The sequence below is a fragment of the Triticum aestivum genome, chromosome 4D (genome assembly GCF_018294505.1).
Source record: "Triticum aestivum cultivar Chinese Spring chromosome 4D, IWGSC CS RefSeq v2.1, whole genome shotgun sequence".
In the NCBI taxonomy this organism is placed as follows: Eukaryota; Viridiplantae; Streptophyta; class Magnoliopsida; order Poales; family Poaceae; genus Triticum; species Triticum aestivum.
In genome coordinates this window covers 68,850,683-68,917,061 of record NC_057805.1, presented here as the reverse complement: position 1 = coordinate 68,917,061, position 66,379 = coordinate 68,850,683, and the positions used below count along the sequence as shown (strand labels likewise).

Below are 66,379 nucleotides of genomic sequence, written 5' to 3'. Positions count from 1 at the left end.
CACGTGTAGGCCGTGAGCGGTCCAAACATGCACAACAATCAGGCATAGAAAAAAATATGTGTCACATCTTCAAAGGGGGCATCACAGGTGGGACAAAAGGTGTCAGGGCAATGGTCCTATAGAACAAGTTTGCCTTTTGTGTTGTTGCGATCCCTGAAGATAAGCCAACCAAACATTTGCACCTTGATAGGCACCCTTGATGTCCATATGTGATGGGTGTTGCCATTGAGGCCGGGTTTGGCGAAGAGTAGGCGGTATGTGTTCCGTGAAGAGAAAGGCATCCCATGGGTAAGATACCTATCAATAGCAACATCAACATGTTGGAAATCCTGCAACAAAGACACAACAACATCCAATTCGGTGGAGGCAACCGCGGTAACGTGATTCCGTATGCTAGATAGCAGATTATCATGCATGATTGGCAAGACCAGTATGATAAGATTGGTTGAGTGGGAGTGTAGGTGTGGGAAGGCTGAGGCAAGGGGTTCCGAAAGGATGCGGGTGTCATTCCAGAAAAAGGTCGGAGAGGTCATTATTGGTGAAGACGAAGGAAATTTACTGTGGATGAGTAGTTGATTCTTTTTTTCGAGGATGCACCCAAAGCTAGACACATCAGTAGCATAGAATAAGGGGTAGGACGCCATATACAAAGCCGCGCAGCAGCTACAATGCCTTCTGACCAGAAGGAAAATGAGAAAAGAAAACTATAACTAACTAGTCGCTTCATGCCCACCCATCTACAAGACCTGGCACGTAGATAAGTCTAAACGCCTTCCAACTAGCTCCTTCACACTGGACCATGTCCATCGCCCGATGGGCCCTTGCATTGAACACCACATCATTTTTGTGCATCCACCCACACCATGCAACCAGAAGGACTGCGACCCGAGTGTCTTGAGTAAGCCAACGTCCTCTTTGGCCGCCCACTAATCAACCAAGACAATATTCACCATTGAGATCCACTCCTGCTTACCCCAATGATGGAGAAATGATAGACCACACATCTCGAGCGACCACATAACCGAGGGGAATATGCCGCAAGCTCCCCGGCTCACGCCCACACAACGGACAAGAGGCCAGATGCGGCATCCCACACCACTCTTGCCAGCCAAACACTTTGCAGTTCATGGGCACTCAAGAATGCCAAATAGTGCGCGCCAGAGGCCAAGTGGTGCGGCCAGCAAAGAACACGTAACATTCTGAGCTCATCGTGAATTAGTGATCGTTCTCCCAAGTCCACACCAGTCGGTCGTCCACCCCATTTGTGAGGTGCACGCCAGCTAGCAGATCACCAAGCAAAAGGAATTACCTCAATGTCGCATCGTTCAAGTATGGACTGATGTCACTCCACCATGCCCCTCCAAGGCCGTCACGCATTGATTGGGACCTTATTGCATTCTTGTTGACATAGGGAAGGAAGGAAGGGTTTGAGGTATTGTCGGTAATGGTGTTGGAGTAGCGTCTATGGTACCACATCTATGGTAACATTGTACCCAAGGTAGGACTAGGAATTGTAATAGTTTGGAAGTATCATTGATGTCTAACAAGAATAGGCGTTTCTTATATGTATCATTTTATAAATGGAAAAGAGAGTTGCTAGTTGGAGCAATAAAAGAAAACTTGATATGAGCAGTCACACTTCAACACTCACTGCACAACGATTGATCGATTTAGGTCTGGGGTAATCAAGTATCGCCTCCCACCTGATCAACCAGGAAGAAGAAACAAAACAACAAATGTATAATGAGGGTTGTGGTTACAGTAAAATACTAGAAGGATAATGATTAACATGCTTTCTTTGGGATTTTTCTTTTGCTTATCCAAGTTTGTGCATGTAAGATCTTCAAAAACTTCGACGTTTGTCAAATGGTATCATGTAGCTTACAACAACCGTTTCACTCTTTTTTCCGCACGATATTGATTCCACACCTTATAATGTTCATCTATTTTCTTTTTTCCTTGTTTTAAGTGTCACTGCCTCCGTCATCTTGTCGACTCATATTCTTCGAGCATCAATCGGATGCCTTATCTGCACAACTAGGGCTAGCCCTACCGCCTTAGCCACCATAGTCCCTGAACTTCATCCTAACCATTGTACTTGGTAGTGTGAGCTCACCCTCTAGAGTTATCCCTCTTAATCAGGGTCCACATGCCAGTGCCTCAATTCCCCGCCGGCCCCTAGCAGAGGCAGCGGCTGGTAATTTTCCACATGTGAGTGCCCCAATTCCCTAGTGTAGCCACATAAATCTGTCATTGCTTTGTGCAATCGCAGCCTACCTCCTCGATCCAAGGATCGGTTAAGGGTCATAAACATTTTAGTCAGCTAAAGAATAGCAAATTGATTGTTAAATACACGTGTGTATGCTGAAGAAGTGAAGGTAAATTGACTGTTTTTTATAAATGGTGTGACTTCATTTATTAACTAAACAAAATATGTTTGATCAAAAAAACTGGACAAATGTATAAAACAACAAAGATCCATAATAAAATTAAAGATTGCATCGAGATTTTCTGAAGTCTTCCTGCAAAATAAATAAAAATCTGAGGTCGCTATCGCTGCCTTACTTTTTGTATTCAACTTTCCACTAGGCCACTACTAGTCAGATAAAGAAACAACATGATGCCAACATCCACAAACTGAACAAATCTAGTGGAATTGTTTCTTTTAGTGAACGCTGAGTCGATAAAGTAAGTTCGATTTTTCTGAAGTTGTTTATTGAAGCTTTGCGGAAAAAGAAAAAGAAACCTTCAAGACAGCCAGAACAACATAAACAACTAGAGAACAAAAGAAAATGACTGAAGAAGAGACCCGAGAGTAAAACAAAAACCGGCATAGACAGCCACCACCGGAAAAAACAAAAAGACATGCCAAGCCAACGGCAGCCAGAGTTCACGGGGAAGAGGTGATATGGTACATGAGATGCTCCCCTAATCCCAGACCACGTGGGACGTTCGATCTGGACTGGACGCACATGCGATGTATGCAACAACAAAAAAACTTGGTTTATTCCATAATAAGGGCTCGCAAACCGGACACCTCATCCGTCTGTGGACAGGAAGACCAATCCACGGACACGAATGCGAGAGCCGGTCATCCAATGTTATTCGCATACAATTCAAAACGTATTCGAACAAACCGGAGAAATTTCATCAAAGACAACCGATTTCATTAAAGTTTGGACATAATTTACATTAAAAAAGTCAATATTTCGACAGTAACTAAAAACTAGAAGAAGAAAATCCTACAACTTATATCGGGTGACCACCTCGTACGCCTGGCCACCCTGCCCTTCCACACCACCGATGTCGTTTGCGCCGTCGACGCCCCTCCAGCAGCGGAAGGGCTCCAGAGGGCCATGGCAGCCTTGTCCGACTGCTGCCTGTCGCTCGCGGAGGTGCCGCTTTGTCTCCTCTTGCACGGTGCGGAGGGCCGTCCTGGCCAATGCAGATGACGCTCACGGAGCTCTGACGACGGCCTTGCCCTTGTCGGCGCTAGCGGAGGAGTCGCTAAGCGACCACTCCTCGTCATCAAGGCTGCACTGCCGCATGGCGGCCGTCTCTGCGGTGGTGATAGAGTGGTCGAGGGCCCACGCAGCGGAGATGTCTGGGTCATTGCAGACCCATTCCGATGTCGTGTCGGACTTGGCGAACACTGTGTCGGTCGTACCGCGCTTGTTGCCTCGCCGCGTGCTCCTCCTTGGACACGATGGCCTCGAGCCCGAGGGACCTCCGCCTCTGAGGTATTGGAGGATGTGGTCGCGCGCCTTGGTTATCGAGGGCGGTAGCTCGTCCTTGGCGCGGCGGGGCGGCGGCGTAGGTCAGTTGATACGGGCGTACCGGTTGTGCAGTGGCAAGGCGGGCTCCTCCTTGACGCGGTGTCCGATCTAAACGCCTGCACCATGGTTGCGCGGGGGGGGGCGCGGGCTCCTCCTTGACGCAACATCCGATCTGGACATTGTCGCTGCTGCAACGGTCTCCACGAGGAGGCGGGGTTGCTGCTGCGGCTCCTCGTCCTCGTCATCATCAGATGAGATGGTGATATCCTCCTTGCCGGAGTAGCCAACTGTCGTGGATGCCGAGGGGCCCGGAGAGCAACAGCGGCGGCGCCATGATCCGCCTGAAGACGAGCTGCCACTGCCTCAGCCTGCCGGCCTGGAGAACCATGACTTCAGCATCACCGCGCGGAGTTGAGATGCTCGGGGAGGAGTAAGGACTCGGAGAGGACGAAGTGCAGTTGTGCATTTATAATAGAATCAAAATTTCAAGAAACATCAAAAGTGTCAAGAGACATCAAAATCGATTAGGAGAATTAGATGTTGCGAGATGCATGGAGGTTATTTGGCATCATAAAGGTGTTTTAAACATTCCACATAATCACTATTGTACTGTTTTCCAATAGTTTTATAGGTTCTAATTCTTGATTTTGTCATGTAGGTGTGCTTTTGTGCCCGCCACAAGGAGAGTAAGGGCTCATCAAGTGTCCTTATCTGTGCTAAAGTTATTTTTAGCTATGTGAATTTGTGAACTAAAATGGTACTCTTGTTTATATATTGTATGGTCATCATGTGATACTCTTGCGAATATGTGAATTACAAGACAAAGATGTCAGCATGTGGTACTGTTTTATATATATTGTATGCATGGTCAGCATCTAGTACTCTTGTGAATTATAATGACAGCGATTTGGCTCCGGCCGGCTGACAGAATCATGACATGTAGATTATGTTAATTACACACATGCATCACATACACACGAGCCCTACTATTCACATCAAACCTGCAAAACAAAGTTATGCATAGAATCGCATTCTACCGGTTAGAGTGAACATGTATGAAATCTACGGCACTACGACAGGTAGCAACAGGGGTCCCGCTACTCGGTTAGCGTGAGGGGTTCAAAGGGGAAGCGCCCCTCGCGGTTGCAGGCAAAGCCCGACGTTTTTGGAAATCACATATCGTATCTGTACTCCGATCACACCAAATTTTCCGATCATATCGATCATAGTGAATCTGAATTGGATTTACGTTTCATGGTCTACTCCGATGACAAAACAGACCGATAGAGGTAGGTTTTGTCATGACCTCATTGATTCTGATTATCAGAAAACATAGCCTCAATGATCCCCATCTGCAGTTGAACTCAGCAACCGTGCACACAACCGATCTATCACATAGACTGACTACCAAGAACAGCATTAGATCTCATCTAGTGCCTCCACATATTAAATATGCATCCAATCTGAATCCAAATCCTATAGCAGAGGCTCTGATGCCACTGTTGGCCTATGCTAGGTGCATCGGTTGCAATATAAAAATTTCCCTACACGCGGATTAATCGGGAACAGGCTAAGGGGATGGATGACAAGATCAATACCACTAGACATGTAGTGTCGTGCAGTGGAAGAAGAGATGTGGCAGCGCATCTCCGAAGTCGTCTCATCCTCATTGATCTTCCTCGAACAGTTGGTCGTCGGTTCCCATGAATAGGTTCACCGGAGTGGTGCAAGTGCGCCGCCTCTAACGGAATCCACACGTGCAGGAGGAACCCTGTGCGGCAGACTGCTAGGTTTGATCGCTCGGCCAGCGATGAGTGGAGGTGGCTAGTTGCAATACATGCAAAGCCCTAACGAAAAATGCCAAAGGGATCAACTGAAACCTTATGTCGCACATCCATTATATATAGGCATCCATCACAAGCTCAATACACGGGCCCCGCATGGATTCTAAAGCCCAAAGTCTACTCGGCCCAAATCCAAGGTCGGGTCGGATAATATCCGACCAGTGAGCTCGGATCCAACCTCATAGGTTCCTTCCCCTAAGCGCGACACCCCTTAGGTACAAGTCGGCTTGGTCGCAGGTCGGGCCACATCTGACCAGCTCGGTTGGTAGCGACCTCTAGCAAGGCATGCCGACCACCAAGCAGACGATGAAGCCGAATTGGCATACCTGTACAACGTGTAACACTTATGTTCCCTTTGCCTCACAATATATGTTGTCGGGCTCAAGGCGAATTGGTCATCCTTGTTGTTGCCCGACCTCTTTCTTGTTCCAGTGATGCTGACCTACAAACTAGATTATCTCATAATCCATGTCACATGGCCATGCTTATCCAGGTCGGATCACACGAGGGGCTCAGAGTATATCTCTTCGGATCGGAGGGGAAAATATTGTCTTGCTCGACCATGTCTCGTGGCATGGCTCTAGAAAAGCCCGAAACCAACCTTTATAACTACCCAGTTACGGAGTAGCGTTTGGTCAGCCCAAAGCATGTCGGTCACCGTCCCGAGAACATGCGCCAGCTCATGTCTTAGGACACAGAATATATGTTGTACTAGAGATTCACAGATGACCTATCGTTGTGTCTCATGGTTTGGTTTGTTTGGCCTGATATCTATCCAAGTGATGGTGTCCTACATAGGAGGGTGCTAACTACGTCAGCTCCTAGAGGTGGGCTAGGCCAAGTACCCCCAAACAACCAACCGATGGGCCACATCCGTCAAGCCCCATGATGTACTCAAGATGGAATCTTCTAAAGACTTGGCAAATACTCCAAAGCACGAATACAATCTTCGGCATGTTTATCTCCAGATGTAACCGACATATCTATAACCCTAGGTACCCCGGCATCCATATAAGCCAAGGGGTCCAGACCGTAGAGGCGAACCCATGGACATACGATCTCGGGGTAGATCAACTTGTACTTTGTACCCCATTCATAATCAATACAACTAAGCAGGGCCGAGGGATTTACCTCTTCGAGAGGGCCTGGACATGGGTAAACATTGTGTCCCCTCTTTGTCATGTTACCATCGTGTCAAGGCTATCAGCTCCCCCCCCCCCACCCGAGATCTGCCGAAATTCGACTCTGTCATTGGTGGCCCATATAGGACCATCTCTATAGTCGATACGGCCCAATGGTGTCACCATTTGATGATCAGATCTACATTGCTGCAATTTCCACGTCGGAGTAACATTATTTCGGTTCAACCGATACATCAAAGAAGATTGAGGCTCCATCTACCATCGAGACGTCGATCTCCACGAGTCAAATCCCGCGGACACACCCTCTCCCATGAAATTAGATCTGGTTGAGGACCGCATGTGATCTCTGCCCAAGCGTCGATTTGTACTGACCATGGGATGGAAATCGCACTTCCTCGGACCAAGTCTGGGGCTTGGATCCGATGATGCACTACGGTGGACAGGTTAGCCAGGCCCCACAAGTAGTACCGAGGCCGATGTTAAATTGATCTCGGGAAGATCTGCCCGGGAGGCCGATGTTAGATTAGATCGGAATAAATTTTTCTCTCCCGCCCATCCCCCATGTCGAGTACTGCCCCGGTTACTCAGGACCGACCGACATCTTTGTCCTGCAAAAGGAAAATGAAAACGTCCGGCAATACTGGACACGTTTTTTTTTACAAAAAGCAAAACAATGGATTGCCCAGATCAGGAAGCCCTAACGGCATTCTGTCATAATTGCTATGATGAAGGAATTACAAAAGCCATTGCTCGAAAATGCCTTAGAACGTTTGCCAAGCTGTCGGACATAGTGATAAAATATTGCACTATGGAGGATGCATGGTCGGCCAATCAATGGCACCAGAACCCCAGCTCGGATCAACCCAAATAAGGGGAAGAGAGTAGGCGTCCGCGTCATAATTGGCGTTCAAAGCGCGCCAGCTTTGATTAGCCTAATGATCAGCCTTCTTGGAAGAAAAATCGATCAAGCAAGGGACCCAAGTCAAGATGGACGCGATATTGGGCGAACCATGCACAATTCACTTTGTTTCATCGGATAGACCGCCCACACACAGGCTTGGAAACTGTTGGATTATGAGGCAGGTAGAAAGAGGTGGAGTGGAACCCATGGACAACCTTGGCATGCACATTATCTGAGGTGTCATAACTGGCCACAATCATATGGTGCAGCCATCCGAGGACACGGATATCCTAATGATCTACGAGAGCCACTCCTCGAGAAATCAACGGAAGAGAGCTCTTCGAGAGGTCTACCATGTTGACTATGTAACAACCTCAGAAAATAGAGGGTTGGCCATTCTGATCAAGTTTGGCCATCAGGACCAACCAATAGGAGCCCACAGCCAAGGAGTTGTGGCTCTCATCCTCAACTCTATCATCAGTGGCTACCGACTGTCCAAGGTCCTGATGGATGGTGGTAGCAGCCTGAACCTCATATATGAGGATACTCTGCAGAAGATACAGTTTGATACATCTTGTATCCAATCAAGACGGACTACCTTTAAAGGTATAGTCCCAGGAAAGGAGGCATGTTGCACTAGCAAGGTCACACTCGACATGGTTGATACGTCTCCAACGTATCTATAGTTTTTTATTGTTTCATGATATTATATTATCAATCTTGGATGCTTTATATGCATTTATATGCTATTTTATATCATTTTTGGGACTAACCTATTAAACCAGTGCCAGTTGATACGTCTCCAACGTATCTATAATTTTTTATTGTTCCATGCTATTATATATTCTGTTTTGGATGTTTAATGGGCTTATTTATACACTTTTATATTATTTTTGGGACTAACCTATTAACCGGAGGCCTAGCCCAAATTGCTGTTTTTTTGCCTATTTCAGTGTTTCGAGGGAAAAGGATATCAAACAGAGTCCAAACGGAATGAAACCTTCGGGAACATGATTTTCGGAACAAACGTGATCCAGAAGACTTGGAGTGGGCGTCAAGCAATCAACGAGGAGGCCACGAGGCAGGGAGGCGTGCCTGCCCCCCCTGGGCGCGCCCCCACCCTCGTGGGCCCCTCGTAGCTCTCCTGATCGACTTCCTTCGCCTATATATACTCATATATCCTGGAAAGATCATATACGGAGCCAAAACCCTATTTCCACCGCCGCAACCTTCTGTACCCGTGAGATCCCATCTTGGGGCCTTTTCTGGCGCTCCACCGGAGTGGGGCATTGATCACGGAGGGCTTCTACATCAACACCATAGCCTCTCCGATGATGTGTGAGTAGTTTACCTCAGACCTTCGGGTCCATAGTTATTAGCTAGATGGCTTCTTCTCTCTCTTTGGATCTCAATACAAAGTTCTTCTCGATTCTCTTGGAGATCTATTCGATGTAACTCTTCTTTTGCGGTGTGTTTGTCGAGATCCGATGAATTGTGGGTTTATGATCAAGATTATCTATGAACAATATTTGAATCTTCTCTGAATTCTTTTATGTATGATTGGTTGTCTTTGCAAGTCTCTTCGAATTATCATTTTGGTTTGGCCTACTAGATTGATCTTTCTTGCAATGGGAGAAGTGCTTAGCTTTGGGTTCAATCTTGCGGTGCTCGATCCCAGTGACAGTAGGGGAAACTACATGTATTGTATTGTTGCCATCGAGGATAAAAAGATGGGGTTTATATCATATTGCATGAGTTTATCCCTCTACATCATGTCATCTTGCTTAAAGCGTTATGCTACCTCTTGAGCACTGCGTTGGTTTTCCCTTGAAGAGGAAAGGGTGATGCAGCAAAGTAGCGTAAGTATTTCCCTTAGTTTTTGAGAACCAAGGTATCAATCCAGTAGGAGGCTACGCGCGAGTCCCTCGCACCTACACAAAACAAATAAATCCTCGCAACCAACGCGATAAGGGGTTGTCAATCCCTACACGCTCACTTACGAGAGTGAGATCTGATAGATATGATAGGATAATATTTTTGGTATTTTTGTGATAAAGATGCAAAGTAAAATAAAAGCAAAGTAAAAAGCGAAGGAAATAACTAAGTGTTGGAGGATTAATATGATGAAGATAGACCCGGGGGCCATAGGTTTCACTAGTGGCTTCTCTCGAGAGCATAAGTATTCTACGGTGGGTGAAAAAATTACTGTTGAGCAATTGACAGAATTGAGCATAGTTATGAGAATATCTAGGTATGATCATGTATATAGGCATCACGTCCGAGACAAGTAGACCGACTGCTGCCTGCATCTACTACTATTACTCCACTCATCGACCGCTATCCAACATGCATCTAGAGTATTAAGTTCATAAGAACAGAGTAACGCCTTAAGCAAGATGACATGATGTAGAGGGATAAATTCATGCAATATGATTAAAAAAACCATCATGTTATCCTCGATGGCAACAATGCAATACGTGCCTTGTTGCCCCTACTGTCACTGGGAAAGGACACCGCAAGATTGAACCCAAAGCTAAGCACTTCTCCCATTGCAAGAAAGATCAATCTAGTAGGCCAAACCAAACTGATAATTCGAAGAGACTTGCAAAGATAACCAATCATACATAAAAGAATTCATAGAAGATTCAAATATTGTTCATAGATAAACTTGATCATAAACCCACAATTCATCGGTCTCAACAAACACACCGCAAAAAGAAGATTACATCGAATAGATCTCCATGAGAGAGGGGGAGAACATTGTATTGAGATCCAAAAAGAGAGAAGAAGCCATCTAGCTAATAACTATGGACCCGAAGGTCTGAGGTAAACTACTCACACTTCATCGGAGGGGCTATGGTGATGATGTAGAAGCCCTCCGTGATCGATGCCCCCTCCGGTGGAGCTCCGGAACAGGCCCCAAGATGGGATATCGTGGGTACAGAAGGTTGCGGCGGTGGAATTAGGTTTTTGGCTCCGTATCTGATCGTTTGGGGGTACGTAGGTATATATAGGAGGAAGGAGTACGTCGGTGGAGCAACAGGGGCCCCACGAGGGTGGAGGGCGTGCCCTGGGGGGTAGCGCGCCCCCTACCTCGTGGCCTCCTCCTTTATTTCTTGACGTAGGGTCCAAGTCTCCTGGATCTTGTTCGTTCTGGAAATCACGTTCCCAAAGGTTTCATTCCGTTTGGACTCTGTTTGATATTCCTTTTCTGCGAAACTCTGAAATAGGCAAAAAACAGCAATTCTGGGCTGGGCCTCCGGTTAATACGTTAGTCCCAAAAATAATATAAAAGTGAATAATAAAGCCCAATAATGTCCAAAACAGTAGATAATATAGCATGGAGCAATCAAAAATTATAGATACATTGGAGACGTATCAAGCATCCCCAAGCTTAATTCCTGCTCGTCCTCGAGTAGGGAAATGATAAAAACAGAATTTTTGATGCGGAGTGCTACTTGGCATAATTTCAATGTAATTCTTCTTAATTGTGGTATGAATATTCAGATCCGAAAGATTCAAGACAAAAGTTTAATATTCACATAAAAATAATAATACTTCAAGCATACTAACAAAGCAATTATGTCTTCTCAAAATAACATGGCCAAAGAAAGTCATCCCTACAAAATCATATAGTCTGGCTATGCTCTATCTTCACCACAGGAAGTATTTAAATCATGCACAACCCTGATGACAAGCCAAGCAATTGTTTCATACTTTTGACGTTCTCAAACTTTTTCAATCGTCACGCAATACATGAGCGTGAGCCATGGACATAGCACTATATGTGGAATAGAATGGTGGTTGTGGAGAAGACAAAAAGGGAGAAGATAGTCTCACATCAACTAGGCGTATCAACGGGCTATGGAGATGCCCATCAATAGATATCAATGTGAGTGAGTAGGTATTGCCATGCAACGGATGCACTAGAGCTATAAGTATATGAATGCTCAACAAAAAAAACTAACTGGGTGTGCATCCAACTCGCTTGCTCACGAAGACCTAGGGCATTTTAAGGAAGCCCATCATTGGAATATACAAGCCAAGTTCTATAATGAAAAATTCCCACTAGTATATGAACATGACAAAATGAGAGACTCTCTATCATGAAGATCATGGTGCTACTTTGAAGCAAAAGTGTGGTAAAAGGATAGTAACATTGTCCCTTCTCTCTTTTTCTCTCATTTTTTATTTGGGCCTTTTCTTCTCTCTTTTTATGGCCTCTTTTTTTCAGTCCGGAGTCTCATCCCGACTTGTGGGGGAATCATAGTCTCCATCATCCTTTCCTCACTTGGGACAATGCTCTAAAAATGATGATCATCACACTTTTATTTTCTTACAACTCCTCAATTACAACTCAATACTTAGAACAAGATATGACTCTATGTGTATGCCTCCGGCGGTGTACCGGGATATGCAATGAATCAAGAGTGACATGTATGAAAGAATTATGAACGGTGGCTTTGCCACAAATACAATGTCAACTACATGATCATGCAAAGCAATATGACAATGATGGAGCGTGTCATAATAAACGGAACGGTGGCAAGTTGCATGGCAATATATCTCGGAATGGCTATGGAAATGCCATGATAGGTAGGTATGGTGGCTATTTTGAGGAAGGTATATGGTGGGTGTATGATACCGGGGAAAAGTGCACGGTATTAGAGAGGCTAGCAATGGTGGAAGGAAGAAGAGTGTGTATAATCCATGGACTCAACATTAGTCATAAAGAACTCATATACTTATTGCAAAAATCTACAAGTTACCAAAGCAAAGTATTACATGCATGCTCCTAGGGGGATTGATTGGTAGGAAAAGACCATCGCTCGTCCCCGACCGCCACTCATAAGGAAGACAATCAATAAATAAATTATGCTCCGACTTCATCACATAACGGTTCACCATACGTGCATGCTACGGGAATCACAAACTTTAACACAAGTATCTCTCAAATTCACAACTACTCAACTAGCATGACTCTAATATCACCATCTTTATATCTCAAAACAATTATCAAGCATCAAACTTTTCTTAGTATTCAACACACTCATAAGAAAGTTTTTACTAATCTTGAATGCCAAGCATATTAGGATTATTTAAACAAATTACCATGCTATTTAAGACTCTCAAAATAATCTAAGTGAAGCATGAGAGATCAATAGTTTCTATAAAACAAATCCACCACCGTGCTCTAAAAGATATAAGTGAAGCACTAGAGCAAAACTATATAACTCAAAAGATATAAGCGAAGCACATAGAGTATTCTAACAAATTCCAAATCATATATGGCTCTCTCAAAAGGTGTGTGCAGAAAGGATGATTGTGGTAAACTAAAAAGCAAAGACTCAAATCATACAAGACGCTCCAAGCAAAACACATATCATGTGGTGAATAAAAATATAGCTCCAAGTAAAGTTACCGATGGAAGTAGACGAAAGAGGGGATGCCTTCCGGGGCATCCCCAAGCTTTGGATTTTTGGTGTCCTTAGATTATCTTGGGGTGCCATGGGAATCCCCAAGCTTAGGCTCTTGCCACTCCTTGTTCCATAATCCATCTAATCTTTCACCCAAAACTTGAAAACTTCACAACACAAAACTCAACAGAAAATCTTGCGAGCTCCTTTAGCGGAAGAAAACAAAATACCACTTCAAGGTACTGTAATGAACTCATTATTTATTTATATTGGTGTTAAACCTACTGTATTCCAACTTCTCTATGATTTATAAACTCTTTTACTAGCCATAGATTCATCAAAATAAGCAAACAACACACGAAAAACAGAATCTGTCAAAAACAGAACAGTCTGTAGTAATCTGTAACTAACGCAAACTTATCGAACTCCAAAAAATCATCCAAAATAGGAAGACCTAGAAAATTTGTTTATTGATCATCAGCAATTGAATCAGTATTTTATCACGTTCTGGTGATTTTTAACAATTGTTTTCGTGAACAGAAAGTTTCTGGAAATTACAGCAAGATCAAATAACTATCATCCAAGAAGATCCTATAGGTTTAACTTGGCACAAACACTAATTAAAACATAAAAACAAATCTAACCAGAGGCTAGAACAAATATTTATTCCTAAACAAAAGCAAAAAGCAAAAAACTAAAAATAAAATTGGGTTGCCTCCCAACAAGCGCTATCGTTTAACGCCCCTAGCTAGGCATAAAAGTAAGGATAGATCTAGGTGTTGCCATCTTTGGTAGGCAATCCATAAGTAGCTCTCATGATAGATTCATATGGTAATTTTATTTTCTTCCTAGGGAAGTGTTCCATGCCTTTCTTTAATGGAAATTGAAATCTAATATTCCCTTCCTTCATATCAATAATTGCACCAATAGTTCTAAGTAAAGGTCTACCAAGAATAATAGGACATGAAGGATTGCAATCTATATCGAGAACAATAAAATCTACGGGCACATAGTTCCTATTTGCAACAATAAGAACATCATTAATTATTCCCATAGGTTTCTTAATAGTGGAATCCGCAAGGTGCAAGTTTAGAGAGCAATCATCAAAATCACGGAAATCTAGCAAATCGCACAAAGTTTTGGGGATAGTGGAAACACTAGCACCCAAATCACATAAAGCATAGAACTCATGATCCTTAATCTTAATTTTAATAGTAGGTTCCCACTCATCATAAAGTTTTCTAGGGATAGAAACTTCCAACTCAAGTTTTTCTTCATAAGATTGCATCAAGGCATCAACGATATGTTTGGTAAACGCTTTATTTTGACTATAAGCATGAGGAGAATTTATCACGGATTGCAACAAGGAAATACAATCTATCAAAGAGCAATTATCATAATTAAATTCCTTGAAATCCAAAATAGTGGGTTTATTAACATCTAGGGTTTTGCTCTCTTCAATCCCACTTTTATCAATTTTAGCATCAAGATCTAAAAACTCCGAATTTTTGGAACGCCTCCTAGGTAAAGGTGGATCATATTCAGTCCCATCATTATCAAGGTTCATATTGCAAAACAAAGATTTAATAGGGGACACATCAATAACTTTTAGATCTTCATCTTTATTTTCATAGAAATTTGAAGAACACGCTTTCATAAAAGCAATCTTTCTTAGCACGCATCCTAGCGGTTCTTTATTTGCACTCATCAATGGAAATTCTCATGGCTTTGAGAGACTCATTGATATCATGCTTAGTAGGAATAGATCTAAGTTTTAAAGAATCAACATCAAGAGAAATTCTATCAACGTTCCTAGCCAATTCATCAATTTTAAGCAATTTCTCTTCAAGCAAAGCATTGAAATTCTTTTGTGAATTCATAAAATCTTTAACACTAGTCTCAAATTTAGAGGGCATCTTGTTAAAATTTCCATAAGAGTTGTTGTAGGAATTACCATAATTATTAGAGGAATTGCTAGGATAAGGCCTAGGATTAAAGTTTCATCTATACGCGTTGTTACCAAAATTATTCCTACCAACAAAATTCACATCCATAGATTCATTATTATTCTCAATCAAAGTAGACAAAGGCATATCATTAGGATCAGAAGAAACACTCTTAGTAGCAAATAATTTCATAAGTTCGTCCATCTTTCCACTCAAAACATTAATTTCTTCTATCGCATGCACTTTTTTATTAGTGGATCTTTCAGTGTGCCATTGAGAATAATTAACCATAATATTATCTAGGAGTTTAGTAGCTTCTCCTAAAGTGATTTCCATAAAGGTGCCTCCCGCGGCCGAATCTAAAAGAATTCTAGAAGGAAAATTCAATCCGGCATAAAAGTTTTGTATAATCATCCACAAATTCAAACCATGAGTAGGGCAATTACATATCATTAATTTCATCCTCTCCCAAGCCTGTGCAACATGTTCATGATCAAGTTGCTTAAAATTCATAATATCGTTTCTAAGAGAGATGATCTTAGCGGGAGGAAAATACTTAGAGATAAAAGCATCTTTGCACTTATTCCATGAATCAATACTATTTTTAGGCAAAGACAAAAACCAAGCTTTAGCACGATCTCTAACAGAAAAAGGAAATAGCTTCAATTTAACAATATCATTGTCCACATATTTCTTCTTTTGCATATCACACAAATCAACGAAGCTATTTAGATGAGTAGCGGCATCTTCACTAGGAAGGCCGGCGAATTGATCTTTCATAACAAGATTCAACAAAGCAGCATTGATTTCACAAGATTCAGTATTGGTAAGAGGAGCAATCGGAGTGCTAAGGAAATCATTGTTGTTGGTATTGGTAAAGTCACATAATTTGGTATTATCTTGAGCCATCGTGAGAAACAAGCAATCCAACACACGAGCAAACAAGAGACGGGCAAAAAGAGGCAAACGGAAAAGAGAGGGCGAATAAAACGGCAAGGGTGAAGTGGGGGAGAGGAAAACGAGAGGCAAATGGCAAATAATGTAGTGAGGGAGATAAGGGATTGTGATGGGTACTTGGTATGTTGACTTTTGCGTAGACCTCCCCGGCAACGGCGCCAGAAATGGCTCGTTGTCGGGAGTCCAAATCTTCACTTGACTTCGCGTAAGCCTCCCCGGCAACGGCACCAGAAATCCTTCTTGCTACCTCTTGAGCACTGCGTTGGTTTTCCCTTGAAGAGGAAAGGGTGATGCAGCAAAGTAGCGTAAGTATTTCCCTCAGTTTTTGAGAACCAAGGTATCAATCCAGTAGGAGGCTACGCGCGAGTCCCTCGCACCTACACAAAACAAATAAATCCTCACAACCAACGCGATAAGGGGTTGTCAATCCCTACACGCTCACTTACGAGAGTGAGATCTGATAGATATGATAGAATAATATTTTTGGTATTTTTGTGATAAAGATGCAAAGTAAAATAAAAGCAAAGTAAAAAGCGAAGGAAATAACTAAGTGTTGGAGGATTAATATGATGAAGATAGACCCGGGGGCCATATGTTTCACTAGTGGCTTCTCTCGAGAGCATAAGTATTCTACGGTGGGTGAACAAATTACTGTTGAGCAATTGACAGAATTGAGCATAGTTATGAGAATATCTAGGTATGATCATGTATATAGGCATCACGTCCGAGACAAGTAGACCGACTCCTGCCTGCATCTACTACTATTACTCCACTCATCGACCACTATCCAGCGTGCATCTAGAGTATTAAGTTCATAAAAATAGAGTAACGCCTTAAGCAAGATGACATGATGTAGAGGGATAAATTCATGCAATATGATAAAAAAACATCTTGTTATCCTCGATGGCAACAATACAATACGTGCCTTGCTGCCCCTACTGTCACTGGGAAAGGACACCGCAAGATTGAACCCAAAGCTAAGCAGAAAATCTCGAAAGGCATCCCCTCTTTCGTCTTCGTCTATCGGTAACTTTACTTGGGGCTATATTTTTATTCCCCACATGATATGTGTTTTGCTTGGAGCGTCTTGTATGATTTGAGTCTTTGCTTTTTAGTTTGCCACAATCATCCTTGCTGTACACACCTTTTGAGAGAGAGACACATGATTCGGAATTTATTAGAATACTCTATGTGCTTCACTTATATCTTTTGAGCTATATAGTTTTTGCTCTAGTGCTTCACTTATATCTTTTAGAGCACGGTGGTGGTTTATTTTATAGAAATTATTGTTCTCTCATGCTTCACTTATATTATTTTGAGAGTCCTACAAAACAGCATGGTAATTTGCTTAAATTGTGAAATTAGCCCTAATATGATAGGCATCCAAGATTAGTAAAAACTTTCTTATAAGTGCGTTGAATACTAAGAGAAGTTTGATGCTTGATGATTGTTTTGAGATATGGAGGTAGTGATATTAAAGTTGTGCTAGTTGAGTAATTGTGAATTTGAGAAATACTTGTGCTGAAGCTTGCAAGTCCCGTAGCATGCATGTATGGTAAACGTTGTGTAACAAATTTGAAACATGAGGTGTTCTTTGATTGTCCTCCTTATGAGTGGCGGTCAGGGACGAGCGATGGTCTTTTCCTACCAATCTATCCCCCTAGGAGCATGCGCGTAGTGCTTGGTTTTTGATGACTTGTAGATTTTTGCAATAAGTATGTGAGTTCTTTATGACTAATGTTGAGTCCATGGATTATATGCACTCTCACCCTTCCATCATTGCTAGCCTCTTCGGTACCGTGCATTGCCCTTTCTCACCTTGAGAGTTGGTGCAAACTTCGCCGGTGCATCCAAACCCCGTGATACGATACGCTCTATCACACATAAACCTCCTTATATCTTCCTCAAAATAGCCACCATACCTACCTATTATGGAATTTCCATAGCCATTCCGAGATATATTGCCATGCAACTTTCCACCGTTCCGTTTATCATGACACGCTTCATCATTGTCATATTGCCTTGCATGATCATGTAGTCGACATCGTAGTTGTGGCAAAGCCACCATGCATATTATTTCATACATGTCACTCTTGATTCATTGCCCATCTCGGTACACCGCCGGAGGCATTCATATAGAGTCATACTTTGTTCTAGTATCGAGTTGTAATCGTTGAGTTGTAAATAAATAGAAGTGTAATGATCATCATTCATAGAGCATTGTCCCAAATAAAAAAATAAAAAAGGAGAAAAGAAAATAAAAAGGGGCAATGCTACTATCCATTTTCCACACTTGTGCTTCAAAGTAGCACCATGATCTTTATGATAGAGAGTCTCTTGTTTTGTCACTTTCATATACTAGTGGGAATTTTTCATTATAGAACTTGGCTTGTATATTCCAACAATGGGCTTCCTCAAATGCCCTAGGTCTTCGTGAGCAAGCAAGTTGGATGCACACCCACTTAGTTTCTTTTGTTGAGCTTTCATACATTTATAGCTCTAGTGCATCCGTTGCATGGCAATCCCTACTCCTTGCATTGACATCAATTGATGGGCATCTCCCTAGCCCGTTGATTAGCCGCCTCAATGTGAGACTTTCTTTTTTTTTGTCTTCTCCACACAACCCCCATCATCATATTCTATTCCACCCATAGTGCTATATCCATGGCTCATGCTCATATATTGCGTGAAAGTTGAAAAAGTTTGAGATTACTAAAGTATGAAACAATTGCTTGGCTTGTCATCGGGGTTGTGCATGATGAGAGCATTCTTGTGTGACGAAAATGGAGACCAAACTATATGATTTTGTAGGGATGAACTTTCTTTGGCCATGTTATTTTGAGAAGACATAATTGCTTAGTTAGTATGCTTGAAGTATTATTACTTTTATGTCAATATTAAACTTTTATCTTGAATCTTTCGGATCTGAATATTCATACCACAATTAAGAGAATTACATTGAAAATTATGCTAAGTAGCATTCCACATCAAAAATTCTGTTTTTATCATTTACCTACTCGAGGACGAGCAGGAATTAAGCTTGGGGATGCTTGATACGTCTCCAACGTATCTATAATTTTTGATTGTTCCATGCTATTATATATTCTGTTTTGGATGTTTAATGGGCTTATTTATACACTTTTATATTATTTTTGGGACTAACCTATTAACCAGAGGCCCAGCCCAAATTGCTATTTTTTTGCCTATTTCAGTGTTTCGAAGGAAAAAGATATCAAACGGAGTCCAAACGGAATGAAACCTTCGGGAACGTGATTTCCGGAACAAACGTGATCCAGAGGACTTGGAGTGGACGTCAAGCAATCGACGAGGAGGCCACGAGGCAGGGAGGCGCGCCTGCCCCCCTGGGCGAGCCTCCCACCCTCGTGGGCCCCTCGTAGCTCTCCTGACCGACTTCTTTCGCCTATATATACTCATATACCCTGGAAACATCATATACGGAGCCAAAACCCTATTTACACCGCCGCAACCTTCTGTACCCGTGAGATCCCATCTTGGGGCCTTTTCCGGCGCTCCGCCGGAGGGGGCATTGATCATGGAGGGCTTCTACATCAACACCATAGCCCCTCTGATGATGTGTGAGTAGTTTACCTCAGACCTTCGGGTCCATAGTTATTAGCTAGATGGCTTCTTCTCTCTCTTTGGATCTCAATACAAAGTTCTCCTCGATTCTCTTGGAGATCTATTCGATGTAACTCTTCTTTTGCGGTGTGTTTGTCGAGATCCGATGAATTGTGGGTTTATGCTCAAGATTATCTATGAACAATATTTGAATCTTCTCTGAATTCTTATGTATGATTGGTTATCTTTGCAAGTCTCTTCGAATTATCAGTTTGGTTTGGCCTACTAGATTGATCTTTCTTGCAATGGGAGAAGTGCTTAGCTTTGGGTTCAATCTTCGGTGCTCGATCCCAGTGACAGTAGGGGAAACTACACGTATTGTATTGTTGACATCGAGGATAAAAAGATGGGGTTTATATCATATTGCATGAGTTTATCCCTCTACATCGTGTCATCTTGCTTAAAGCGTTACTCCATTCTTATGAACTTAATACTCTAGATGCATACTGGATAGCGGTCGATGTGTGGAGTAATAGTAGTAGATGCAGGCAGGAGTCGGTCTACTTGTCACGAACGTGATGCCTATATACATGATCATAACTAGATATTCTCATAACTTTGCTCAATTCTATCAATTGCTTGACAGTAATTTGTTCACCCACCGTAATACTTATGCTATCTTGAGAGAAGCCACTAGTGAAACCTATGGCCCCCGGGTCTATTTTCCATCATATTAATCTCCCGTCAACAAGCTATTTCTTGTGCCGTTTACTTTGCTTTCTTTACTTCTTTATCATAAAAATACCAAAAATATTATCTTATCATCTCTATCAGATCTCACTTTTGCAAGTGGCCGTGAAGGGATTGACAACCCCTTTATCGCGTTGGTTGCAAGGTTCTTATTTGTTTGTGTAGGTGTGTGGGACTTGAGCGTGGTCTCCTACTGGACTGATACCTTGGTTCTCAAAAACTGAGGGAAATACTTACGCTACTTTACTGCATCACCCTTTCCTCTTCAAGGGAAAACCAACGCAGTGCTCAAGAGGTAGCACCAGTTCTTATTTTTTGCTTATTTTTGGCTTTTCAGAAAATCAGTACCAAACAAAGTCCAAACATGATGAAACTTTACGATGGTTTTTTCTAGACCAGAAGACCTGCGGTAGATCCATGAGCTCACAGGGGGCGCCCCATGAGCTCGTGGGGCACACATACCTCCATTTGACCTAATTCTACCTCTATAAATTCACAAATATTCCCAAACCAATAGAAAGCCACCCGAAACACTTTTTTCGCTGCTGCAAGCTTCTGTTCTTCCGTGTTACCATCTGGAGGCCTTTTACGGTACTCTGTCAAAGCGGGAACCGATCACGGAGGGCTTCTACTACATCCTTGATGCCTTCCGATGATGCGTGGCTAGTTCACCACAGGCCTACGGGTCCATAGCTAGTAGCTAGATGGCTTTTTCTCTCTCTTTGATCTTCAATACAATGTTCTCCTCGATCTTCTTGGAGTTCTATCTGATGTAATCTTCTTTTGTGGTGTGTTATGTTGGTATCCGATGAATTGTGGGTTTATGATCATTTTATGCATGATTGTTATAGCTCTGTATTTCTCTCCAATCTATCCTTTGGTTTGGACAACTAGATTGATTTATCTTCAGTGGGAGAGGTGCTTTGTAATGGGTTCAATCTTGCGGTGTCCTAACCCAGTGATAGAAGGGGTAGCGAGTTATATATTGTATTGTTGCTATTAAGGGTAAAACAATGGGGTTTAATCATATTGCTTGAGTTTACTTTGTCTACATCATGTCATCTTGCTTAAGGCGTTACTCTATTTGTCATGAACTTAATACCATAGATGTATGCTGGATAGCGGTCAATTAGTGGAGTAATAGTAGTAGATGCAGGCAGGAGTCGGTCTACTCGTCATGGACGTGATGCCTATATACATGATCATTGCCATGAATACGTCACTATGCGCTTTTCTATCAATTGCCCAACAGTAATTTGTCAACCCACTGTATGCTATTGTTTCGAGAGAGAAGTCTCTAGTGAAAACTATGGCCCTCGGGTCTCCTTTAATCATATTATAAAAATCAAAAATACCTTACTGCAATTTATTTACTTTTAGTTTGTTTTGCAATTTATCCATCTACCTATACAAGATTTGATCCTTGCAAGTAACAAGTTCAAGGGGATTGATAACCCTCTTGCCCGCGTTGGGTGCAAGTATTGCTTTTGTGTGTGCATGTGTTGTTCACTAGGATTTGATTGGTACTCCTTCTGGTTCGATAAATCTTGGTTCTCAACTGATGGAAATACTTATCGCTACTATATTGCTTCACCCTTCCTCTTCGGGGAAAATCCCAACGCAGCTCACAAGTAGCAATGGTATTTGAAACATCCCACAGTTACCGGATCGAGGAGTTAATCTACAACATAATGTCGTTCCAAACTGGATACCACGTGCTGCTCGGACAAGCCACGTTCGCTAAATTCCATGTCGTGCCCCATTACGCATACAAGTAGTTAAAAATGTCGGGGCTCAATGGCGTGATCACTGTAAATAGCAATGCGGATCGGTCGCTCAAAGCCGAGGACAAAACCGCAGCTTTGTCTCTAGAAACAGAATCCGAGGCCCTAGTCGCCGAGGAGTTATCCGAGTTGCGTGCAACTGTCGACAAAAACGACGTTATCCTCGCCAAATGATGAAAATCTACGTCATTCAAGCCAGCAGATGAGATCATCAAATTTCAAGTTCACCCCGAGGATCCGTCAAAAATGGCCTTGATTGAAACCCGCCTAGATGTTGCACTAGACGAAGCATTGCGCGGTTTTCTTTGCAAAAATTGTGACGTCTTCCCCTGGCTCCCTTCTGACATGCGAGGCATCCCAAGAGAGCTCGTGTAACACAGCCTCAATATTATTGAGGGGCTCAAGTCAGTTAAGCAGGCACTTCGGAGATTCTCAAAACCAAAGAGGCAAGCAATGGGAGAGGAGCTGGCCAAACTACTAGAAGTTGGATTCATCCGAGAGATCAAACATCCCGACTGGTTGGCAACCTCATCATGGTACCAAAGAAGGACAAATCCTGGTGCCTATTGATACGTCTTCATTGTATCTATAATTTTTTATTGTTTCATGTCAATATTCTACAACTTTCACATACTTTTGGCAACAATTTATATGATTTTTTTGGACTAATGTATTAATCCAGTGCCCAATTCCTGTTTGTTGCGTGTTTTTTGTTTCGCAGAAAATCCATATCAAACAAAGTCCAAACGTGATAAAATTTTATGGAGATTTTTCTTTGGAATATATGTGATTTTGGGAAAAATAATCAACACAAAATAAAAGAGAACAGAGTGAGATCCAATCTCCGAGGGGCTCCTGCCCTCCGGGAGCCATGGCGGCCAAGGACCAGAGGGGAAACCCTCATCCCATCTAGGGGGAGGGCAAGGAAGAAGAATAAGGAGGGTGTTCTCTCTCCCTCTCTCCCAGTGGCGGCGGAATGCCGCGGGGGGGAGGGGACCACCGTGTGACGGCGATCTACTCCAACAACTCTATCATCTTCATCAACACCTCCATCACCTTCCCTCATCTATATTCAGCGGTCCACTCTCCTGTAACCCGATGTATCCCCTACTTGAACATGGTGCTTTATGCTTCATAATTCCAATGATGTGTTGCCATCCTACGATATTTGAGTAGATTTTTGTTGTCCTATTGGTAATTGGTAAATTGCTATGATTGGTTTAAATTGCTTGTGGTTATGTTGATATCCTTTGGTGCCCATCATATGAGTGTGTGCGTGGATCACACCATAGGGTTAATTGTATATTGATAGGACTATGCATTGGAAGGCAAGAGTGACGGAAACTTCTTCCTACCATAGAAATTGACGCATACGGGACTGAAGAGGGACCAATATATATCTTAATGCTATGGTTGGGTTTTACCTTAATGAACTGTAGTAGTTGTTGATGCTTGCTAATAGTTCCGATCAAAAGTGCATAGAACTCCATGTAAGGGTTGACATACTAGCATGGCCTCTCCCGCATAAAAATTGCCATCGGTCTAGTAACTTAGCAATTTCTTAGGGAAAATTCCGCAAATCCTACCACCATTTTCCACACTCTCTATATTAACTTTATTAGTCTTTTATTAAAATAGCACCTAACTTCTATTTTTCACGTTCTTTATTATCTTGCAAATCTATCCCATTACACCTACAAAGTACTTCTAGTTTTATTACTTGTTTCTAGGTAAAGCAAATGTTGGTGTGCGTAGAGTTGTATTGGTGGTCAACAGAACTTGAAGAGAATATAAATTCTACCTTTAGCTCCTCATTGGTCTCGACACTCTTGTTGAAAAAGACTACAAATGATCCTCTATATATACTTATGGGTTATCACCTATGCATTGATTTCAGGGACGTTAACAAGGCTTGCCCAAATGACCCCTTTTAGTTGCCCTGAACCAATCAAGTTGTTGATTTCACAACCGGACATGACCCCTTATGCTTCCTTGATGCATACTCAGGCTACCACCAAATAAGGATGAAGGAATCCGACCAGGAGGCTACAACATTCATAACTCCCTACCGCCCATTCTGCTTCAACACAATGCCCTTTGGGCTAAAAAATGTTGGGGCAACTTATCAGTGAATGATACTGGCATGCTTGCAGCCATAGATTGGCAAGATAGCCAAGGCCTACATAGATGACATGGTTGTTAAAACCAGTCTATCTAACACACTCATCGATGATCTACGGGAGACATTCACAAACCTTTGAGCATATAATATTAAGCTCAATCCGGAAAAATGCATCTTTGGCATCTCATCCAGCAAATTGCTCAGCTTCATTGTCTCTCAAAGAGGAATTGAGGCGAATCCTGATAAAATCAAGGCACTGGCACGGTTGCAAACGCCAACCGAGCTCAAGCACATCCAGAGAGTAGCAGGATGTGTAGCTTCCCTAAGTCGGTTCATCTCACGGCTCGGCGAAAAGGCATTCCGACTATACTAACTGCTTAGAAAAATCGGGGGCTTCAAATATATCGAGGAGGCCAGCATGGATCTGGAAGAAATTAAAATGCTCTTGGCCACCAATTGGATTTAGCCACACCTCACCCTAGTGAGCCAATGCTATTATACAACTCGGCAACTAGTGAGGTGGTCAGCGCAGTCCTAGTCGTCTAACGGGACACGGAGGGCCACAATCTAAAGGTACAAAGGCTAGTTTACTATGTCTCTGAGGTGCTTACCCCGTGTAAAACAAGGTATCTGCATTACCAGAAGATAGTATATGCAGTCTTTATGGCTTCTCGGAAACTTAGGCACTACTTTTAGGAGTACTCGATAACTGTGGCCTCAAGGGTACCATTAAACAACATCATTAATAACTGTGATACCACATGAAGAATCGCAAAATGGGCCATCAGACTCTTTCCTTTCATAATCACGTATTGACCATGTTGAGCCATTAAATCCCAAGTGTTCGCGGATTTCGTGACCGAGTGGAGAGAGGCCAAACTCCCTAGAGAGCACGACACTATACAAATTGAGTGATGTACTTCGACAACTCCAAAATTGTCGGGACCCTGATCTAAGTCACACAGATCTAGCATATAACACATCATATCACTTTGCAGCCTCACGCACGGTAACCCACGGCTGCCCCTTTACCTTGGTCGGGACCGTTTGCGTCTTTTGGCTCACGTATATTATTGTGTTGCTAGCATCCATATGACAGAGAACCCAGGCCGACATGACTAGTCATAAACCAAGGTGGCACAAACGTATAGGGATATGCATACGTAACCTAGCAATACACGTGTCGGTCAGTAGTAAGTGTAACCAAGTGGTAGCAAAGCCACAAGGACTTTAGTAAACAAGCGTGACATTTCTCCGTATGGACAGACACAGGAGCAAAGAAGGATATGTTGGGTAACGTAGCAATAATTCAAAATTTTCCTACGTGTCACCAAGATCAATCTAGGAGATGCTAGCAACGAGAGAGAGGGAGTGCATCTTCATACCCTTGAAGATTGCTAAGCGGAAGCGTTACAAGAACGCGGTTGATGGAGTCGTACTCGTAGCGATTCAAATCGCGGAAGATCTGATCTAGCGCCGAACGGACGGCGCCTCCGCGTTCAACACACGTACAGCCCAGGGACGTCTCCTCCTTCTTGATCCAGCAAGGTGAGAGGAGAAGTTGAGGGATAACTCCAGTCTCCCACTTGCACTAGAGTCAATAATCTAGTTCACATCACTATGTGATTGTAATGAATCCAACACCCATGGGGTTTGTTCATATCTCGCTTGTGAGAGAGGTTATTAGTCAACGAGTCTGAACCTTTCAGATCCGTGTGTGCTTTACAAATCTCTATGTCATCTTGTAGATGCAGCTACCACGCGCTACTTGGAGCTATTCCAAATAACTGCTCTACTATATGAATCCAGTTTACTACTCAGAGTCATCCGGATTAGTGTCAAAGTTTGCATCGACGTAACCCTTTACGACGAACTCTTTTACCACCTCCATAATCGAGAAAATTCCTTAGTACACTAGATACTAAGGATAAGTTCGACCGCTGTCATGTGATCCATTCCTGGATCACTCTTGTACCCCTTGACTGACTTATGGCAAGGCACACTTCAGGTGCGGTACACAGCATAGCATACTGTAGAGCCTAAGTCTAAAGCATAGGGGACGACCTTCGTCCTTTCTCTCTCTTCTGCCGTGGTCAGGTCTTGAGTCTTACTCAATACTCACACCTTGTAACACAGCCAAGAACTCCTTCTTTGCTGATCTATTTTGAACTCCTTTAAAATCTTGTCACGGTATGTATTCATTTGAAAGTACTATTAAGCGTTTTTGATATATCCTTATAGATCTTGATGCTCAATGTTCAAGTAGCTTAATCCAGGTTTTCCATTGAAAAACACTTTTCAAATAACCCTGTATGCTTTCCAGAAATTCTACATCATTTCGATCAACAATATGTTAACAACATATACTCATCAAAAATTCTATAGTGCCCCCACTCACTTCTTTGGAAATACAAGTTTCTCATAAACTTTGTAAAAACCCAAAATCTTTGATCATCTCATCAAAGCGTACATTCCAACTCCGTGATGCTTACTCCAGTCCTTAGAAGGATTGCTGGAGCTTTGCATACTTGTTAGCATATTTCAGGATTGACAAAACCTTCTGGTTGTATCACATACAACCTTTCCTCAAGAAAATCGTCGAGGAAACAATGTTTTGACATCCTATCTGCAAGATTTCATAAATAATGCAGTAACTGCTAATATAATTCCAACAGACTCTTAGCATCGCTACGAGTGAGAAAGTCTCATCGTAGTCAACTCCTTGAACTTGTCGGAAAACACCTTAACGACAAGTCGAGCCTTTTTAATGGTGACACTTACCATCATTGTCCGTCTTCCTTTTAAAATCCATCTGCACCCAACAGCCTTACGACCATCAAGTAGTTCTTCCAAAGTCTATACTTTGTTTTTATACATGGATCCTCTCTCGGATTTTATGGCCTCGAGCCATTCGTCGGAATCTGGGCCCACCATCGCTTCTCCATAGCTCGTAGGTTCATTGTTGTCTAGCAACATGACTTCCAAGACAGGATTATGTATCACTCTGAAGTAGTACGCATCCTTGTCGACCTACGAGGTTTGGTAGTGACTTGATCCGAAGTTTCATGATCACTATCATAAGCTTCTACTTCAATTGGTGTAGGTGCCACAGGAACAACTTCCTGTGCCCTGCTACACACTAGTTGAAGTGATGGTTCAATAACCTCATCAAGTCTCCACCATCCTCCCACTCAATTCTTTCCAGAGAAACTTTTCCTCGAGAAAGGACCTGTTTCTAGAAACAATCACTTTGCTTCCGGATCTGAAATAGGAGGTATACCCAACTATTTTGGGTATTCTATGAAGATCCATTTATCTGCTTTGGGTTCGAGCTTATCAGCCTGAAACTTTTTCACATAAGCGTCGCAGCCCCAAACTTTTAAGAAACGACAACTTAGATTTCTCTAAACCATAGTTCATACGGTGTCGTCTCAACGGAATTGCGTGGTGCCCTATTTAAAGTGAATGCGATTGTCTCTAATGCCTAACCCATGAACAATAGTGGTAATTTGATAAGAGACATCATGGTATGCACCATATCCAATAGGGTGCAGTTATGATGTTTGGACACACCATCACACTATGGTGTTCCACGCGGTATTAGTTGTGAAACAATTTCCACAATGTCTTAATTGTGTGCCAAACTCGTAACTCAGATATTCATCTCTATGATCATATCATAGACATTTTATCCTCTTGTCACGACGATCTTCCACTTCACTCTGAAATTACTTGAACCTTTCAATAATCCAGACTTGTGTGTTTCATCAAGTAAATATTCTTAGCATCTACTCAAATCATCTGTGAAGTAAGAACATAACGATATCCACTGCGTGCCTCAGCACTCATTGGACTGCACACATCAAAATGTATTACTTCCAACAAGTTGCTTTCTTGTTCCATCTTACTGAAAACGAGGCCTTTCAGTCATCTTGCCCATGTGGTATGATTTGCATGTCTCAAGTGATTCAAAATCAAGTGAGTCCAAACGATCCATCTGTATGGAGTTTCTTCATGCATATCTACCAATAGACATGGTTCGCATGTCTCAATCTTTTCAAAAATAAGTGAGTCCAAAGATCCATCAACATGGAGCTTCTTCATACGTTTTATACCAATATGACTCAAATGGCAGTGCCACAAGTATGTGGTACTATCATTACTATCTTCTATCTTTTGGCATGAACATGTGTATCACTACGATCGAGATTTAATAAACCATTCATTTTAGGTGCAAGACCATTGAAGGTATTATTCAAATAAATAGAGCAACCATTATTCTCCTTAAATGAATAACCGTATTGTGATAAACATAATCCAATCATGTCTATGCTCAACGCAAACACCAAATAACAATTATTTAGGTTTAACACCAATCCCAATGGTAGAGGGAGCATGCGATGTTTGATCACATCAACCTCGGAAATACTTCCAACACACATCGTCATCTCACCTTTAGCTAGTCTCCATTTATTCCGTAGCTTTTATTTCGAGTTACCAACACGTAGCAACCGAACCGGTATCTCATACCCTGGTGCTACTAGGAGTACTAGTAAAGTACACATTAATATAATGTATATCCAATATACTTCTGTCGACCTTACCAGCCTTCCCATCTACCAAGTATCTAGGGTAGTCCTGCTTCAGTGACCGTTCCCCTCATTACAGAAGCACTTAGTCTCGGGTTTGGGTTCTACCTTGGGTTTCTTCACTAGAGCAGCAACTGATTTGCCGTTTCATGAAGTATCCCTTCTTGCCCTTCTTGAAACTAGTGGTTTTACTAACCATCAACAATTGATGCTCCTATTTGATTTCTACTTTCGCGGTGTCAAACATCGCAAAGACCTCAAGGATCATCATATCTATCCCTGATATGTTATAGTTCATCACAAAGCTCTAGTAGCTTGGTGGCAGTGACTATGGAGAACCATCACTATCTCATCTGGAAGATTAACTCCCACTCGATTCAAGCGATTGTAGTACTGGGACAATCTGAGCACATGCTCAACGATTGAGCTTTTCTTCCTTAGTTTGCAGGCTTAAGAAACTTGTCAGAGGTCTCATACCTCTTGACGTGGGCACTAGTCTGAAATCCCAATTTCAGTCTTTGGAACATCTCATATGTTCTGCGACGTTTCAAAAACGTCTTTGGCGCCTCAATTCTAAACCGTTAGCATTACGCACTGAACTATCACGTAGTCATCAAAACGTGTATGTCAGATGTTCGCAACATCCACAGACAACGCTCGAGGTTCAGCACACCGAGCGATGCATTAAGGACATAAGTCTTCTACGCAGCAATGAGGATAATCCTCAGTTTACGGACCCAGTCCGCATAATTTCTACTATCAACTTTCAACTAAATTTTCTCTAGGAACATATCTTAAACAGTAGAACTAAAGCATAAGCTACGACATAATTCGCAAAGACCTTTTGACTATGTTCATGATAATTAAGTTCATCTGATCATTTAATGAACTCCCACTTAGATAGACATCCCTCTAGTCATCTAAGTGATATATGATCCGAATCGACTAGACCGTGTCCGATCATCACGTGAGACGGACTAGTCATCAACGGTGAACATCTCCATGTTGATCGTATCTACTATACAACTCATGTTCGACCTTTCGGTCTCTTGTGTTCCGAGGCCATGTATGTATATGCTAGGCTCGTCAAGTCAACCTAAGTATTTCGCATGTGTAAATCTGGCTTACACCCGTTGTATGCGAACGTTAGAATCTATCACACCCGATCATCACGTGGTGCTTCGAAACAACGAACCTTCGCAACAGTGCACAGTTAGGGTGAACACTTTCTTGAAATTTTAGCGAGGGATCATCTTATTTATGCTACCATCGTTCTAAGCAAATAAGATGTAAACATGACAAACATCACATGCAAATCATAAAGTGACATGATATGGCCAATATCATCTTGCGCCTTTTGATCTCCATCTTCGAGGCGAAGCATGATCACCTTCGTCACCGGCATGACACCATGATCTCCATCATCATGATCTCCATCATCGTGTCTTCATGAAGTTGTCTCGCCAACTATTACTTCTACTACTATGGCTAACGGTTAGCAATAAAGTAAAGTAATTACATGGCGTTTTTCATTGACACGCAGGTCATACAATAAATTAAGACAACTCCTATGGCTCCTGCCGGTTGTCATACTTATCGACATGCAAGTCATGATTCCTATTACAAGAACATGATCAATCTCATACATCACATATATATAATTCATCACATCCTTTTGACCATATCACATCACATAGCATACCCTGCAAAAACAAGTTAGACGTCCTCTAATTGTTGTTGGATGTTTTACGTGGCTGCTATGGGTTTCTAGCAAGAACGTTTCTTACCTACGCAAAAGCCACAACGGTGATATGCCAATTTCTATTTACCCTTCATAAGGACCCTTTTCATCGAATCCGATCCGACTAAAGTGGGAAAGACAGACACCCGCTAGCCACCTTATGCATCAAGTGCATGTCAGTCGGTGAAACCTATCTCATGTAAGCGTACGTGTAAGGTTGGTCCGGGCCGCTTCATCCCACAATGCCGCCGAATCAAAATAAGACTAGTAACGGCAAGAAAATTGACCAAATCATCGCCCACAACTACTTTGTGTTCTACTCGTGCATAGAATCTACGCATAGACCTAGCTCATGATGCCACTGTTGGGTAACGTAGCAATAATTCAATCCTATGTGTCACCAAGTCAATCTAGGAGATGCTAGCAACGAGAGAGAGGGAGTGCATCTTCATACCCTTGAAGATTGCTAAGCGGAAGCGTTACAAGAACGCGGTTGATGGAGTCGTACTCGCGGCGATTCAAATCGCGGAAGATCTGATCTAGCGCCGAACGGACGGCGCCTCCGCGTTCAACACACGTACAGCCCGGGGACATCTCCTCCTTCTTGATCCAGCAAGGGGAGAGGAGAAGTTGAGGGATAACTCCAGCAGCACGACGGCATGGTGGCAATGGAGCTTGTGGTTCTCCGGCAGAGCTTCGCTAAGCACTACGGAGGAGGACGAGGAGTTGGAGGAGGAGAGGGCTGCGCCAGGCCAGGGGGTGCGGCTGCCCTCTCTCTCCCTCACTATATATATGGGGAAGGGGGTTGGAGGAGGCGCCCTAGGGTTCCCTAGGGGAGGGGCGGCGGCCACAGGGGAAACCCTAGATGGGTTTGGGCGCCCCCACCCCTGGGAAACTTGCCCCCCAAGCCGGGAGGGGTGGCTGTCCTAGGGGAGGCGCCCCCACCTCTCCACGTTACGTGAGAGGGGTTTGGAGGGGCGCACAGCCCCTTAGTGGGCTGGTGTGCCCCCTCCCAATGGCCCATAAGGCCCCCCAACGCTTGTCGGGGCCTCCGAAACACCTTTCGGACACGCTGGTCGTCACCCGGTACTCCCAAAACAATTCCGGACTCCAATACCCTTCGTCCAATATATCGATCTTCATCTCCGGACCACTCCGGAGTTCCTCGTCACGTCCGGGATCTCATCCGGGACTCCGAACAACCTTCGGTAACCACATACTATTTCCCATAACAACTCTAGCGTCACCGAACCTTAGGTGTGTAGACCCTACGGGTTCGGGAACCATGCAGACATGACCGAGGCACCTCTCCGGCCAATAACCAATAGCGGGATCTGGATACCCATATTGGCTCCCACATGTTCCACGATGATCTCATCGGATGAACCACGATGTCGGGGATTCAATCAATCCCGTATACAATTCCCTTTGTCTATCGGTATGTTACTTGCCCGAGATTCGATCGTCGGTATCTCAATACCTCGTTCAATCTCGTTACGAGCAAGTCTCTTTACTCGTTCCGTAACGCATGATCCCGTGGCTAACTCCTTAGTCACATTGAGCTCATTATGATGATGCATTACCGAGTGAGCCCAGAGATATCTCTCCGTCATACGGAGTGACAAATCCCAGTCTCGATTCGTGCCAACCCAACAGACACTTTCGGAGATACCTGTAGTGCACCTTTATAGCCACCCAGTTACGTTGTGACGTTTAGTACATCCAAAGCATTCCTACGGTATCCGGGAGTTGCACAATCTCATGGTCTAAGGAAACGATACTTGACATTAGAAAAACTCTAGCAAACGAACTACACGATCTTGTGCTATGCTTAGGATTGGGTCTTGTCCATCACATCGTTCTCCTAATGATGTGATCCCGTTATCAATGACATTCAATGTCCATGGTCAGGAAACCATAACCATCTATTGATCAACGAGCTAGTCAACTAGAGGCTTACTAGGGACATGTTGTGGTCTATGTATTCACACATGTATTACAGTTTCCAGTTAATACAATTATAGCATGAACAATAGACAATTATCATGAACAAGGAAATACAATAATAACCATTTTATTATTGCCTCTAGGGCATATTTCCAACAGGATACATGCTGGTCAATCCATGTGTTCCAAAGTAGTAGCAAACTACCAAGGCTCGGTGGAAGCACTAGGAGGCATTTCCCTATAGGAAAGGCTATCAAAGGCAGATAACTAGGTGTTGAATCCCACACATACTAATGCATTTCAAAACATACACACAATATGCACGATATGTGTAGATACAACATCGCATCACAACATAACTCTATAAAATATTTATTTAAGAGGCTCCGAGGAGCCATACATAGCATGATATTACAAACAGGGGTCACATGACCCATCATACAAAGCATATAAGCAACGAAAGCATAAACATTCTGAGTATAGACATCTACAAAAGAAAAGGTTAAGAAGCCTGACTATCTACAAGACCCTTCATAGGAACCAGACCTCTGTCTGGGATTCCCAAGCTACTTGTCGAAGCCCACGTGGAACTACTAGAGATACTGAGGTCTCCTCTGCAAAAACATAAATTAAGCACCTGCGAGTACAAAGGTACTCAACAAGACTTACATCTGAACTATCTACATATGCATCAGTATCAATAAAGGGGGTTGTGGGGTTTAACTGCAGCAAGCCAACTTTCACTCACTGGCTATCCTGTACTACGACTACCAGTAATTCCTTTGAGGTGATAAAACGCCCACAAGTACACTAACCACCACAACAATACACCACTATGGATTCTCTCCCGTCTCCCAATGAGAAGGCCATCCATATCACTCACGCTTATCTTGCGCATTTTAGGGTATCCACTTCAGGTTATCTATTAACCATATAAGTCTCCAAGTAGTCCATATCCGCGAACGAGACTATTTGAATAGATCATTACCCCTGCAAGGGTGTACTTCTTCACACACGCTCTCACCACTTACCAAAATATACACGTCAAGTATCTCGGCAACCTTCAAGCGGAAGCCTGGCGAGGGTGTCGGCCACTACCTGACTAACCACACGAGACTCTAGTCTAGGTTTATCGCCTATCTGAGGCTGAACCCGCAAGGGAAGTCCGGCCGAAGTTTCCATTACGGCCCCAAACGATGTGTGCAGGGTTCCCAAGCCCACCCCACCGGATGGAACTACGCTTGATACATTGTGCCACTGTGCCTAGTCTGTCCCAAGCCTAGTTGGTCGGGTGCCACTTGGTAGACAAATAGCACGACCTATAAACACCATAAACTAGTTGCAACTCCTGGACAGAGATCGGGGCGATTAATAACTTGAGAGGGGTCATTGGTTTCGAGCCCAATGTGTGGTAGTAACTGCCTTGGATACAATACACAGAACTCAGTTCTTAAGGACGGTCTCAATGAGACAACCCACCATGTACTCCTACTTGGCCTCTCATCGCTACCTTTACCAAATCGTGTTCACACGCTTAGTTCTCAACATTAGAACATGATAACAACATTCCAATTCATTCCCAAATGAATCAGACCTGACACAACTCTAAGCAATAGCAAGCATGGCATGGATGAAGTCACAACATGGCTCAAGCAACTCCTAATCATGCTAGGAAGGTTTAACTATTTACTGTCATAATAACAGGTCATGCAGAGGAATGGGTTCAACTACCGCAACAAGTAACATTTGAATCGTTGTTGTCATAATGCAATAAAAGAGCAAGAGCTAAAGAGTAGGGTTTTATTGGAATCCTCAAGGGGGATTTGCTTGCCTGGAATATCAACACGGTAGCACTGCTCCTCAGATAGATACTCGGTGCCACTCGAGGGAGCAGAACCTATCGAGAAGGACAATACCGGAGAGGCAATCAATAAACATCGAATGCAACAATATGATGCATGATCATGGCATGGAGGTATGATGAGGTTTGAGCTAATGCATCTAACATTCAATTTGGATGAAGTCCATTTGAACTAAGATTCAAATACAACTCCAATTTAAGAATTTCAAAATGCCATTTAGTTGTTTTCACTTATACAGTAGGTATAAATTGGTTTTTCATGCATGAAAATGCTACAATTGGATTCTTTGGGGTTTTTTATAATTTTTCATATATAAATTATTTCATTCTGAGCTACGGTTGAATTTCTATGATTTTTTTTAAGTTTAGCCAAATTTCTGGAATTAAATAAATCATTTAGATTTATTTAAAATTCAAAAATGATTTACTTTGTCAACATTACGACAGCACTACGTGAGTAGGTCAACAGAGCTAACCAGAGTCAAACCTGACTAGTAGGACCCACTGGTGAGTGACACGGCTAAATAACAGGGTTTAATTAACTCTAAACTAACTAGTCACTGGTTAATTAGCACGCGGGGTCCACCTGTCACACACACGGGGGGTTAATTAACCAATGACTAGCGTTAAGCTAAGGACGCCGATAACAACCGAACGTTCGGTTTGGGGACCTCCCGGACCGAACGAACGGTTCGGTACGATAGTTTGCCCCCGTCGAACAATTTCGTTCGGGAGGACAGGCACCCAGCCCGAACGCCCCTTTCCCATCGCCTACAAGTTTTTTCTTTGTAGAAGAAACAGAAAGGATAAAAAAGCCCAGAAGTGCAACAAAAAAAGCCCTTTTTTGATTGACAAATTAAAGCCCATATTTTGTTGTCCTACGAACCCAGATTTTGCTTTGACTAATAAAAAGCTCAATTATTTTGCCATGACCCCAAAAAGTGATGTAAAAATCACCATGATACATAGTATCAACTAAATTGCCATGGTCCAAAAAAGTGTATATTTGTCGTGAGAAGAATAAATTTTCCATGAGCAATATACTAAAATCTGCAATGATGCATGAAACTAAATTTGAGATAACCTATAAACTAAATTTGACATGGTCAATAACTAAAAAATGTGCCATGATCCATAAAATTAAATTAGCCATGGTGAATTAATAAAATTTGCCTTGATCTATGAACTAAATTCGCCATGGTTCATAAAAAAACAAATCCATGCTCAGTTACTAAAAAACATGCCATGCTCAATTACCAAATTTTTTGCCATAAAACATAAACTAAAATTGCCATGGTGAATTACTTAAAATTGCCGTGACCCATCAAATAAATTTGCCATGGTTCATAATAAAAAATAATCGCGATGGTCGAAAACAGAAAAATTGCCATGGTCAAAATAAATAAAATTGCCATGATACGTAAAGTAAATTTGACATGGTGAATTACAAAATATTACCGTGATCCATGAAGTAAAATTGCCATGGTTCATAATACAAAAATTGCCGTGCTGAATTACTAAAAATTTGCCGTGATCGATAAACTAAAATTGCCGTTGTGAATTACAAAAAAAAAATTATGATCCATGAACTAAATTTGCCATGATTTATAATTAAAAATATTGTCATTGTAAATTACTAAAAATATGCCATGGTGAAATACTTCCAATTTCCATGTGCCATGGTTCATAATTTAAAAAATTCCATGGTGAACCACTAAAATTTGCCATGGTCAACTGCTAAAAAATTGCCATGGACACCAAAAATTGATTTTATAGTGCCGTATGAAGTGTACATGGCAAATTTTGGTAATTTCCAAAAATCATAGATATTCCATGATCCAAAATCAAAAGTTGCCATGGCAAGAATGCAATAAATTTGCCATGACCCGAAAACTAAATTTGCCATGATCAATAAACTAGACTTTTAATGTTTTGATGGCAAAAAGTATAAGATTAGTTGCCATGGTCTATTAAAAAATGCCATGGTAAAAAATAATAAATTTGAGCCATGATCCAAAATCAAAAGTTGCCATGTTAAAAAAAATGATCTTATGAATTTGTTGGATGTTATATGTTGTAATATAAAAAACTGGAAACTATCATCCAACAAATTCATGAACTGCCACCCACAAAAATCTGCTATGCATTATCCTAGGACATTACATGGCAATTTCAGAAAAAATGAATTGAAAAATGAAATAAAAATGCCATGGCAAAACATGATCCAAAAAACATATCATCAGCTGCACAACCATAAATGTTGGATTTGGACAGTCCTGCACATACAAAATGAGTATATGCCATGATGATTTGGACAGAGTCGTAAGCAGCAAAAAATGGGGGAGGGAAAAAAACTGAGGAGCTACCTGCAGAATGGGAGAACGAAGCTCTCCGCCGTTGCCGATCGATCCCGAGCACCACCAGCATCCGAGGTACCCTCCGCCGCCGCATCCTACCTCTCCTTCTTAGCCCCCTGTAACCCGCCGCAGCGCTCGATCTTGCAGGCCGCCTCCGCGCCGGCCGGCAAACCACCGCCGACAACGACATCCCTCGCACTGCCTTCTCCTCGCTCAGCTTCCTCGCCTGCTCATGCGCGCTCGTCCGTACTCCTCCAGCCCACCCTCTGCCATCCCATGGCCATGGAGTTCTCCCAATTTTTGCCATGTCGCGAGCAGCGGCCGCGCACGGAGACGAAGGGGAAATCCGCCGGCCGTAGGGAGCAGCCGGCGAGCATTGGATGCGCTCTCCACCCGCCACGGCCGCAGCCTGGTGCCCCCGTCGGACGCCGCCCTCCCGCAGGTCGACAGATTGGTGCCCGCCGGTCGCCACCCTCCCGCAGCATCGCCATCCACGCATCTCTCCTACCTCCGGTCGGCGTTCGCCTCTGTCCCCGCCTCTCCTTCGATTCCGGCGAGAGCAGAGCGGATAAGGCAGTGGAGAGTAGGGGATGGGGGGAAGTGCGGTGGACTGGTGGAGACGAATAGCGGTGAGCGAGGCGTTCGGGCAACTTCTGCTTGGACCCGAACCATACCCACTGATGACGTGGCTTGTATTGTGCGTTTAGATTCGTGCGCTCGATGGAACGACGACAAAAGCGTTCGGGACGAGAGCACCGAACGTGGCACGTTCGACGGTTATCGTTTCCGTAAGCTAATCACCTAACAGACACGGCTCGCCCGTGTGGGGTGAATCTAGGAGAATACGATGAGTCAGGCTTCCATCACCACTCCAATGAAGATTAACACTTCCAAGAAAGTGTGAACTTAGGAATAAAACCCACATCATCAACTTACTTGTGGGTTTTTTTTTAGTTAATCATTTCCCGCACTTTATTTTGCTTTGTATGTTTGTGGGTTTGCTAATTATATTGTTGCCTAGCTTACTTTGCTTTGAGTTTGCTGGCCATAATAGGATTATTCATCTAGTTGCATATCTAGAGAATTTTTTTTTTCTACAATTCCCTAAATAGGTAATTAAGCTTGGTCCACCATCACCGGCGCCAACAACAACCTCCCGAGAAATGGCGTCACGAGAACTCGTCTGTATTCTTTCTCACATTGTGTTCCTCACGCTTGTCTTGTGCAGCTGATTCTTTTTCACTGGCCAGCACGTGCACCGAAATATCCCCTTGAAACCCTAGTTGCCTCTGGCGAGATGTTAGGTTTTCAAGGAACAAAACTATACCACCCATATCATCCTCGCGTCTAGGATCCATGTGGGATCCAATGTTACACAAGTTTCCCTCTGTCATCGTAGTCCTTGAATAAAATGTACACTTACGAAAATAACACAAACATTTATTGGTATTACAAAAACAATTCAGCACATGGTCACTGCAGAGTGCAGTCACAGCTAACTGAAATAGGAGTAACAAATATAGTACCGTCAGCAAGCTAAAGGTTATCTCGTTTGACCTGGTTGGCTAACAGTTCTGCTCGATCGCAAATGAAAACCAGCAAACGAAGGGGCACATCTCAAACTGGTTGGCTTACAGTTCAACGGGGGCTACTCATTCAGACTGTAGCATTAGCGTATTACTAGTTTGCTTTTATATACGACATAAAACGGAATCTGAATGCTGCAACCCATTGTAGGGGCACATCTAGGTTCAGCGGAATCTGCACTGCATCAATGAACATAAACTAGAGGGCCGCCCTAAAAAGATAAAGGTAGATGTAAATCCCAGTACTGAGACTAATTCCTGAACTAATATAGGTATACATTTATGGGGCCAGTTTTGATGACGGGGGTAGATATAGACCAAAATAAAAGTATATTAAGGTAAACGAAGGGAGAACCACCTCCTGTATAGTTTCCAAAAGTTAATTAGAATCTTAGAAGCGTTACTCAACAACACATGATCTGCTAAGTGCTAATAGCCTACAGAATCGGAGTAGTAGTTTAGTCGCATTTGATGTTTCTGTAGATTCTCCTGACAAACAGAGTTGACCCCAGATAGCCGATAGCACCTAAATAAAAACAGTGTCAGACGTCAAATAACGGTCAAAAGAGACCAGATACTGATTTGAAACAGAATAACCACAGTTAAGTTTCAAAGCTCACCACAAAGTATGCCTAGCCCCAGACAGAACATCAACGTGTAGCCGAAGTAGAAGCTAGTCTGGAAAAAGCCTGACATCTTTGTCTTCACGTGATAATAGTATATAGCGTATAGATATACATACAAGGCGGTTGATGCAGCCGAGAAGAACGATGTCCATTGCCAATGATAGTTCTCGGCATTCAACAAGAAATAAGTGCCCACAATAGTGACACATACTGTTACGATTAGGAGGATGACAAAGACTAGCAACATGAAGCCATAAACATAGTACACCTGCAAAGGGCAAAAGAAGCTGTCAATTATCCATCAATTTAAACAACATGAAACTCAAATAGAAGTGCATAGACATATTTACTTCACAGCAAAGTTCACCAACATACTGCTCTTTTTACCTTGTAGTTCCAGAATGAAGTGAATACGAAGTACATCTCGATGAAAATGCTGCCGAAGGGAAGAAGCCCACCCATCAATGAGATAACAGAAGGTGTTAGGTACCACTTCTTCTCAGGAATAGGACGTGGGATTGTCTTCACACGGCATGGGTTATTGGGAGCACCACTCCAGTTTCGACCAACTACTGTTCCCAATAGCACCAGTGGGAAAGAGATAAAAGCCCAGAGGACAAATATGACAACCATTGTACCAAATGGTATAGCCGCTAATGAATGGTAGAAGATAGCAATGGTGTTCAACACTAATCCAATTGAAAAGCACAAGAATGGAAAAAGGGACGCGGTAAGGACCATAGACTTTATCCAGTTTTTGCCTGCCGAATCAAGGAATCCACAGTTAAGATAAAGAACAGAGGAACTGGTGACTCTCAAACTCAGGAATCAACTCAGGATAGCAGAATAACATAGGGAAATTCTACCGAGGAAATAAGAACAAAAACATGTGGAGGACCATACCGCCGTTCCTTGAGTAGAGGCCGCCACTAACATATCCAGAAATGAAAGATGTAAGCGCGTAGCACACGATAAAGGTTGTGATAATAGCTCCTCGTCTGACAAATAGAGTACAATGTATCAGTAAGGGGGGAAACACTAATGGAAACTCATACTAGCTGAATGCTCATTTTTTACATTAGAAAATGAAATATGTCTGGTCATCAGAACACAGTAAGGTTGTGATGTTTGCTCCTTCTCTGGCAAATAGAGCATAATATTTCAGTTGCGTGAAAAAGATAATGGAAACTGATACTAGCTAAACATTATTACAAAATCCAAGATCAGTTGTATATTCAGTTAGTTCACATGATTAAAGAAGTAAACTTTGTATCTTTACTGATTTTCATGTTCTCTAGGCTGAAATGGTAAATGTGCCTTTTCTTCTCACTTCAGAATTTCAGAAATTTTGAACACCATGCTATGGTATATAGAGTTGTGCATTCCCAGTAATAAGACCACTGCACCAAGAAGTCTACAGAGCTACTTTAACAAATGTTATTCCTGGATAACGCAAACCTGGCAATTTTATCCAGGTCTCCTACCTTGGCAAGAAATGAATATTACAGATCTAAGATGTGTGTTAGGGAAGTGATCAGCACTCAGCCCACATGGAGGAAAGGCAGGAAGAATAACTAAAAATATATTCATTTTCTTGCTTAATCCAACTATGTGTATAGACTACTTTATAGAGCAGGATCCTAACAACCAAATCTAAACAAGTCTTCTCTCTAGGGAAATCAATCTGGGGCTCTTTGATTCAAAAGATTTTTGGAGAAATGTGAGAAGCCATGAAATTACAATTCCCTATTCATGCATTTTACAAATCGGAGAGCCCAATCTCCTATTCCTATTTAAAAACACAATTATTTATCTTATTCTTAACTGGCTATCAGCCCTAGCTTGCTGCTGCCTTGCGCATTGGTAAATCTGCATATTAAAGATAACAGCATGTTTAATTTCTATACCATATCCAGATATCCTAGTCTGCACCTTCGTGTGAATGCAGCGGATAAGACACTACATATGTTCATTCATTGATAATATGTAATCTTTGGCACCTTTGGAAATGTGTATGAACTGATTTACAGATAAACATATCCATGGATCCTAAACTACTTGCAACTATGTACCTGCTACATTCTGCAAAAGCACTGCAGAAAAAATTAGATGTGAAAGCTGGTCTTGAGCTTACCCAACATAAAGCATACCAACAATGGCAAGTACAATAACAAGCAGGATAAGAGCTGCCATCTGAGTGCCAATGCCAACAACAGCAGACAGAAACATTAGGTTGCGTGGAGGTCGAAATACATCTCCATGAACAAGCTTCCATCCAGATTCCTCACTAACATCCCTTTCCTGAAAGGAAATCATAGCTTAACACGTGGATCAAGTGAAATCGATGAGAATCATGGCAACTGATTTGTTGCGTGTATTCAAATATTTATGCAAGTCACAATCAAATGCCAGTGTGGGAATCAACCAGATTGATGTTTACAGCAGTGGAACGCATTGATGTGGCTTATTAGCCATATATCATAATCCTAGGCTTGTGGCTTCGCCAGGCTACAAAATTCACTAGCTCTGCACTACTACTTTAACAGTTTAACTAATTATGTATACCTAGATATTTAACCCCTTGCATGGAAATGATGGATAGATTCATCTTCTCAATACTCTTGTAATGTTATACTTCTGTGACTTTTACAATACTAAAATGATATGGTAAGACCCATGGTCAAACTATCACAAGAGGTCATGAGAGTGAAAAGAGACAAGTTATGTTACTGGAGTCCAGCAGGAGTACATGATTTAACAGAAATGCCAAGATTCGGTACTTACAAGTGACTCAAGATCATCATCTTCACGAGCATATTTTGCATAATCATTTCTCAGGGTTCTCATCAATATCATTGATACTAAACCAGTTAAGAAAATGACCATCATGAAAGAATTGAAGATGGAGAACCAATGAATCTGAAAATGAAAAGTTGGAAATCACTTTAGAATCAAACATGACAATGAGGAAAATGACACCACCAAAATCCTTCTTAAAAATTCAAGACTAGCCACCAAAGTGAAGAAGGATTACCTGGTGTTCGAAGAACGGGTAGTCCAAGTAAACTTCAAAACGCCGTGCAAATGCCACATTTGTTTGCACCCACTTCACTGAATATGTCATGTCCAATTTTCTTCCAGCTTCAAGAAGCTTAGGTGACTCTTGAGTGAGATTGACATGAATTACCTACAAGGAAAATCAGTTAACAAGTATATATAGGTTTCCGCTAATGTTTAAGATCACAAATAAGTGCAACACGTACCCTGTTACCGTTGTATTTAACAACAATATTCTTGTGTGTGTAAAGATAGTGCTTGTTTTCATTGTTTTTGTCGGTCTCCCCAACAAAACCTGCTCAGATGAATACACACTTGATTATCAAAATGATGCAAAGGCTAGAAAACGTTAAAGGAAGATGGGCCATTTCAGTTTAGAATTACCTACCCCACAATGGCAGATCATCTAGGTGGTTTCAGACGGCAGGCAAAGGAAGAAATTTGCGTAGAAATAATGTCAGAACCAAAAGTCACATCCAAAACAAGAAAAATATGAGCCAACACAGAACAATTAACCAAATACGAATCTTCGTACCTATGAAAAGCTCAAACCAGTATGAGCTTTCAATGGCATCAGTAAATTGCTGAACCTTCTTAGCATCAAGTTCTATTGTGCAAATGGGGCCCTTGTCCACATTTTCTGAAACAAAAGAGATTAATCATCACTTAGTACGAAAGAACATGCATTTAAGCAATTCACAATCAAAAGTTAAAAAAAAAAGGATGTGCAAACAAGATCAACATACTCAAAAACTGTATATCAATCTGACTATCAATCAGCTCATTTCCACCGAGAACCTCTCCGAGTCCACCCCATTTATGTGCAGGGTTTTCAGCTGGTTGACAAAACGGAAGGCTGTAATAGTTGTATGTTTCCTGAGGATTATTGTACGGGCCAACCTTGTTTACCCAGAGCTTAACTGGTTCTGAAATTTTGTACTGCACACAGACATATAAGAAGCTGCAATACTTTAGTAATGGCAAAACATGTATGATTGCATATCAGCATATAGAAGAAGAAAAATATATGCTTTCGACACACTGGTCGCCATAATGACAAAGGACCCAAAAGAGGACATAGAAAAAACAGAGAAACTATAAAAGTTAAGATCCATGCCTGACTTGTTCACTGTGAAGAGCACTTCAGCATTAAAAAACATTTGAGAAAATTTAAATTCCATGGCTGACTTGTTGATTGTGAAGAGCACTTCACCTTTCAAAAACATTTGGGATTGTGGACCAGTTAAAGTATGACCAGAATGAAAATAAAAGAAGCATCTTTCCCATGGCAATTTTTATGGCAGTATACGTCAACTTAAATATATTACTCAGAAATTTAAAGGCACCAAAAATATTCTCTTCTTAGGGTCAAATAAATTTTCATGTGCTTAACTATTGCAATTAATTACCATGTGTCCCAACATTTTTGTCACTAATCAGCACATGATTACATATTTTGATATTTGAGCGACATTACAGAGTAGACAAAACCTTAGCTGGAAAATAAGAGACAAGCATTAAACCATGACCTCTGTTTGGTTCCAGGGTGGATTCCAAAATGTTGTCTCAGTATATGATAATTTTCATCTTGGAATAGTACCAGCAAACTTGCTCCACAACCACCCTCACACACAAAAAAATATATACTCCACAACTAAACTATCACATGATTCAGTGTACGCTGTGCAGCACAACAGAATACAACCAAAGATAGCCTTGGGATATTTTATTCAGTTTCGATGATATGCAACAGACTTATGCACCTATGACCTATGGCATGCCATCGCATCTTACAAAGTCTCATGTCTATCTAAAAAATCTTATACAGGAGTCAAACACCTAGACTGACAAATTCACTGGACAATATCACGGTTACAGCCATTTTCCCTGCCCAGAGTTATTTCGAAAGTCCATACCACCAAGGCTCCAAAACCTCTTTTGTCCTAATGCGGCTCTCTAATGTACTCTTCTAGGAAACAAGGTCAAGTAGCCTCTCAAAGCACGCCGCGAAGACCCTCCTCTAGCAAGTAGGGTACTACCAATATCCCAGGCGTGAAACTCAACACATCACAGAACGACAGATCACGCAAAAACCTCGAACTCATCATGCAACACCCAGACAGCATTGACCGATAACAACGCACGGCTGCGCCCAGATCCGGCACGGCGTCTCGAGGGATCCCGACGACATGCGCATGGGAGGCTCGGATCTAGGGTATAGGGGCACGAGGGGCTATGGTGGTGGGACCGCGGTGCGCACCTTGTGGTCAGACTCGGAGGCGGACGCCAGGGGCGACCGCGCGACGGCGAGGAGCGCGGCGAGGAGGAGGCCACGGAGAAGGAGCATCTCGTCGGCGGCGGCGGCGGCCGCGAGATCTGGGGTGGAAGGTGGGCGCGAGTTGGGGGGTTTGCGTCGCCCTTCCGAGCCTACCTGCGCGGTTGGTCTCGTCTTGAGTCTTACCCGGGCACGAGCTGCCTTCCATAGGAACGAGAATTTGGGGGTACGGTTTTGCGGGGAGGTGCCTGGGGAATGCCGTATTTCTTGTTTTCTCTCCCATTTGATGAAATCGAAGTGTCTCATTTTTTTCTTTCCCGAAACACATATACACTGTATATGCGGACCCTCACATACGAATGTACTCATCCATATGAATGTACCCGTGCACACAATTACCCCTCTGAACAAGGCTGAGACTGAGCAGGCGAACCATTATAGACGATGGAGTACGCCCCCACTGACTGCCACCATTGCTGCTACTGGGGGCGTGCTCCAGCGTATGGTAGCGCCCTTGCTGCTGCTGGCGGCACGTATTGCCGTCGTTGCGGGATGCCGTCAGAAGGCTTTTTTGTGAGTTCTGACGACTCCAACCAGTTTGCTTCGGTGATGAAATGCAATCAACGGACGACGACTTGACGTAGAGGTGTATGATTGTGCAGCGATAGTGATAGGATTCCTAGCCCAACACATGTAGTTGCTAGGATGATGACAACACATGATTGACTTTGATTTTGTGGTGCTTCCCTCTCGAGCTCTGGAAAAAAATCCTAGGTCTGGCTCGAGTTGGTTATACCTGACAATGGCGATGTTGTGTTGTTACCTTGTTGGAGGCATTGCTTGGATGTGCTCGGACTCGTTCTTTAGGATGAAAACCTAGATTACGGCCTTCGCTGGTTAGATCCAATGATGGCGGCGCTTGAGTATTGTTCCCTTTTTGAAGGCGTTTTTGTTGAAAAACGTCGTTGTCCTTGTGGCATCAAGAGATGGTTGTTGCGAATATGGCCATTGATGTAATTTGTCGACCGTTGTTTTGATCGCTTCGGGTTTTCTTTTTTCCTTGCGTAGGCACAATTTTGATCTTGTATGACTATTATTTGCCGACGTGTTTTTTATGGGTGTTGGTATTGGCTGTATGCATCCTAGATATGCAGACGTCAAGTGTGTTCTCATTATGCTTGTATCCGCTTGATGCTTCTAGAGTTAATAAAATCCACCCTTTGTTGAAAAAGAAGTTGCGGAACAACTAATTATAAGTACCTACACACATACAAAAAAACTATTGGCCCCAGTGAAACTAGCAAGGTTGCCAGCGCTTTGCTAATTACAATGATCAAAAGCACTAGTGTATGAAAAATTTAATTGCAGCAAGTAAGTAAAAACAAGGAACCGTAAAAGAGAACATTGATCCATGTTGAAAGAATGGGAATAGGAATGGACCGAGATGCATAGGTTCGCTGGTGGTTTCTCTTCAAAAGGTAGCACGGTGTGCTGAACAAATTACAGATTATAAATATGATTATACATGACATAAGCAACCTGCAAAAAAACATGGCATAAGCATCGCATCTCAATATCTATAGACCGTTATCCAATTGCATCTATAGCTAATACTCCACCTAAGACCACTATCCAACATGCACCTTAAAGTATCAAGTAAAAATAGAGTGTTGCATTAAGTATAACGACATGAAGTAGATGATATATTGCCTTGGCCCTACGTTCGAAGGACAACAACACAATCATCTTTTAATCCTTAGTGGCAACATCACAATACAAACCTTTTTCACTTTTTATCACTGTAGTAGATTACTTGCAAGTATGAACCCAGCTATCATACACAACATTCTCTTGGAGATCAAATGCCAAACTTGGCCGGAGAAAGATATATAGATCCAAGAGCATATATGAATAAGAATTATGTAGCACATAAATCAAATAGATCTTAAAAAGCCATGGATAAATTTAATCATAAAATGACAATTCATCACACCGCAACAAACACGCCAAAAGATTATATCAGATGGATCACACTCATGTAGAGCAGCTCACGTGTTGTATTGAGAAGCATATCTGAGACAACCAACTAGATACTTTTGTGGGCCCATAGTCCAAAGAAAACTAATCACGTGTGATCATGGTGACCTTCAAGTTGATGGAGATGTCCAAAGTGATGACTTTCCCATCTGAGATAGTACCAAAAAAGGCCTTCAAACTAGATCGCCGCGAAATGAGAGGTGCAGCAGCGGAAACAGAATAACTCCTCGACATTTAGAGTTTTCCAGACAAACCAGAAATATAGGTGCCAGAAGGCGGTGGAAGGGGGGGTCCAGAGGCCCTAATGTTGGGGAACGTAGTAATTTCAAAAAAAATCCTACGCACACGCAAGATCATGGTGATCCCTCATAGACCGAAAGCGGAAGCGTTATGACAACGCGGTTGATGTAGTCGTACGTCTTCACGATTGACCGATCCTAGTACCAACGTACGGCACCTCCGCGGTCTGCACACATTCAGCTCGGTGACGTCCCACGAACTCACGATCCAGTAGAGTGTCGAGGGAGAGCTTCGTCAGCACGACGGCGTGAGACGGTGATGATGAAGCTACCGGCGCAGGGCTTCGCCTAAGCACTACGGCGATATGACCGAGGTGGATTTTGGTGGAGGAGGGCACCGCACACGGCTAAGAGATCAATGATCAACTTGTGTATCTATGGGGTGCCCCCTCCCCCGTATATAAAGGAGTGGAGGAGGGGGAGGGCCGACCCTCCTATGGCGCGCCCCATGGGGAGTCCTACTCCCACCGGGAGTAGGATCCCCCCTTCCCTAGTTGGACTAGGAGTGGAAGGAAGGGGGAGAGAGGGGGAAGGAAAGGGGGGTCGGCCCCCCACCCAGTTCGGATTGGGCTTGGGGGGCGCCCCCTCCTAGGCCTCCCTCTCTTCTCTCCCACTATGGCCCAATAAGGCCCATATACCTCCCGGAGGGTTCCGGTAACCTCCCGGTGCTCCGGTATATGCCTGAACTCACCCGGAACCATTCCGATGTCCAGACATAGGCTTCCAATATATCGATCTTTACGTCTCAACCATTTCAAGACTCCTCGTCATGTCCGTGAACATATCCGGGACTCCGAACTACCTTCGTTACATCAAAACACATAAACTCATAATACCGATCGTCACCAAACGTTAAGCGTGCGGACCCTACGGGTTCGAGAACTATGTAGACATGGCCGAGACACATCTCCGATCAATAACCAATAGCGGAACCTGGATGCTCATATTGGTTCCCACATATTTTATGAAGATCTTTATCTGTCAAACCGCATAACAACATACGTTGTTCCCTTTGTCATCGGTATGTTAGTTGCCCGAGATTGGATCGTCGGTATCTCAATACCTAGCTCAATATCGTTACCGACAAGTCTCTTTACTCGTTCCGTAATGCATCATCCCGCAACTAACTCGTTAGTCACATTGCTTGCAAGGCTTATAATGATGTGCATTATCGAGAGGGCCTAGAGATACCTCTCCGACAATCGGAGTGACAAATCCTAATCTCGATCTATGCCAACTCAACAAGTACCATCGGAGACACCTGTAGAGCACCTTTATAATCACCCAGTTACGTTGTGACGTTTGGTAGCACACAAAGTGTTCCTCCGGTATTCGGGAGTTGCATAATCTCATAGTCATAGGAACATGTATAAGTCATGAAGAAAGCAATAGCAATATACTAAACGATCAAATGCTAAGCTAACGGAATGGGTCAAGTCAATCACATCATTCTCTAATGATGTGATCCCGTTCATCAAATGACAACTCATGTCAATGGCTAGGAAACTTAACCATCTTTGATTAACGAGCTAGTCAAGTAGAGGCATACTAGTGACACTCTGTTTGCCTATGTATTCACACATGTACTAAGTTTCCGATTAATACAATTCTAGCATGAATAATAAACATTTATCATGATATAAGGAAATATAAATAACAACTTTATTATTGCCTCTAGTGCATATTTCCTTCAGTCTCCCACTTGCACTAGAGTCAATAATCTAGATACAGAGTAAATGATTCTAACACCCATGGAGTCTTGGTGCTGATCATGTTTTGCTCGTGAGAGAGGCTTAGTCAACGGGTCTGCAACATTCGGATCCGTATGTATCTTGCAGATCTCTATGTCTCCCTCCTTGACATGATCGCAAATGGAATTGAAGCGTCTCTTGATGTGCTTGGTTCTCTTGTGAAATCTGGATTCCTTTGCCAAGGCAATTGCACCAGTGTTGTCACAAAAGATTTTCATTGGACCCGATGCACTAGGTATGACACCTAGATCGGATATGAACTCCTTCATCCAGACTCCTTCATTTGTTGCTTCTGAAGCAGCTATGTACTCCGCTTCGCACGTAGATCCCGCCACTACGCTTTGCTTAGAACTGCACCAACTGACAGCTCCACCGTTCAATATAAACACGTATTTGGTTTGTGACTTGGAGTCATCCAGATCAGTGTCAAAACTTGCATCGACGTAACCATTTACGACGAGCTCTTTGTCACCTCCATAAATGAGAAACATATCCTTAGTCCTTTTCAGGTATTTCAGGATGTTCTTGACCGTTGTCCAGTGATCTACTCCTAGATTACTTTGGTACCTCCCTGCTAAACTAATAGCAAAGCACACATCAGGTATGGCATACAGCATTACATACATGATAGAGCCTATGGCTGAAGCATAGGGAACACCTTTCATTTTCTCTCTATCTTCTGCAGTGGTCGGGCATTGAGTCTGACTCAACTTCACACCTTGTAACAAGGTAAGAACCCTTTCTTTGCTTGATCCATTTTGAACTTTTTCAAAACTTTATCAAGGTATGTGCTTTGTGAAAGTCCAATTAAGCGTCTTGATCTATCTCTATGGATCTTGATGCCCAATATATAAGCAGCTTCACCAAGGTCTTTCATTGAAAAACTCTTGTTCAAGTATCCTTTTATGCTATCCAGAAATTCTATATCATTTCCAATCAACAATATGTCATCCACATATAATATTAGAGATGCTACAGAGCTCCCACTCACTTTCTTGTAAATACAGGCTTCTCCAAAAGTCTGTATAAAACCATATGCTTTGATCACACTATCAAAACGTTTATTCCAACTCCGAGATGCTTGCACTAGTCCATAAATGGATCGCTGGAGCTTGCACACTTTGTTAGCATCCTTTGGATCGATAAAACATTCAGGTTGCATCATATACAACTCTTCTTCCAGAAATCCATTCAGGAATGCAGTCTTTACATCCATTTGCCAAATTTCATAATCATAAAATGCAGCAATTGCTAACATGATTCGAATGGACTTAAGCATCACTACGGGTGAGAAGGTCTCATCGTAGTCAACTCCTTGTACTTGTCGAAAACCTTTCGCAACAAGTCGACCTTTGTAGACAGTAACATTACCGTCAGCGTTAGTCTTCTTCTTGAAAATCCATTTATTCTCGATGGCTTGCCGATCATCAGGCAAGTCAACCAAAGTCCACACTTTGTTCTCATACATGGATCCCTTCTCAGATTTCATGGCCTCAAGCCATTTTGCGGAATCTGGGCTCATCATCGCTTCCTCATAGTTTGTAGGATCGTCATGGTCAAGTAACATGACCTCCAGAACAGGATTATCGTACCACTCTGGTGCGGATCTTACTCTGGTTGACCTACGAGGTTTGGTAGTAACTTGATCTGAAGTTATATGATCATCATCACTAAAAAAAAAGACACATCCGTGACATTTTGGGGCGAACGAAATTTTTTCTGTCATACATATGACACTTCTATGACGATAATTGTGACAAAACCCGGTATCATCATTGATGTGGTGGGCTCCTACTTCTATGACAAAAAATCATGATAGAAAATGGGCTTTTCGTCCTGGGCGGGCCGGAGACGCAGCTGCATGACATTCTTTGGGCCGTCCATGACGGAAAAAACCGTGGTAGAAGCGAGGGCGAGGAAAATTTCGGCGAGTTCCGGGTTACGGTGGGAGGTCGGGGCCGAGCGATGCGCGTTTCTCTCATACACGTACGCGCGCGTGTGCGAGGCGTTGGCTCTAACTGAACCCGAGCGAGGCATTGGGCTCTAACTGAACCCGAGCGATTGCACTGCAGGCTACGCGTTACTGAACCCGAGCGATCGATCGATGGCTGTTAACTGAACCCGATCGATCGATTCCTTCGCTACTGCTGCTAACTGAAGCCGATCGATTGGATGAACAGTGAGCGTTGGGGGCGGGGGGGGTTGGATGAACAGTGAGCGGTGGCGTTGCCTCTAGATGAACAGGACCCCGTGGTGTGGAGGGCTGGATGAACAGTAGACGATGGAGGGGTGCCCGTGGAGGGGTGGTTGAACAGGACCCCGTGGTGTGGAGGGCTGGATGAACAGTAGACGGTGGAGGGGTGGTTGAACAGGACCCCGTGGTGTGGAGGGCTGGATGAACAGTAGACGGTGGAGGGGTGCCCATGGAGGGGTGGTTGAACAGTAGCCGGTGGAGTAGCGCGCGGTGGAGGCTGGATGAACAGGAGCCCGTGGAGCCTGGAGGAGGTCGACGGTAGCCCGTGGAGGCTGGAGGAGGTCGACGGTGGAGACGAACAGTATCCCGTGGAGTCCCGTTTTGCGGTACGCCACACCCCTCCCGATGAACAGGACCCCCGTTTCGACCGTAGGAGGTTCGTTTCGTCCGTTTTGCGGCACGCCACACCCCTCCCGATCAACAGGACCCCCGTTTCGACCGCAGCAGGTCTGTTTCGTCCGTTTTGCGGTACGCCACACCCCTCCCGATCAACAGGACCCCCGTTTCGACCGTAGGAGGTCCGTTTTGTCCGTTTCGCGGTACGCGAGACCCCTCCCGATGAACAGGATCCCGTTTCGAACGTGGCCGGTCGAACACAAGGCCGTTTCCTCCGTTCTGCAGTACGCCAGGCCTCGTTTCCATCGCCTGTTTCGTCCAAGCCCTCCCGATGAACACGACCACGCATTCCATTCCGACCCAGCCGGTTGGCTCCCACGTGTTCCGTTGCCTCCCGATGAACACGACGCATTCCGTTGCCTCCCCATGAACACGACGCATTCCGTTGCCTCCCCATGAACACGACGACGACGCTGTTTCTCCGTTCCGACCCAGCCATGTCAACGAGCCCTCGCCGTACGTATGCGCGAGTAGGCGTTCGAGACCTCGTCCGTATGTACACATACGTGGCCGTATTTTCTTTCTTGCACCCTGGCCGCTGTACGTACGTGTACATGCTACGTGCGCGCCTCTACTACGACACATGCGCGCCTCTACTACGACACGTGCGCGCCTCTACATCGACCAGTATGTACGTACACGTTCGCGACTAGAATGACAACGCTACGTACGCTTCGACCAGGTGGGTCCCGACTGTCAGGCACTTCCTTGCCTGCAAAGATGTAGCTGGTGGGTCCCAGCAGTCAGGGGGGCGAATCGTTTTTTTGCCCGGATGCTTCCGTGCGAAGATGTAGCCGGTGGGTCCCAGCAGTCAGGGGGCGAATTGTTTTTTTTGCCCGGACGCACTTCCTTGCATGCGAAGGTGTAGCTGGTGGGTCCCAGCAGTCAGGGGGGCGAATCGTTTTTTTGCCCGGACGCACTTCCTTGTGTGCGAAGATGAAGCTGGTGGGTCCCAACAGTCAGGGGGAAACGTTTTTTCCGCGAAATACAGTGGCCCGTCCGGTGGGTCCCAGCTGTCAGGTGGAGGAATCATTATTTTCCGCGTAATAAGGAGGCACTTCCTTGCTGCGGCCGTGGACCCAGCTGTCAGCCTCTCCACGTACATTCCACGTTCGATGGAAGTCGTTACTTGACCACGTTGACCAGGCCGCGCCGAGAGCACCACGACGGTGGACGACGGCAAAAGTGGAAGCCCGCACGGAGAGGATTACGAGGGTTCACTGGTTCGGCTACGGTGTGAGGCTGCCGTCGCCGCAGGGCCTGGCCAGCGGTGGGAATAGTAGGGGGCGGTGAGGCCTCCGCGGCAGCACAGCCGGCCACGGGAGGCAGGAGCATGCGGCACGACCGGCGCTGCTTTGGGCGGCTGGAGCAAGAAGACCAGAGGTTGAAGAAGCACTATGGCCGTTGGATGGACATTGTACGGTCACTAGAGCTAGAATCGTTCATATTGACTAAGTTGACAAAGCCCTCCATCCCCGTCAACTTAGTTGGCCCACAAGTCATCCTCCCACTATGGTGGGTCCCAGCTAGCAGGGGGTATTCATTTTTTTTGCGTAATAAGGAGGCACTTCCTTGCGTGCGAAGATATGGCTGGTGGGTCCGACATGTCAGTGGGGGGAACGTTTTTTCGCGAAATACAGAGGCCCTTCCGGTGGGTCCCAGCTGTCAGGTGGAGGAATCATTATTTTGCGCGTACAGTCCACGGCCGATGGATGTCGTTCGTTGACCACGTTGACCAGGCCACGCTGAGAGCACCATGGCGGTGGACGACGGCGAGGCCTAGGAAGGGAACGACACGGAGCCGGGGAAGACTCGGCAATGGTTGCCCACGCGGTGGGGAGTACGAGGGTTTACTGGTCCGGCTGCCGTCACCGGAAAATAATAGGAGGTGTGGGTGAGTAGAGGAATGGCCTGGCCAGCAATGAAGTAGGGTGGGGCGGTGCAGCCTGTGCGGCAGCACAGCCGGCCACGGGAGGCAGGAGCAGGCAGTCCCACCGGAGCTGGTTTGGGCGGCTGGAGCAAGAAGATCAGATATTGAAGAAGCAGCACGGCCGTTGGATTAACATCCAACGGTCACTGCTGCTAGAATCGTTTGTGGACTAAGTTGACAAAGCCAAAGTACACGTCAACCTAGTAGACCCACAAGTCAGCCTCCAAATCTGTCCCAAACAGCATACAGCCCGAAATTTCTAGCCAGATTCAAATTAATTTTAAATCTAAATATACCTTAATTTAAATTCAATGAAATTTTACCCGCACAAAAACAATGAAATTTAAAATATCAAAATCCAAAAGAAAACAGTATTTTGGAACTAATTGCCTGTTTGCTGTATTTTTTCATTTTACAGCCCATTTATTATTACTTATAGCCCATTTCTTATTACTTATAACCCATTTTCTGGGCAAAATGCATCCCTCCTCGTCTTGAAAGTTTTCCGGCCCAGCAGGGCGTAGAAAAGCAAGTAGGCCTACGTTGGTTATTCTACAAAAAACAAAATAGCCGGCTAGCCATTTTCAGAAAGGAAAAAAACAAACTGGACTGGTCATGTGCTAAACATATGAAATAAAAGCCTGGGCTAGACGGGCCACGGGTCCCGCACAACCCAGTTGATACCCTTCTCCATCCCGAAAAAACAAAATTACTACGCGCGCTGCTGGGTCCCTACTGTCATCCTCAGCATGTACAGTCATCTCCTTATTCCTCTCGGTTGTTGACCATGTTGACAACACCGGAGGGCGGCGCCGCGGCGAGCGAACCAAGGCGGAGGACGATGGTGAGGCCTCGGACGGGAACGAACAGGAGCCGGGGAAGATCACAGCCAGCCGTGGGAGGCGGGAGCAGGCGGTCCCGCCGGCGCTGGTTTGGCTTTGGCGGCTCGAGGAAGAAGAGACTGAAGAAACATGACACACGTTGAATGTCAATCCAACGGTCAAGGTTGGCACAATCGTTTGTTGACTAAGCGGACACCAAGTAGCATACTTTTTTATATATAGGAAGAAAACTGCGAGGAAAATGCGTTCGTCTGCCGTCCTCCTCACAGGGAACGTTCGCCACATAAGTGACTAGCACCCTTGGTTTTCAACCGAGAGGTCTTGGGTTCGAGTCCCAGGAACTCTCAATTTTGTCCTCCTTCCTTCCTCACAAAAAAAAGGGAAAGAAAATCAAAGACTTGGGAAGGCGTACAGAACAAGCTAGTGTACCAGTAAAGAGACGTTGCCGAGTTTTAGAAAAAAGAAAGACGTGCTCCTGTAGCTGGTTCGAATCCAAACCTAGACTATGACTATATATGGTGCTATGCTACTCTGCAAGTAATGAAACTGACATATCCAACGTTCGCTTCCTCTTCTCTACTTACTCTGCCTAGCATCAGAAGCTCTGGCCGCAGCAACCATGTCCGCTGGCTGCTCGTCCACCTGCTCTTCAGCAGGCAACAACTAGATATGCGCCAAGTCACCACCCGTACCATCGCCTGTGGGTCTCATCACACCCCCGCCGGCACGCGCACCGCAGCCGATTGCTCATCGCAACCCGCTGCCGTTGGTGTGGTGCCACTGCTGCAAATCACGCAGAGTCATCCGTCGCGTCTCAACCACAATCCGCAACCCTGGCCGAGTCTTCTACAAATGCCCGAATCATGGGGTAATAATATGTTTAAGTGTTGTTCTGCTGCTTTCAGTTGCTGATTTTTTTAATAGTTTGGTTGATGATCTTCCAATTTGATTCATGCAAAAAGGGAAGATTCGTGTGATTTGTATTTCTGGGAAGTTGCTACTGTGGGGGAATGCAACTACGCTGATTATTTGGTTAGCCGAGGAATCCCAATACCAGCAGGTTGGGGTGTTGGACAAGTAACTGAAGGAACGGCAGAAGAGGAAGATGCAGGGCAGAAGGTTAAAGATGCAGTTCCTCTGATCATGGCCAAGCAACAGCTGCTGAACGGCCTTGACAGCAATGAGGAGATGAAAGAGCTTGTGAAGATAATGGGCAAAATCGATGTGCTCTGTAGGATGATTGTCTCTTTATTTGCAGTGTATGTAGCACTCGTGATGTATTCAGTGGCTACGACATGAGCACTTTGCTGAAACTAGTAATGAATGAAACCTGTGTAGCAGGCTGGGTGTAGTGTTGTGAACATCTAATGATTTCTATTAACGGAAATCAGGGGGTATCCCCTTTTGCTCATATAAATAAATAAATAGCAGAGGCCCTGTCGGGTCAGCTTTGTTCTCATTCGAAGATGTCGAGCAAATTGCAGTCCAACAACAAACTATGTCATCAAATTCAAGTTTCACAGCCAAATATGAGTACAACTAAACAACAATGTCATCATGTTTTAGTTGTCATACAATCACCAAACACAAATCAACATACATAACAAGTGATGTTCTCACAGCAAAATACTAAACAACATGTTCATCAGGTTTCAGTTGTCATAGCAAACACAATTTCACATAGTAGATAAAAAAAGTCTTTTGACAGGCAAATACGACAAAAGCAATGTAATCATCATCCGCAGCAGCAGCGTCAACATCTTCGCCATGTGTATCAGTCTGAATCGTAATTCCCCACGGTGTCATCTTCTTCTTCGTCCTCGAACGTTGGCTTCTTCTTGATCAACTTTTGTATGTCCACAGCACGACAGGCAATCTTTTCGCCGGCGTCATTGACGTGATGGTTCTCAAAGATATTAGGAACATCTGTGTTATCTTGTACATCAGGAGCAGTGTAAGCATCATCTTGTTGTGCAACTTCATTAAATGAATTCCTCTGCTCAAACCTTTGCAATACTCTCCAGTCATCGCTACGTGCAAATGTGTCTTTCAAGAAAAATATCTGTGTTGCTTGATTTGCCAAAATAAAAGGCTCGTTGGTCTGGTACGCCGCCTTGACATTGATGGATTTGAAATAATCATCAGCTCTGGGTTTTGCGATCCTGGAAAACAGGTTATACCAACGACAGCACAACAGAACCACACACCGATGATCCTCGAAACTGGAGATATACTGCAAGGCCATCATGTAGTTTGATTCTTTGGTGCAGACATTTGGAGGCATGTTGTAAGGGATAACAAGCACTGGCCACATGCTATATGTGGCGCTCTGGTGGCCAAATGGGTTTAATCCATCTGAAGCTAAGCCAAGTCTAATGTTTCTCGGGTCAGCAGCAAACTCTTTGTGTTTATCATTGAAGCTTTTCCACTCACTACCATGAGATGGATGGCTCATTACATTCTGATCTCTGTACTCCTGGTTCCTAGAATGCCACAGTACATCCTCTCTTGTTTCAGCATCATGAAACAACCTCTGCAATCTTGGTGTAATTGGAAAATGTCTCAGAACATTATGAGGAATCCTCTTCACAGCATCGCCATCTTTCCATCTTGATGATTTGCATTTCGGGCATTCACTTAAGTTGGCATAATCCTTCCAGAATAGAACACAATTATTCTTACAAACATGGATCATATCATATCCAATTCCAACCGCACGAAGGAAATTCTTCATTTTACTGTAGGTGTGTGGCAGCTCAGACGCATCTGGGAAAGATTTGCGGAAAGCAGCCAACATCGCATCGAATGATTTGTTGGGCATCCGCTCAGATGTCTTCACCTGAAGAAAGGTGACCATAGCTGAGAATACTGACAGCTTATTTCCTGGGGTGACAGCAACGTTGCATTGTTCCAACATGCGGGCCCACCGTTTTTCTTCTGCAGGTGAAAGTTCACGGAATGCACGAGCATTTCGTAGCATTGTTTCAATGTTGGTCAAACTCACTGGCTCCGCCACCACCACCTCCTCCTCCTCTTCCACCTGAGCATCAGGCAGATCAAGATGGTGATCTGCTGCTTCCATGTAGTCAATAACATTGACGTTCATAGCTTCACCATGATGAACCCACCTAGTATATGTGACCGACATCCCATACAAGTGTAGATGATTTTGCACAGTTGACTGGGGTCTTGTAACTGAATTCATACAACTGCTACACGGGCAGAGCACATCTGATTTCGGACCACCTTACTCAGCTCTGATAAAGTTCATGAAGTTTTCAACCCCCTCAACATATGCAGCGGAGAATCTTCGAGCAGAAGTTATCCAAGTCATGTCCATCTGTTAGACATACAAATTAGTTCTTCTACTAGATATTACAGGAAAAACATATATGCTTTTTTATGAAGTCCAAAAAAATACCTAGGTCGATGTCTAAAGCTATGGCAAGATATTTAGACGAGCAGATCTAAGTAACGAAATATATGTAAAGCTAATTCAGCAAACAGATTTGAGTGCCAAATTATGGCAGGCTGTTTCAGCAGTCATTGAGGCCGAGCACACAGCCATCGAACTATCAAAGGCCATCGCAGCAACAAAGATCGAGTATAAAACGGTGTAGAGCTATTTCACCTAACAGATTGGCTATGAGACCATGGCAATCTACGTCACAATAAATATATGGCAGGATATTTTAGCAACTAATCGGCCTTGGCATGCCATCTTAGCTAAGCAGATTGAGTGCAGAACAGGGCAAGGAAGCTTCTTAAGCAGAGCATATTGACAGTAAACTATTTCGGCAAACAGTGAGATTAACAGCGTCTATCAGCTAACATTCAGCGCTACACCGACATGAACGGGGCCTCAGTCTAGAATGCGCGTACCGTGGGAGAAGCTGACCGCCGTGCGTCTCCACACGAACGTCGCCAGCGGTGGCGGCACTGACCGCCATGCGCCTCCACAAGAACTTAGCTAGAGGTGGCGGCACGGCTAGAGGACGGCAGTCTACGAGAGCGTACTGTGGGAGCGAGAGGATCGCCGAACCGCGGCGCCGATGTATCTGCGCGGCGGGGAGGGCGGCTTTGGCGGAGCGAATGGAGTGGAGGGGGACAGGGGGAGGGGGTTTGGGGAATATTATTGGCTAGTTGGCCGAAGGACGGTTGAACCGGATTTGGGGGGATTTTTGGGTGTGGGGGGGGGGGGTTTTCGCGCGGTTGGCGGGGGGAGTTTGGCGCATGGTCGGTTTCGCCAAGTGCAGTCCCACGTGTCAGTGAAGAGGCAAGCCGAAGCGCGTTCCGTTTGCGTGAGCCGTGTGCAGGACCGAACGTGTGTGGGGTGCAATGCGACCTCGACAGGAGTGCTGTGAGTGTACCGCCTTTTTTCCTTTTAAACTAGGTGCTTTGCCCCCTCAAAAAAAATGTTGTTGCTTCGCGCAATCCATCGATACTACTACTAGTAATCCGGTAATCCCGACTAAAACGGCGCGGCCGGGTCTTTTCCCGCGCGATATGCTGGGAGGTTGGCTTAGTTCGGTTTTTTAGGACGAGTAATGCTACACCTACGTAATCCCGGTTACGTAATTAACGTAATGTGAAACGTGTGAGCTGTTGATTGTAGATTGGGGGGAGGGAGGGGCCCACCACCATGAAAATCAGGGGAGGAGAGAGAGAGGCAATTTACGTTAACCCTTTCGTAGGTTCCCGTAGATGTAGAAAGATGTGAAATGCGTGAATGTGTAGTGGACTTACTATTGGAGTGCCTAAGATAATTTGTGTATGTATAGACCCTATGTGTTTATTTTACTTCGCATGTTAGATTTGTCTCGGTTCAATAAAAAGCAGAGTTGGTGATGATGGTGTGCCTGTCATCCTGCAATATAGGTCGTCCGATCTATATCTAACGGATAGGAAGGAAACTATGACAATTTACCCGCACTCCTCTCCACATTTGCAGATAAGGCTTTCCCTCGTTCATCCTTTTCTCCCACAAGATCTTGATCTTCCGTGCAATGCACGGGCATCTTGCTAGTACTCCTACAATATGTATATTATTGTGAAAGTTCATATACACCGGCCGAGATTAATGCAAACACGGCAGATTTTCATTACATTTCAAACTTTTATAGGACAGAAAAATAAAAGAAACCCAACCCTAAACCTATTCTACGGCGGCGACCGACGTCCTCCATCTGCGATCTCTATGTATGGGGGCGGGGTTCAAGACCCGTGAAGTGAAGGTGCGGTCTCCGGCGAGGAAGAGTAGAACACGGGATACGGACCGGCCAGTTGGCACACCATGCCCTGCCGCCTCCCATGCCCTACTCATCCTTGGAGGAGTCCCCGACCTTGGCGGTGCCGGACGTTGGACGGCGGCAAGTAGGACGCGTGGCTGACGGTGCTCCCGTCGTCGGCCGCCAGCGTGGCTGTGACGCCCCCGATTTGATCATACACTAATCATGCACGCAAATGTGTACGATCAAGATCAGGGACTCACGGGAAGATATCACAACACAACTCTACAACATAAATAAGTCATACAAGCATCATAATACAAGCCAGGGGCCTCGAGGGCTCGAATACAATTGCTCGATCATAGACGAGTCAACGGAAGCAACAATATCTGAGTACAGACATAAGTTAAACAAGTTTGCCTTAAGAAGGCTAGCACAAAAGTAGCAACGATCGAAAAGGCAAGGCCTCCTGCCTGGGACCTCCTAACTACTCCTCGAAGCCGAACTCCATGTAGAATCATCCTCGGGATCTCTAGCTCCTGGACTCCATCATCTGGTTGCGACAACCAGGTATAGAAAGGGGAAAAGAGGGAGAAAAGCAACCGTGAGTACTCATCCAAAGTACTCGCAAGCAAGGAGCTACACTACATATGCATGGGTATATGTGTAAAGGACCATATCGGTGGACTGAACTGCAGAATGCCAAATAAGGGGGGGATAGCTAGTCATGTCGAAGACTACGCTTCTGGCCATCTCCATCTTGTAGCATGTAGAAGAGGGTAGATCGAAGTCCTCCAAGTAGCATCGCATAGCATAATCCTACCCGGCGATCCCCTCCTCGTCGCCCTGTTAGAGAGCGATCACCGGGTTATATCTGGCACTTGGAAGGGTGTGTTTTATTAAGTATCTAGTTCTAGTTGTCATAAGGTCAAGGTACAACTCCGGGTCGTCCTTTTACCGAGGGACACGGCTATTCGAATAGATAAACTTCCCTGCAGGGGTGCACCACATAACCTAACACGCTCGATCCCATTTGGCCGGACACACTTTTCTGGGTCATGCCCGACCTCAGAAGATCAACACGTCGCAGCCCTACCTAAGCACAACAGAGAGGTCAGCACGCCGGTCTAAATCCTATGCGCGCAGGGGTCTGGGCCCATCGCCCATTGCACACCTGCACGTTGCGAACGCGGCCGGAAGCAGACCTAGCCTAGTGGCGTTCCAGTCCAATCCGGCGCGCGCCACTCAGTCGCTGACGTCACGAAGCCTTCGGCTGATACTACGACGCCGGGATACCCATAACTACTCCCGCGTAGATGGTTAGTGCGTATAGACCAAATGGCCAGACTCAGATCAAATACCAAGAACTCGTTAAGCGTGTTATGTATCCGCGAACGCCGACCAGGGTCAGGCCCACCTCTCTCCTAGGTGGTCTCAACCTGCCCTGTCGCTCCGCCATAAAGTAACAGTCGGGGGCCGACGGGAACCCAGGCCCACCTCTACCGGGGTGGAGCCACCTGTCCTTTCAGCCCCCTCATCAGAATCACTTGCGGGTACTCCTCGAGCCGACCCGACTTTAGTCACCACATGTGTCATGTATATAATGTATATAGCATATACCCATGATCACCTCCCGAAGTGATCACGGCCCAGTAGTATAGCATGGCAGACGGACAAGAGTGTAGGGCCACTGATGGAACACTAGCATCCTATACTAAGCAGTAGGATATCAGGTAAGGGTAACAACTGTAGCATCAATGACAGGCTATGCATCAGGATAGGATTAACGGAAAGCAGTAACATGCTACACTACTCTAATGCAAGCAGTATAGAGAAGAATAGGCGATATCTAGTGATCAAGGGGGGGGGGGCTTGCCTGGTTGTTCTGGCAAGTAGGAGGGGTCGTCTTCGATGTAGTCGAACACACGAACATCGGCAGCGGTCTCGGAGTCTACCAGAAAGAAGTAACGGAGGGGGAACACAATAAATAACAGAGCAATCAAATGTAACACAAAGCAAGACGCGGCGATACGTTGTGCTAGGGGTGACCTAACGTAGGGATAGGTGATACCGGCGAAAGGGGAAACATCCGGGAAGGTATCCCCGGTGTTTCGCGTTTTTGGATAGATGAACCGGAGGTGAAATGTTAACGGTTTGCTATGCTACGGATGTGTGGCGGGCGAACGGGCCGCGTATCCGGTTTCTTCTCGTCGTTCTGAGCAACTTTCATGTAGAAAGTATTTTCATCTGAGCTACGGTTTATTTTATATGATTTTCTAAAGATTTAATCCTTTTTCTGAAATTATTAAATATTTCAAAATTAATTAGATAAAGCTATGGTACACAGAAGTGTACCCAGCACTATGTACATGTGGCTTACAGGTGGGTCCACTGGGACCAGTTGACCATAGTCAACAGTCCTAGTCAGCAGTCAATTGGGTTGACTGTTGACTAGTCAAATATGACAGGCGGGGCCCCATTGTCATTGCCTGCCTATTTAACTACTAGGATTAGCTTAAACTAACTAAGTAGCTAACAGGTTAATTAACATGATTAATTGGTTAATTAATTTAACTATTTTTTATTCTCTAATTATTTTTTTATAAAAATTTTTATTCGTTTAATTTTCTTAAACGTTTTGGGGCTGGTCCCACGTGCAGTGGCACACAGGCCATAGCAGGTGTGGGTGCTGGATCAGGGCGTGGCCAGCAGGTGGGGGGTGTTGGAAATATGCTCTAGAGGCAATAATAAATGGTTATTATTATATTTCTTTGTTCATGGTAATTGTCTATTATTCATGCTATAATTGTATTGTCCGGAAATCATAATACATGTGTGAATACATAGACCACAACGTGTCCCTAGTAAGCCTCTATTGACTAGCTCGTTGATCAACAGATAGTCATGGTTTCCTGACTATGGACATTGGATGTCATTGATAACGGGATCACATCATTAGGAGAATGATGTGATGGACAAGACCCAATCCTAAGCATAGCATAAAAGATCGTGTAGTTTCGTTTGCTAGAGCTTTTCCAATGTCAAGTATCTTTTCCTTGGACCATGAGATCGTGCAACTCCCGGATACCGTAGGAGTGCTTTGGGTGTGCCAAACGTCACAACGTAACTGGGTGACTATAAAGGTGCACTACGGGTATCTCCGAAAGTGTCTGTTGGGTTGGCACGGATCGAGACTGGGATTTGTCACTCCGTGTGACGGAGAGGTATCTCTGGGCCCACTCGGTAATGCATCATCATAATGAGCTCAATGTGACTAAGGCGTTAGTCACGGGATCATGCATTGCGGTACGAGTAAAGAGACTTGCCGGTAACGAGATTGAACAAGGTATTGGGATACCGACGATCGAATCTCGGGCAAGTAACATACCGATTGACAAAGGGAATTGCATACGGGATTGATTGAATCCTCGACACCGTGGTTCATCCGATGAGATCATCGTGGAACATGTGGGAGCCAACATGGGTATCCAGATCCCGCTGTTGGTTATTGACCGGAGAGGCGTCTCGGTCATGTCTGCATGTCTCCCGAACCCGTAGGGTCTACACACTTAAGGTTCGGTGACGCTAGGGTTGTAGAGATATATGTATGCGGAAACCCGAAAGTTGTTCGGAGTCCCGGATGAGATCCCGGACGTCACGAGAGGTTCCGGAATGGTCCGGAGGTGAAGAATTATATATAGGAAGTCCAGTTTCGGCCACCGGGAAAGTTTCGGGGGTTACCGGTATTGTACCGGGACCACCGGAAGGGTCCCGGGGGTCCACCGGGTGGGGCCACCTGTCCTGGAGGGCCCCATGGGCTGAAGTGGGAAGGGAACCAGCCCCTAGTGGGCTGGGCGCCCCCCCATGGGCCTCCCCCCATGCGCCTAGGGTTGCAAACCCTAGGGTGGGGGGCTTCCCACTTGCCTTGGGGGGCAAGGCACCCCTTGGCCGCCGCCCCCCAACCCTAGATGGGTTTTGGCCGGCCCCCCTCCCCAAAGGGGCCTATATAAAGGGGGGGAGGGAGGGCAGCAACCTACAGCCTTGGGCGCCTCCCTCCTCCCCTGCAACACCTCTCTCTCTCTCGCAGAAGCTCGGCGAAGCCCTGCCGGAGACCCGCTACATCCACCACCACGCCGTCGTGCTGCTGGATCTCCATCAACCTCTCCTTACCCCTTGCTGGATCTAGAAGGAGGAGACGTCGCTGCACCGTACGTGTGTTGAACGCGGAGGTGCCGTCCGTTCGGCACTCGGTCATCGGTGATTTGGATCACGACGAGTACGACTCCGTCATCCACGTTCATTGGAACGCTTCCGCTCGCGATCTACAAGGGTATGTAGATGCACTCCTTTCCCCTCATTGCTAGTAGACTCCATAGATGCATCTTGGTGAGCGTAGGAATTTTTTTAAAATTATGCTACGATTCCCAACAGTGGCATCATGAGCCAGGCCTATGCGTAGTTACTATGCACGAGTAGAACACAAAGAAGTTGTGGGCGTTGATGTTGCCAATTCTTCTTGCCGCTACTAGTCGTTTCTTGTTTCGGCGGCATTGTAGGATGAAGCGGCCCAGACCGACCTTACACGTACGCTTACGTGAGACAGGTTCCACCGACTGACATGCACTAGTTGCATAAGGTGGCTAGCGGGTGTCTGTCTCTCCTACTTTAGTCGGAACGGATTCGATGAAAAGGGTCCTTATGAAGGGTAAATAGAAATTGGCAAATCACGTTGTGGTCATACGTAGGTAAGAAACGTTCTTGCTAGAAACCTACAAACCACGTAAAAACTTGCAACAACAATTAGAGGACGTCTAACTTGTTTTTGCAGCAAGTGCTATGTGATGTGATATGGCCAGAAGATGTGATGAATGATATATGTGATGTATGAGATTGATCATATTCTTGTAATAGGAATCACGACTTGCATGTCGATGAGTATGACAATCGGCAGGAGCCATAGGAGTTGTCTTTATTATTTTGCATGACCTGCGTGTCATTGAATAACGCCATGTAAATTACTTTACTTTGTTGCTAAACGGGTTAGCCATAGAAGTAGAAGTAATCGTTGGCATGACGACTTCATGAAGACACAATGATGGAGATCATGGTGCCATGCCGGTGACAAAGATGATCATGGTGCCCCGAAGATGGAGATCAAAGGAGCATGATGATATTGGCCATATCATGTCACTATTTGATTACATGTGATGTTTATCATGTTTTTGCATCTTATTTGCTTAGAACGATGGTAGCAAGTAGGATGATCCCTTATAATAATTTCAAGAAAGTGTTCACCCTAACTGTGCACCGTTGCGAAGGTTCGTTGTTTCGAAGCACCACGTGATGATCGGGTGTGATAGATTCTAACGTTCGAATACAACGGGTGTTGACGAGCCTAGCATGTACAGACATGGCCTCGGAACACACGCAATACACTTAGGTTGACTTGACGAGCCTAGCATGTACAGACATGGCCTCGGAACACGGAGGACCGAAAGGTCGAGCATGAGTCGTATAGAAGATACGATCAACATGGAGATGTTCACCGATCTTGACTAGTCCATCTCACGTGATGATCGGACACGGCCTAGTTGACTCGGATCATGTTTCACTTAGATGACTAGAGGGATGTCTATCCGAGTGGGAGTTCATTAAATAATTTGATTAGATGAACTTAATTATCATGAACTTAGTCTAAAATCTTTACACTATGTCTTGTAGATCAAATGGCCAACGTTGTCCTCAATTTCAACGCATTCCTAGAGAAAACCAAGCTGAAAGATGATGGCAACAACTATACGGACTGGGTCCGGAACCTGAGGCTCATCCTTATAGTAGCCAAGAAAGATTATGTCTTAGAAGCACCGCTAGGTGATGCACCAATCCCACAGAACCAAGACGTTATGAACGCTTGGCAATCACGTGCTGATGATTACTCCCTCGTTCAGTGCGGCATGCTTTACAGCTTAGAGCCGGGTCTCCGAAAGCGTTTTGAGAAACATGGAGCATATGAGATGTTCGAGGAGCTGAAACTGGTTTTTCAAGCTCATGCCCGGGTTGAGAGATATGATGTCTCCGACAAGTTCTTCAGCTGTAAAATGGAGGAGAACAGTTCTGTTAGTGAGCACATACTCAGAATGTCTGGGTTGCACAACCGCTTGTCTCAGCTGGGAGTTAATCTCCCGGATGACGCGGTCATTGACAGAATCCTCCAGTCGCTTCCACCAAGCTACAAGAGCTTTGTGATGAACTACAATATGCAGGGGATGGAAAAGACCATTCCCGAGGTATATTCAATGCTGAAATCAGCGGAAGGGGAGATCAGAAAAGAACATCAAGTGTTGATGGTGAATAAAACCACCAAGTTCAAGAAGGGCAAGGGTAAGAAGAACTTCAAGAAGGACGGCAAGGGAGTTGCCGCGCCCGGTAAACCAGTTACTGGGAAGAAGTCAAAGAATGGACCCAAGCCCGGGACTGAGTGCTTTTATTGCAAGGGAAGTGGTCACTGGAAGCGGAACTGCCCCAAATATTTAGCGGACAAGAAGAAGGCCGGCAACACCCAAGGTATATGTGATATACAAGTAATTGATGTGTACCTTACCAGTACTCGTAGTAGCTCCTGGGTATTTGATACCGGTGCGGTTGCTCATATTTGTAACTCAAAACAGGAACTACGGAATAAACGGAGACTGGCAAAGGACGAGGTGACGATGTGCGTCGGGAATGGTTCCAAGGTCGATGTGATCGCCGTCGGCACGCTACCTCTGCATCTACCCACGGGATTAGTTTTAAACCTCAATAATTGTTATTTAGTGCCAGCTTTGAGCATGAACATTGTGTCTGGATCTCGTTTAATTCGAGATGGCTACTCATTTAAATCCGAGAATAATGGTTGTTCTATTTATTTGAGAGATATGTTTTATGGTCATGCCCCGCTGGTCAATGGTTTATTTTTGATGAATCTCGAACGTGATGTTACACATGTTCATAGTGTGAATACCAAAAGATGTAAAGTTGATAACGATAGTCCCACATACTTGTGGCACTGCCGCCTTGGTCACATTGGTGTCAAGCGCATGAAGAAGCTCCATGCAGATGGACTTTTGGAGTCTCTTGATTACGAATCATTTGACACGTGCGAACCATGCCTCATGCGTAAGATGACCAAGACTCCGTTCTCCGGAACAATGGAGCGAGCAACCAACTTATTGGAAATCATACATACCGATGTGTGTGGTCCAATGAGTGTTGAGGCTCGCGGAGGATATCGTTATGTTCTCCCTCTCACTGATGATTTAAGTAGATATGGATATGTCTACCTGATGAAACACAAGTCTGAAACCTTTGAAAAGTTCAAAGAATTTCAGAGTGAGGTTGAGAATCAA

General features: G+C 44.3%; 2 protein-coding genes across 3 annotated transcripts; both read right to left on the bottom strand.

The window, feature by feature from the left end:
• Positions 1-32,851: 32,851 nt before the first annotated feature.
• Positions 32,852-37,358, bottom strand: LOC123096270 (uncharacterized). 2 transcript variants are annotated; one of them, XM_044517957.1, is made up of 2 exons: positions 36,723-37,358; positions 32,852-34,392 (listed from the first exon to the last, which is right to left on the bottom strand). In XM_044517957.1, the coding sequence occupies exons 1-2, from the start codon at positions 37,210-37,212 to the stop codon at positions 34,256-34,258; spliced, it is 627 nt and encodes a 208-aa protein (XP_044373892.1). In that variant the 5' UTR covers positions 37,213-37,358; the 3' UTR covers positions 32,852-34,255. The 2 variants fall into 2 exon arrangements, with proteins under 2 accessions (XP_044373892.1, XP_044373893.1); XM_044517958.1 differs by lacking the exon at positions 32,852-34,392 and adding an exon at positions 36,342-36,632.
• Positions 37,359-38,612: 1,254 nt separating this feature from the next.
• On the bottom strand, positions 38,613-44,505 carry LOC123096269 (transmembrane 9 superfamily member 1). Its single transcript, XM_044517955.1, has 12 exons — positions 44,243-44,505; positions 42,729-42,921; positions 42,518-42,622; positions 42,371-42,388; positions 42,189-42,277; positions 41,960-42,112; positions 41,710-41,844; positions 41,060-41,226; positions 39,829-39,923; positions 39,313-39,686; positions 38,920-39,193; positions 38,613-38,825 (listed from the first exon to the last, which is right to left on the bottom strand). The coding sequence occupies exons 1-12, from the start codon at positions 44,327-44,329 to the stop codon at positions 38,758-38,760; spliced, it is 1,758 nt and encodes a 585-aa protein (XP_044373890.1). The 5' UTR covers positions 44,330-44,505; the 3' UTR covers positions 38,613-38,757.
• Between the last annotated feature and the right edge of the window lie 21,874 nt (positions 44,506-66,379).

Excerpts from the sequence above, each read along its gene's own strand:
- LOC123096270 (XM_044517957.1), bottom strand. The coding sequence starts at position 37,212 with ATGCGTGGATGGCGATGCTGCGGGAGGGTGGCGACCGGCGGGCACCAA. Across the intron at positions 34,393-36,722 it reads TTCGTTCTCCCATTCTGCAG|GTTCTGCTCCCTCGAGTGGC; the intron begins GTAGCTCCTCAG and ends CCTTCTCGATAG.
- LOC123096269 (XM_044517955.1), bottom strand. The coding sequence starts at position 44,329 with ATGCTCCTTCTCCGTGGCCTCCTCCTCGCCGCGCTCCTCGCCGTCGCG. Across the intron at positions 42,922-44,242 it reads CCTCCGAGTCTGACCACAAG|TACAAAATTTCAGAACCAGT; the intron begins GTGCGCACCGCG and ends GTCTGTGTGCAG. Across the intron at positions 41,845-41,959 it reads ACCCGTTCTTCGAACACCAG|ATTCATTGGTTCTCCATCTT; the intron begins GTAATCCTTCTT and ends TTTCATTTTCAG.